The sequence below is a fragment of the Vicia villosa genome, linkage group LG4 (genome assembly GCF_029867415.1).
Source record: "Vicia villosa cultivar HV-30 ecotype Madison, WI linkage group LG4, Vvil1.0, whole genome shotgun sequence".
Lineage (NCBI taxonomy): Eukaryota > Viridiplantae > Streptophyta > Magnoliopsida > Fabales > Fabaceae > Vicia > Vicia villosa.
In genome coordinates this window covers 90753992-90826080 of record NC_081183.1, presented here as the reverse complement: position 1 = coordinate 90826080, position 72089 = coordinate 90753992, and the positions used below count along the sequence as shown (strand labels likewise).

The 72089-nt window shown below is 36.7% G+C and overlaps 4 protein-coding genes across 4 annotated transcripts; 1 reads left to right on the top strand and 3 right to left on the bottom strand.

Annotated features, from left to right (window-relative positions):
* Window positions 1-1356: 1356 nt before the first annotated feature.
* LOC131597504 (uncharacterized) lies at window positions 1357-1851 on the bottom strand. The gene has a single exon (XM_058870199.1). It carries the CDS (start codon window positions 1849-1851, stop codon window positions 1357-1359), a length of 495 nt encoding a protein of 164 aa, XP_058726182.1.
* Window positions 1852-19907: 18056 nt separating this feature from the next.
* LOC131597503 (zinc finger BED domain-containing protein RICESLEEPER 2-like) lies at window positions 19908-23339 on the top strand. Its single transcript, XM_058870198.1, has 2 exons — window positions 19908-20162; window positions 22178-23339. The coding sequence occupies exon 2, from the start codon at window positions 22179-22181 to the stop codon at window positions 23337-23339; it is 1161 nt and encodes a 386-aa protein (XP_058726181.1). The 5' UTR covers window positions 19908-20162; window position 22178.
* Window positions 23340-23358: 19 nt separating this feature from the next.
* Window positions 23359-26309, bottom strand: LOC131597502 (zinc finger BED domain-containing protein DAYSLEEPER-like). Its single transcript, XM_058870197.1, has 3 exons — window positions 26153-26309; window positions 23433-24137; window positions 23359-23368 (listed from the first exon to the last, which is right to left on the bottom strand). The coding sequence occupies exons 2-3, from the start codon at window positions 24134-24136 to the stop codon at window positions 23359-23361; spliced, it is 714 nt and encodes a 237-aa protein (XP_058726180.1). The 5' UTR covers window position 24137; window positions 26153-26309.
* A 16815-nt stretch (window positions 26310-43124) lies between these two features.
* LOC131599330 (chemocyanin-like) lies at window positions 43125-43618 on the bottom strand. Its single transcript, XM_058871732.1, has 2 exons — window positions 43470-43618; window positions 43125-43324 (listed from the first exon to the last, which is right to left on the bottom strand). The coding sequence occupies exons 1-2, from the start codon at window positions 43570-43572 to the stop codon at window positions 43125-43127; spliced, it is 303 nt and encodes a 100-aa protein (XP_058727715.1). The 5' UTR covers window positions 43573-43618.
* Window positions 43619-72089: the final 28471 nt, after the last annotated feature.

The following is a 72089-nucleotide window of genomic DNA, read 5'->3' as shown; positions in this document are numbered from 1 at the left end:
TGTAATTGCTTATCATACCTTTGTGATATCCGAATTCTTTCACGTAGTTCATTCTGGATACTCAAGTTACTAATCAACACACCATGGGCGTACATTCAAACTGAAGGTTAAGATTTTGAAACTTCTCCAATAATCCATATTCCAACATCATCAACTCAGCAACCTAAAATTCCTTCCTACTTAAGGCATTTGCCACTTTATTAGCCTTTCCTGGGTGGTACTTCAGCTCAAAGGCATAATCCTTAAGATAATCCATTCATCTCCTTTGACGCATATTCAACTACTTCTGGTCGAAAAGTTATTTCAAACTTTTCTGACCACTGAACATCTCGAAGTGGACTCCATATAAGTAATGTCGCCACACATTGAGTGCAAAAACTATTGCAGCAAGCTCAAGATCATGGGTCGGGTAATTCTCTTCATGAGATCTCAACTGCCGAGATGCATAAGCCACCACCTGACTATCTTGCATCAACACTCCTCTTAAACCTTTCTTTGAAGCATCACAGAATACTTCATATAATCGATTTAGGTCCGGAATCACTAATACAGGTGCAGAAGTCAACTTCTTCTTAAGCATCTGAAAACTCTTGCACTCGGAGTTCCATTGAAAAGCAACTTCCTTCCAAGTAAGTTTTGTCAAACGTAAAGCTAGTTTAGCAAATCCCATGATAAATCTTCGATAATAACCAGCCAATCCTAAGAAGCTTCTATCTTCGGTCACACTCTTCGGTCGTTCCCAATTCACCACTGCTTCAACCTTAGAACGGTCTACTGCCACGCCTCCACTTGAAATGACGTGACCAAGGAAACTTACTTCGGATAGCCAAAATTCAGACTTACTGAACTTGGCGTACAATTGTTTCTCTCAAAGAGTAGACAACACAATCCGCAAATGTTCTTAATGTTCTTCGGAGGTACGAGAATATATCAGGATGTCATCAATAAAGATCACTACAAATGGGTCCATGTACGGTTGAAAAATTCGATTCATGTAATCCATGAAAACAGCGGGAGCATTGGTTACACCGAAAGGCATAACTAAAAACTTGTAATGACCATATCGGGTTCTGAATGCAGTCTTAGGCACATCTAAGCTCTTTACCCGAATCTGATGATCCCTGACCTGGGATCGATCTTCGAGAACACACTAGCTACTTTCAACTGATCTAGGAGGCCATCAATCCGCGGTAAGGGATATTTGTTCTTTATGGTAACTTTGTTCAGCTGACGATAGTCGATGCACAAACACATACTTCCGTCTTTCCTTTTCACCAACAGAACAGGAGCTCCCCATGGAGAAACACTGGGCTGAATGAAATGCTTAGCTAGAAGTTCTTCTAACTGGCTCTTAAATTATTTGAGTTCAATAGGAGACATTCTATAAGGAGTGATGGAAATTGGGGCAGTACCAGGAACAAGATCAATTGAGAATTCCGCTTCCCTTTCCGGAGGAAGAGAATTGATATCCTCAGGAAACACATCAGGAAATTCGCACACCACCGGAATCTCAGACAACTCCACACTTACAGAAGGTTCCTTGGAAAGAACTAACAGAAAAGATCTTTCTTGAGAAAAGAGATAATTGACCACGCTGATCGTACCTTCTATCAACTTAGTAATTGCATCATCGGAAGAAGTCTCTTCTGCAGGAATGAATATGGCCTTCTCCTTGCAACCAATATACACCGAATTAAGAGACAACCAGTCCATTCCCAGAATGACATCGAGTCTCTTGAGGGGTAAGCAAATTAGATCAATCGGGAAGTCACGACCATTAAAAGACACTGAACAATCTTTACAACTTAGTCGAGCTTCCACGGTATCATCCGTTGCCGATGAAATGACCATAGGTTCGGGTAATGAAGTAACTTCTAAACAAAATCGGTAAACACACTCGATAGAGATAAAAGATGAGTAGCTCCACAATCAACTAAAAAACATAAAGTTTGGTTGTTAACATAACACGTATCCGCAATGAGATTGTTGTTCCCTTTGGACTTTCTTGCATCTAGAGTGTACACACGACCTGCAGTCTTCTCAGGAGCTCTCCTCTTCGGAAAATTCCTTGATATGTGACCTTGATCGCCACACTCATAACACTTAACAGGGAAAATCTCGCAATTTCCAGTATGCCTCCTCTTACACTTATCACAAAAGGGTGGTCGAGGGGACCGGTAACCATGGCCTTGTTTCATCTTTGGTGGAGCATTACGGGGCTTTAGATGGTGGCCCGATTTCCTTGCTCCCTAAAATTAGTCATGTTCTGGTTCCTCTCTTCTTGAACCCTCTTCAAACTGTTTTCAGCAACATAGCATTGCCTCAAACATTCAGCATAAGTAGTGAACTCCCTTTAGGACACACTATGTGCAATGTCGGCCCTCAAACCATCATGAACTGATCAACCTTCCAAAATTCATTCGGAGCATAAACAGCTTGTCGGGAATAATCAGCCAAGTCTTCAAACTTCTCAACATATTCTGAAACAGACATGTTGCCTAGTTCTGGGCCTTTCGGTACCTCTGCGTTGCTCAGCCATCTCCCTGTTTGTCCTATGCATGGAATCAAGTTGATCAGGCTCAATGCCATAAATAAGACATAAGGAATCATGCTGATTATACACATATGAGGCAAAATTGTACTGCATTATGATGTGTCTTAGCAAACCCGAAGATCGACCTGCTTTGATATCAACTGTAACACCTCAATCATATACGTCTAGAATAATATGCATAAAGTATTAATTATTGTTCATAAGACAACAAATACATAAATATTCGCAGCGGAAATAGGAGTACAACTTAATTACAAGATACTAAAGCCGAATGTGTCATGGCCAAAATATTAGTACATCACAAAAGTACATGCCCAAAATACAAGAACTAGAAAGCACGATAAAGGAATAAAAAGGAATATCCAACAAGCATCATAAAAGAACTAATCCATCTTGCCCTTACCACGATCTTGCCTCGAACCACCTGAAAAAGATAGAATTGGAATGGGATGAGATTACTAAATCTCAGTGAGTCCGCCTATCCTATTAGTCCACTTGGATCTAAAGGGAACATGCAAAGTAACGAATCCGCCATTGATTCGGGTTTCCTCACATCCGGTACAAATACAGAGTAAACAAGGTGACTTGTCCACCATTGGACTTGTCTCAAACAAATACACATTAGTATAAACAAACAAGTATGCAAACCCGCATCCCATGTACGGGGAATCCAGAAGTACATTAATGCCACTACTAGGTTACAAACACACCCTCGGTGGGTTCACCCATGCCTATTTGTCAAGAGACTTGCACAAGCACCCTGCAAGAGTGATTAGATGGGTTCGCACAAGCCTACGTGGCTGCGAGTGACTTTGCCTAAGAGGCGAAACCGTCCCATGAATCACCTGTACGCACTCGTTGTTAACGTCAAGTGCAACACGACGTCTCGACGCATGAGCCCATCCGGGTAGGAACCTAATGATGTAGCCTACATGGCATCACTAGATATGGTTTACCTGTTATGCGTAGGCCTACTGAGCCGCATAACGCCACCATACCGAGCACGCAAGTGTGTTAACGTCAAGTGAGTAAAACGTCTCAAAACCCTCACAAGCACACTGCAACGGTAGTTCAGGTGTGAGCCCATGGATCATAAGATCAGGGTTGTCCCATTGATCACGAAGCCCGGGATGACTCTTTGATCACGAAGCCCGAGTCATAAAAACAGCCTAGTAGCTGGCCCACTTCGATTCAAGCATACACACGTATAACAAGCGTTAAACCATACAATACAATCATTTCCAGTCGTTTAACCAAAACGACAGTGTCCACAGGTTGTCATGTATAACACATAATGGCATAACATTCTCAAGTATGGATATCATATTCATAATAAGCAACGGGTATTATATGCCATGTATAACATAAGAATTGTTAATCAATTGGTAAAGACATAAGTTCTTATGCTAACTCAGTGGTTCACAAGATTTTCATTCGCCGCACTTAACCGAATGTACGTTAGATATATCGAAAACGATATTAAAACACCGGGGCTAATTTTCCTAAATAGTACATCTTATTAGCTTTCTAAAGGTATATAGTACGCGTCAAACGGGTCTACGGAACAGGAGTTACGAATTTCTAAAGTTTGCATTTTTTTCCACTTATGCCTGATCGCGACATTACGTGTCTATTAGTCGGGATAACTGCAAGTGCACAGTCGTGTCGTGTAGTTTTAAAAGATATCGAATCCACAGGGACTATAAATCGACCTACCGTTATCTAAAGTTACTATGTAAAGCCAAGGCTAATGATATTTGGGTTTTTATAAATGGGGAAACTAAAGTCTTAAATCTAGGTAAAATATAATAGCAAACGGATGTCAGTATGTATTTCATCTAACTTAGGTGATCCGAAGTTGCATTGGCCAGATTCTAATTAAATCAAAGATCTTTACTAACTATGTTATTTAAAAGTCCTCCTCTCAAACTCTCGCTCTATTGATTCAGACTGCGATCCTAACTCTTAATGTACGCTTTTGCCATCCCACCAGATTTAGAAACGCTTTTTGAAAATAACATAGTTAATAAAATGCTTGTTTTATGAAGTCGTTATCTACTTAAATCTCCTAATCTCAAACTCTCGCTCTGTTGACTCGGAACATGCTAATATCCCTAACGTACGCTTTCGCCATCCCGCGCGGGTGTAAAAACACTTTTTGAAAATAAATAAGTTCTAATTAGTTTTAATACGCTTTCGCCATCCTTAGAACTAATGTCCTATGTCTACTATCCAGTTAAAGATCTCAAACTTTCGCTCTATTGATTTTAACCTTTGACCGTCTTAACCCCTCAAACTTTCGCTCTATTGGTTTTAAGACTTACTAATTAAATTAGACATACAAACCAAAAAAAAGTGATAATTAATAAAACATAATTAAGCCAATTTATTTCGGATCCCTACGGTTAAATTACTTTACATACCGACATCTAAATAAATTAGCCAGACATATTAATATGGTTAAACATGCATAAATAAATTCGGTTCATAATATTAGGCATATTAATTGACATATAATATATCATGCAATAAATATAAATAAAGGCGGTAAATAATAAACCTGAATAAAATTAATCTGGAATAAATCTTTAGATCTTCAAGTACTTGAACCTCCACCACAAATCGGTTGGATTGTTCTTCGATAAATTCTTCGATCAAATTATAAAAACAAGGAAATAAAATACTATGATCTAACGTAAGGTTAGATCCAGTAAAAGGTTCACAACAATTTCCGGTGGAGAAATTGTTGTGAGAAAAGATGAACGGGATAGAAAATAATTGCTGGAAATATAATGCTGGAAATAAAATACTGGAATAAAAATAATACGAAAGCTTAAAACTAAAATGTTGATCCTTGCTGAAAAACTCGGACCCTGGAAACTGAAGTATCAGTCTCCTTTTATAGCTGAGCGTAGGCTGTTTCGTTCCGTGAATATAGCACATTCTGACGCAGACTTGGGAGACGCACGTCTCCACTTCTTCAGGAAGACTAGGCAAACAGACTTGAGACGTGCGTCTCAAGTGGAGCTTTTTTTAGGGAGGTTGGAGACGTGCGCCTTGTGTGAGAAAGAAGTGGAGAAAATAGTGGAGAGGTGGAGACGGGCGTCTCCACTTGTGACGTGGTCATTTGTGGGCTTTGGGCCTTTGGAGACGGGGGTCTCCAACTTTGGAGATGGGCATCTCAACTTTGGAGACGGGGGTCTCAGTTTGGAGACGGGGGTCTCCATTTGGAGACGGGGGTCTCCATTTGGAGATGGGCATCTCCCTCTATCTTCGTGGATTGGGCTTTTAGTTTGCACAATTGGGCTTTCTTTGCACCCCTTTCTTGCTTCAGCACCCCTTTTCCATCTTTTAGGCACAAATAGTAGTGATTTTAGCTCCATTTCTTTCCTTTTCACAAATAGTCTCCAAAACGAACATAAAACCTGAAACAATGAAAATACCAGCATAATACCGACATAAAGCAACATAATTAAGATAAAATAGGGAAATAATATATGTAAATCAAGCCAAATATGTGATACATTTTCGTGTTATCAAATACCCCCACACTTAAACCATTGCTTGTCCTCAAGCAATCAACCAAACGGTAAAAGAAAATAGTTAAGCTCGATTTGAAACAAGGGCATGATACGACTCCTAATCATATTTGTGTTAGGCAAATGTTACATTGATAGGTAATAGATATCAACACCAAGGATACCGTAACGACACAATGTCAAAAACTCCCTCCTTATACAAACCAATTCGAATTATGCCATTATAACTCAACCTATATCTCTCGTTTTTTCTTTCACTCTTTTCATTCAAGCGCAATCACATTTAGCCCGTTATCCGTACACGCACATAGTAGGGAAATCGGTTAGCGCCTATGATCCTTTTCTTTTCTTTAGCACGGGGTTCTGGTTTTTAGTGGTGCAACCCCATTTTTCCCAACTGCGGTTGCGGGGGATCGAACCGTAGTCCACCCTACCAAGCCCAGTACCAGTGACCTCTAGGCCAACCAACAGTGGGTGCTAATTATTAAATCCTTATTGGCTTAACAACCGTTGGGCTAAATGACCGGGTGAGGGTCACCTAACTTAGAAGGCTAATCTTCAATTAAATCATTTAAAAATAGGATCATTCACTTATATTCATCGACTCCCTACGTAGTTTGTGCTTAAGATGGTGCCGACTGCTAATATAAACTACTTAAGAGCTACTTTGAAAACTTGAGCATAAGGTATCGACATAATGGGCATCCAAATTGATATCACATAATGAGGGGGTTTAGGGTGTCAAGACGGTATCGATGTTGTTGAAACATCTCCAAGTCTTTCTAACAATGCCTAAAGTGTGACAACCTCTATACTTTCAGAGTGTGTATGCCATGCGTCAAAATTCAAATTTTTGTTGGAGGTTAAAATTTTTAAAATTTCGGGGAAATTCAATAGCAACTAAAAATCACGTATAAAGACTCGACAACACAACTAGAAGACAATAAATAAAGCAATAAATGAAAGCGGTAAAGCTTCTCCCCCACACTTAAATCAAACATTGTCCTCAATGTTTCAATCCAAGGTGGAGAAGAAAAGACAGCACCTATATGGATGCTACCGGAGGGCTATCACAACCAAATCTGCTCCGCGTCCGGAGGAAATATCTTCTCTTATCATGCTCATCAATGGTGTCACCACCAGCAGCAACACTCGTAGGAATGTGCGTGGAGACCCATTCATCTTTGAGATGATCGTCTATAGATTTTTCGCCTAGATATGGCCGAGACGTGACAAGCGATCCATATCTTTATTATCTGCAAGTTCAAATGATAAAAGGAAAACATTAAACTGAAAACTCGTGGGTTGCCTCCCACGCAGCGCTTTGTTTAACGTCGATAGCTCGACGGCTTAAGAGTGCAAGCACTCAAGATGGTTCTCTCGAGAATGACTCCTTGGTTGAACTTTTAGCAAACCTCGTTTTCCATGGCCACTTATCAAGCCATCTCACATATCCCTCACCTTTTCTTTTCTTTCTTCTGTGGGGTGGTTCATTCTTTTGAAATCGTGGTGGCGGTTTTGGATCGATCCTAAGTATCAGCTTTTCGAGTTCGGCCTTAGTGATATTATCCACCACCTCAAAGATTAACCTTACCCTCTTGTCACTAATGATATCCTTAGTTTCATGGTTGTCTAAATTTCTCTTTTTATGCAAGACTTCAAATAAGGGTGTATTAGTGTGGATATTTTCCAATACCTTCACATACATTATGGATTTGGAGTCTACCTTAGCTTCCACAAAACTTTGCGGGAAAGAAATCCGTGGGGTATAGGGAAAAGGAATAACAATAGGTGTTTCCCTCTCTACCTCTTCTACAACCTCCCTTTCAGATGGGGTTGGTGGATTTTTCTCAATCTCCACTCTTTTCTCACTAGAAATCTCTTCAACCACATTATCACTCTCCTCAATCTCATAATCACTCTCCTCAATCTCATTATCACTCTCCTCAGGAATTTCAATTTGTTCTTCACTAATGGTTATGTCAATATACTCCTCAAGTAAGTCTCCTAGTGGCTTTTGTTCAAGTTGGGCGATTTGAGTTTCTAATGCCATGTTGTGAGTCGTGAGGGACTCAACCATAGTGGTCAGTTGCCTAAGGGTTTCATTGTTTTGAAGACTTTGTTTGATAAACTCTTGGTTTTGGACGGTTTGTGTCTCTACAAAGTGCTCCATCATGGCTTCTAATCTAGAGTGAGTTAGCGTCTCGTCAGAATCCTCCATTGATGTTTCGAAGTTAAAACTATGGGATTCTTGAGGTCCTTCAAAGGGAGTTAGCGTTGCGTTTTGCGTTTCCTCAAAGTGCTTTGTCATCATAGATTCTAGCCTGGAGAGAGTTTGTGCTTCGATGAATTCCTCCATTAAGATTTCGAGGTTGGATTTATGATAATCTTGCGACTCCTCAAAATGTTGGGCGTGGTGATCGTAGAGGAAATTCGGTTGATGATAAGTTGGCGTTGCATTGAAATCCTCTATTAATGCTTCGGGGTTAGAATTATAGGATTCTTGTGGTTCCTCGAAATATTGGGCGTGGTGATCGTAGAGGGAATTCGGTTGAGGATAAGTTTGGTTGAAATTATAAAATTCTTGTGGTTCCTCAAAATGTTGGGATTGGTGATTGTAGAGGGAATTCGGTTGAGGATAAGCTAGTGTCGAATTGTAATCCCCAATTAATGTTTCGAGGTTTGGATTGTAGGTTTCTTGTGGTTCCTCGAATTGTTGAGATTGGGAGATGCAGAGGTAATTTGGGTGAGAATGAATTGGTGGCGCAGCATTGAAATTCTCCAATAGTATTTCGAGATCGGATTTACAGGATCCAGGTGATTCCTCGAAATACTGGGAGTGGGGGTTATAGAAAAAGTTAGGGTGATACATAGTAGTAAATGAAAAGAAAGGAAAAAAAAAATGCCTTAGTCTCTACGGTGTAACAGCGAGTTACGATATCGACTTGAATAGTCCCCGGCAACGGCGCCAAAAACTTGATCGCGACTTTACGTGTCTATTAGTCGGGATAACTGCAAGTGCACAGTCGTGTCGTGTAGTTTTAAAAGATATCGAATCCACAGGGACTATAAATCGACCTACCGTTATCTAAAGTTACTATGTAAAGCCAAGGCTAATGATATTTGGGTTTTTTATAAATGGGGAAACTAAAATCTTAAATCTAGGTAAAATATAATACCAAACGGATGTCAGTATGTATTTCATCTAACTTAGGTGATCCGAAGTTCCATTGGCCAGATTCTAATTAAATCAAAGATCTTTACTAACTATGTTATTTAAAAGTCCCCCTCTCAAACTCTCGCTCTATTGATTCAGAATGCGATCCTAACTCTTAATGTACGCTTTCGCCATCCCACCAGATTTAGAAACGCTTTTTGAAAATAACATAGTTAATAAAATGCTTGTTTTATGAAGTCGTTATCTACTTAAATCTCCTAATCTCAAACTCTCGCTCTGTTGACTCGGAACATGCTAATATCCCTAACGTACGCTTTCGCCATCCCGCGCGGGTGTAAAAACACTTTTTGAAAATAAATAAGTTCTAATTAGTTTTAATACGCTTTCGCCATCCTTAGAACTAATTTCCTATGTCTACTATCCAGTTAAAGATCTCAAACTTTCGCTCTATTGATTTTAACCTTTGACCGTCTTAACCCCTCAAACTTTCGCTCTATTGGTTTTAAGACTTACTAATTAAATTAGACATACAAACCAAAAACAAGTGATAATTAATAAAACATAATTAAGCCAATTTATTTCGGATCCCTACGGTTAAATTACTTTACATACCGACATCTAAATAAATTAGCCAGACATATTAATATGGTTAAACATGCATAAATAAATTCGGTTCATAATATTAGGCATATTAATTGACATATAATATATCATGCAATAAATGTAAATAAAGGCGGTAAATAATAAACCTGAATAAAATTAATCTGGAATAAATCTTTAGATCTTCAAGTACTTGAACCTCCACCACAAATCGGTTGGATTGTTCTTCGATAAATTCTTCGATCAAATTATAAAAACAAGGAAATAAAATACTATGATCTAACGTAAGGTTAGATCCAGTAAAAGGTTCACAACAATTTCCGGTGGAGAAATTGTTGTGAGAAAAGATGAACGGGATAGAAAATAATTGCTGGAAATATAATGCTGGAAATAAAATACTGGAATAAAAATAATACGAAAGCTTAAAACTAAAATGTTGATCCTTGCTGAAAAACTCGGACCCTGGAAACTGAAGTATCAGTCTCCTTTTATAGCTGAGCGTAGGCTGTTTCATTCCGTGAATATAGCACATTCTGACGCAGACTTGGGAGACGCACGTCTCCACTTCTTCAGGAAGACTAGGCAAACAGACTTGAGACGTGCGTCTCAAGTGGAGCTTTTTTTAGGGAGGTTGGAGACGTGCGCCTTGTGTGAGAAAGAAGTGGAGAAAATAGTGGAGAGGTGGAGACGGGCGTCTCCACTTGTGACGTGGTCATTTGTGGGCTTTGGGCCTTTGGAGACGGGGGTCTCCAACTTTGGAGATGGGCATCTCAACTTTGGAGACGGGGGTCTCAGTTTGGAGACGGGGGTCTCCATTTGGAGACGGGGTCTCCATTTGGAGATGGGCATCTCCCTCTATCTTCGTGGATTGGGCTTTTAGTTTGCACAATTGGGCTTTCTTTGCACCCCTTTCTTGCTTCAGCACCCCTTTTCCATCTTTTAGGCACAAATAGTAGTGATTTTAGCTCCATTTCTTTCCTTTTCACAAATAGCCTCCAAAACGAACATAAAACCTGAAACAATGAAAATACCAGCATAATACCGACATAAAGCAACATAATTAAGATAAAATAGGGAAATAATATATGTAAATCAAGCCAAATATGTGATACATTTTCGTGTTATCAACGCCCAGAGTAACTGGTTACCCAGAAGCCAGTAACCGGTTACTGGCATGTAAAATGCCCAACAACGTATTTTTCAACAGCATAACCGGTTACTCAAAAGCCAATAACCGGTTACCTTGTAGAAGAATCAGTTTTTTCTGCATTTTAAGGGTTCTACACCAGTCCCAAACCTTTCTAGTTAATTCCCAGCATCACCTATATAATTCAAACGAATTTCTAACATGCAACAATGATCCAATGTACATATTATCTTCATAAAACATAATCTTGTCATTAAATCAAGCATGCATCACATTAACTCAATCTAAACCCTTGACATACAATTTTCCCCCAAATTCCTACCCAAGGTTTCTAATCTAAAGGGACTCACCTTAGAAGAAGATGAAGATGATGATGGAGCTGAGAGCAAGATGAAGATAATGATAGAAGCAAAGCTTGGACAGGTTCTGGTGCATGCAAGGATGGAGCTTGGACCAAGTTTGGAAACTTTCTCCTCTTCCTCCCTTTCCACGTTTTTCTTCCTCTACTCTCTATTCTCCAAAATTCTGGTTTTTAGAAGGAATGGAATAATTAACCAAACACATCCTATTTCCATTTAAGAGTGAAAGTACCATATTGCCCCCATTTTTACTAATTGACTTAATTATCACATTAAGCCTATTAATAAATGGTGTATTATATTTGTCTCATCAATCATACCACATCATCTTAGTGATAATAATTCAGACAATACAATAACGGGTATTACACAAATAAAATCAAATCACCAACTAACACAAAGGTTATTTCAATAGGTTCATCATACTCAAAACGACACTCAAAACAGGCCAACGGTTCAAAAGTTACGCATCATCAAACTTTCAAAAATCACTAGAACGGGAAAATTCTACACACACGCTGGTCATACGCGTACCATACGCGTATCAGCAGAGGCTAATTTCCACAGAAAAACGCACCATACACGTATCACCTCATCATACGCGTATCCCACCTCCTCATACGCGTACAGGCAGAAGAGTGTGATTTTGGATGGGACAGGGCGCGTACCATATGCGTATGGCCATTGGGAACGTCCCTCATACGCGTATCGTACGCGTATCATACGCAAAACGTCAGAGACTTTCCAAAACCTGCAATCTTACCAGTTCCTCTTCCTCAAGTTTTACACCATTACAGCCTGCGATTTTAGATCTAAAACAGAAATTCTCTACTCTTTAAAATATAGGATTCATCTATCTTTAATAGTCTATCACCCTATATCAATTTTACTCATTACAAACCTAATTTCTACTCAATTAGTTAGGGATTTACATTCATAATTCAGTTCCAAGAATGAACACAGCAACACAATCAAACAAACACCATATTCATACCATAACATCAATTTATACACAATTATGCATAGAATTCAGTATAGATAATCATCAATCATATGATCTATTCAAAATCATTATAAATCCCAATCTAACATACAATCAGTTGACCTAAACAATACCCCTAATCAACATTATCATCTATAATACGATAAGAGATGATAACCAGAGAGTTCCCCCTTACCTTAGCCAAAAGTTCTTGATTGGTCTCTCCTTCTTCTGTTCCTCTTTCACGTTCTTCGAGTTCCCAATTCCTCAGTTCTTTTCACGTTCTCTCTTCTTTTCCGATTTCCTTCTTATTTTATGAAAAATAACATTTTAATTAGAAATAGGGATTTACTAACATAACACCCCCCATTCCTTATTAACGTCACACATGGCCCAATGCCATAAACCAATCTTTTCCAATTTTATTTTCATAAAACCAAAATAATTCTAATTATTAATTCAATTTCAAATTAAATTAAAAATTTAAATATACGGGTGTTATAGATACCTCCAATCGTTTTACTAAACTACTTGGACTTCTCAAGTATCCAAATCAGAAGGATACTCAAGGAACACCAATTTAGACTCGAATTGTTCTTCTCGAGATTACAAGTGTGCTTCTGGTTAAGAAGATTTTCTCCTATTCTAAGTGCATATTGTTTATGAAACATTGACTAGAAGTCACTTCTGGTGTTTAAACAATCTATCAGAAGTTTCTTAAGATTTAACCCAATACGAGCAACAAGTCTTGTGTTTTACATGTTATTATAAGATTTAAAAAATATTATAGTCTTCTTGTCTTCAACTTCTGGATGAGATCTTCATCTCCTTCTGAAAGAAGATATGGAGCAACAGCTCTTATGTTGATTGCTTCTTGTGCATTGATCTTCATCTTCTTCTTCAATACTGATCATGGAGTTTGTTACAACTAGTAACACATTACTTATCTTAAGTAAACATGAAACGTTGTAGAGCAACAACTTAGTGTATTCAGTTTCTTTAGTCATTCAATGTAAAGATTATATGGCCCGATCATATGTTTGTAGATCTCTTATTACTCCATTGGAGCATATTTCTTACCATGCAAACTTTTTATTTTTCCCTCAAGATTTTCTTTTTCATAGGCTTATGTTGTGTATTCACACTTCATGTATGTTGCCTTTGATGGTGCAGCTTATTTTTCTTACATTCTTATACTTAAACACCACACTTCACTTTCAAGGTTTTGCTCTTTATATAGAATTCTACTATATTGCCGTTGGAACATAGCCGTTGAATCATATTTGAACATAGCATTTAATGCTTAGTATAGATTGAATTAGGAAATACCTATTTCTAAGGTGAATCTCATCATTGGTGTTGATGGCGTGTCTTCTTCAATTTTCTTTCTTCCAAGATAGTTGTAGCAACCTGCCCTAAAAATTAGTTTTTTTTAGAGTCGCCACCTATTCTGAAGGGCGAATAGGAAACCCTACGAAGTTATGAGATTCGGGGTAAGTTACTATAATCAGGTCGAGGGAAGGTGTTAGGCACCCTCATCCCTTTCCTATTGGCTTTGAATCTAAGGGTCAAGTTTTATGGCTAAAAGTTAAGGTTAATAGCTAAGGAATTGAATAGGGGAAAAATTGAGATTTTAGGGAGGGGACTCGCCTTGGTTATCCAAGTGCCTACGTATCTCCTTATGGAGAATCAGAGTCAACGTAGTTCGGGCACAGGGTTGTACGCCTTTGAATTTAATATGATATGGTTTTAAGGCTTTTTGAATGGCCTATCGTAGTTTGTGATTTGAAAGACATTTTGAGTTGCCTTGTCGAAAAGGATGAAAATCCGTAGTTTGATTTGAAGTGTTTGGACTGTTTGGGCGTACAACCCTGATTTGATATGTCACCGTTAGTTGCGATGATCAATAGGTTTGATCATTATAGTTAACGGATTAAGTGGTGCATTGCTGGTTACTCTGATCGATAGATTCGATCGTCGCGGGCAGCAAATTGAATGTATTTTAGATTTGTCATATTTTTTATCTCTCGTCTAATGCGACTAATAGATTTAGTCGGGTCGAGGAGAGAATTAAATCAGAATTAATTAAATTTATTAACAAATAAATTAAATTGATCAAAATTATTTCTCGCCTAATGCGACAAATAGGTATAGTCGGTTCGGGGAGAAAATTTAAAATTAATCAAGAATCAATTGAATTTTTTTTGCCCAAATGGGATTGGGGCAAACCCTAATACATCTAACCTTTCTAGGGTTTTTTTATTGTGATTTTTAACCATTTAAACTAATTAAATCAATTAAATGAATAATCGAAATAATCGTAGTTAGGAGAAAGATTGATTCGAGGTTGTAAAGCATGAAGACGCGTTTTCCTTTTGTTGTGCGCCTTATGGATTTGATATCCAATGCCCCAATGTTTAGTGGAAAAGATGCCTATGATCTCCAAGCCATGAAGGAAGTGCCCCGAGAAATAACCTTGTCGTATGCTTCGACGTTTAGATTGAAGGGTATGCCCTTGATCTCCAGGATGTGGAGGGCTATCCATAGTGTTCTATCCTTTTGAATGTGAATTCTTCCCATGCTTGACATGCCCCTGTTTGTTATTGCTTCGAGATGTGCCCCCAAGTCGATTGAACCTTAGGAAGAATGCCCCTAGTCAATAGGATCTTTTGACTATATGCCCCTGTAACCCTTGAAATTTTGCCCCTGTTTAGGAGAACCCCCTAGATGTGGTTCCCCCATTCCAGAGTCTTTATTAGAAAGTTTCGCCTTTGATTAACCCATTTCGAGATCTCCTCGATGCTAAGTGTATTCTCGCAGATGACGTTGTACCATTTGAGAAGTAACTCCAATGCAATGTGTATGAAAGTTTTGAAATCGAAGTCCGTTATGAATTAGCACTTGATGATTAGAAATGAATGCTTGAATAAGCACAATGGTTATAAATAGTTTTAACAAACCTTAGGAGTCAGTAATAACAGAATCCTGCTTAATATGCTTTCGTAGTTAACCTTGCCTCAATTAGGACTTTTGAATGTTGCAACTTGGCCTGGTTCACGGTTTTAAGAAACAATGGATATAAGGCTCAAGATTTATTTAACCCACCCCTTTCTCCTTGATGTTCTCCAAATCCTAAGAATTCGCCTAATCTAATGAATGTGCTTTGTTTGTAAGAGAATCGTTGCAGTTCTGATGTTGTGCGGAAGCACTAGTGAAGATCCAAGCACCGGTGAAAATTTTTGTAGAGATCCAAGCATTGATGGGAAGCTTCGATGATTTGGCAGTCACAAGATTATCCTTTGTATTTCGCCTTTGTTTTTATTCCTTATTTTTGCATGAACCAATTCCTTCGAATTTGATTCATCGGGATGCCCTAAATTTTGCCTAAGTCATTTGTTTTCTTTCATGAAATTTTCCATTTTGACTTAGCGGGCGCTTTTCTTTTGAAAGCTCCTTTTGAAATTTGATCCTTGGATATTGATTGTTGTGACTGCCATGTCGACTTTGATTTGCAGGCTTCAACTTTGATACTTCCTCGATCTTGAATGATGTAATGAGGAAGCAAATTGTTGTGAATGTTATCTCCATTGCTCCCTCATTCTTGGATGAACGCGAGGAAGAAGATATGCTTGAACCTTTGCTTTGCTTGAATCCTTGCTTGGATCGACCGATTCTCTTGACAAGCAAAATACGCCATTGAATTAATTGAAATCTACCCTGCCCCTGGTTAAAATCAATGTTTATTTGAAAAGTAGAAACAAACACCAACTCTTGGCTCGAGGGGGTAAGAGGGATTAACATCCTTATGTCTCCACTGTTTGGGAATTGAAACAATGCCTGTACATCGTCGGTTCGGTCTTACCTTGAAAGCATATTGTTTAGCGAGACTTAGTTATTTGTATTCGTCATTCTCCCTTAAGTTTATTAGTAGTCTTAAATTTGAAATAGAATAGAATAGAATCGTGCGAGTGAATAGATTCCAAAACCTGTGTAGTCATCCCACCAGAATTGCTAATCCGAAGGTACCACTTTCATCCTGAATAACACTTAGCGATCGTAGGGGTTGAGATTCTGAGCATGACAAAACCTATTGGTCCTAGGGACAATCTCCTTTGTAAATCCATTGTCCTTGTTTTATTCCTCAGTTGATGAACTTGTAGAAGTGAAGGGTAACCTCGAGTTCTCCTTGGACATGTCAAACCTGTCGGGAATAAATTTGGCTAGCGGTGGGTTTTCGTCGTATCGGAACTTCATGAGTTTCCTTTGACTGAACCTCTTTTGCTTTTTCTAAGGATAGTGTCACACCGTTTACAAACTCCAGAGTTTGTAAGTTGATAGAGAAAACCTATGACCCTTCTGCCCCTTGATGTGGGGTTAACACACGTCGCCTTCTCTCCATCGTAGTTATGCATCTTTATTTAGGGTATTGCCCCAGTTGGACTGACCCTTGCCCCCAGGTTATCGTAGAGCGTCCTTGTAAGTTTGTCTACGTTCGTAGATGAACCCCCTTATGACTAGATACCCCTTGAGTGCATCTATGAGGGAACTCTTTTGTTGAACTAATCCTTGCTCGATGATAACCTTTGTTGTATTTATGATCCTGTTACGACAAGGCATGGACATGTGGCATGACGAAAGGCATCTTTTTTCCTCCTTGTGAGACCCAGTTCATTCTCGATAATTTATCCTCCTTTCTCCATAGTCTACGATCCTTTTGATTTTTTTTTGTGAGTCTCGGGAAATCGGCTAGCGCGGTAGGTGCGGGTGCGGGTGCGGGTGAAGATAGAAATGTAAATGTGTGAATGTATGAAAATGCAAATGCATGCGTATGCGAGAGACTCCTCGTATCATAACTCCTTGTATGCAATGCAGACGGGTGACATGTAATCTTAGGGATAGCCTTAGAGGCGACATTAGACCCTATTGAAATTCTTGCGAGATAGATGTTACGACACGCCAATGGAAATCCCTTAGATTAGGGAATATGCAGAAGGTAGCGACTGGTGACCATTCAAGACAGTCACCAAGTCTCATGGCCATCGAGAGGCCGATCAACGTGTACCAATGAAGTTATCCTTGGTGGGAAGGTCCTCTATGCGGAACACAACCTATCTAAGGACGATATTGGATGAAGCGAAATCCCTACAGGCTAGGGATGAAAGATGTATAGATGGGAATCCAAACCCTACAAGTTAGAGGGTGCGCGGGAATAAGCACGAGGAGACCGTTCAAGACAGTCACTGAATCGCATGGCCATCGAGAGGCCAATTGACGTATGCTAATGAGGGTGTCCTTCAGGGAAGGACGCGATTTTGGAATTAGAATCCCTATAGGCTAGGGAATGCGTAGATGTAGGCACGAGGTGACCGTTGAAGACAGTCACTAGATCGCATGGCCATCGAGAGGCCAATTGACGTGCGTAGACGAAGATGTCCTTCGCGGGAAGGTCGAAGTCATTGTGAAAACACACGGGTGACCGTTCATGACAGTCACTAAGTCTCATGGCTATCAAGAGGCCAATCAACGTGCATAAAATGGAGGTGTCCTTCGTGGGAAGGACATGGTCTTATAAGTAGAGTCCCTGCAGGCCAGGGAACGCGTAGGAGTACCTGCAAAGATTAAACGCAAGACATTCGCAGTATATAAATTGCATATATAATAAGCATGTAAACACATAAGCCCTAGGTTCATAGGTTCGACGTAACGGCTTAGGGTGCCTACCCTTCCCATTGGTATGTTCTAGAAGGTCTCATGGGGTCGTTCGTAGCCGCCGAGACTTTTTGTCTCCTTGGATTTTAGAACAACTCATTTTATCCATGAGGTTCGAGTTTTAGGGGTAGGTTCCCAGAGAGATCAGCTAAATACCCAGTCCAGCCCTCAACAAGGTCGAGCCTCGTATCAGACCTTTCCGAATATTTAACCCACTCTGAGTGGAATTATAACAAGACTCGTAGGCGATGTAGTTCCCCTCTAGTCTTAATTATAATTCTCACGCTTAGGCTTAACAACAATCACATATAAAACCCAACAGTGCAAATTATAACAATTAAGCATTTTATACAAATATGGCAAATAATGTTTGATGAAAATAAAAACAATAAATAAATAAAAAATTAAATATTTATTAAAAAGATAAACCTTCCCCCAAACCCTAAAAATGGCAAATTTGCCAAACCCTAAAAATGCGCCAAAAAACCTAAACCACAAACCTAAACCCTCTCAAACCTTAGGAGCATAATAATTAACCTATAGCGTTATCCCCAGCAGAGTCGCCAGCTGTAGCAACCTGCCCTAAAAATTAGTTTTTTTTAGAGTCGCCACCTATTCTGAAGGGCGAATAGGAAACCCTACGAAGTTATGAGATTCGGGGTAAGTTACTATAATCAGGTCGAGGGAAGGTGTTAGGCACCCTCATCCCTTTCCTATTGGCTTTGAATCTAAGGGTCAAGTTTTATGGCTAAAAGTTAAGGTTAATAGCTAAGGAATTGAATAGGGGAAAAATTGAGATTTTAGGGAGGGGACTCGCCTTGGTTATCCAAGTGCCTACGTATCTCCTTATGGAGAATCAGAGTCAACGTAGTTCGGGCACAGGGTTGTACGCCTTTGAATTTGATATGATATGGTTTTAAGGCTTTTTGAATGGCCTATCGTAGTTTGTGATTTGAAAGACATTTTGAGTTGCCTTGTCGAAAAGGATGAAAATCCGTAGTTTGATTTGAAGTGTTTGGACTGTTTGGGCGTACAACCCTGATATGATATGTCACCGTTAGTTGCGATGATCAATAGGTTTGATCATTATAGTTAACGGATTAAGTGGTGCATTGCTGGTTACTCTGATCGATAGATTCGATCGTCGCGGGCAGCAAATTGAATGTATTTTAGATTTGTCATATTTTTTATCTCTCGTCTAATGCGACTAATAGATTTAGTCGGGTCGATGAGAGAATTAAATCAGAATTAATTAAATTTATTAACAAATAAATTAAATTGATCAAAATTATTTCTCGCCTAATGCGACTAATAGGTATAGTCGGTTCGGGGAGAAAATTTAAAATTAATCAAGAATCAATTGAATTTTTTTTGCCCAAATGGGATTGGGGCAAACCCTAATACATCTAACCTTTCTAGGGTTTTTTTTATTGTGATTTTTAACCATTTATACTAATTAAATCAATTAAATGAATAATCGAAATAATCGAATAATCGGGGAAAAATAACTCTACATGATTATAGCCTAATCCTAATTTTATTTTTTCTAATCCTAATTTAAAACAATTAACCAAATTAATCATTATCAATTAACTCCTAGTCTAAATAATAAAATAGAAATTATATAGAAAAACCTGGGCGCTAATTACATGCGGACGTCCTCTGAGGGTCAACCGTGATCCTGCATGTCCAAGAGCGTCTGATCTGATCTCGCTGGGTGCGTATCCGATGGTACTGAGCGAAGGTTCATGATGTTCCTTCGCGTGTGAGGGATAGAGCTGTCAAATAAGCCCTATAATTAAAGGCCCTATTTATTTAACCCCATTAAGGCCCTATTATATTGAGCCCTTAATTATTGAGATTTATTTTGGGCCCTAATATTTTAGGCCCTTTACCTAACACATTTTTTTATGGCCCCATTGAAGGGGCCTTATTTTATTCCAAAAATTCACAAAACTTCATTTCCCAATAGCACGAAAACTCTTTCTGTTCAGCAAAGCTTCATCATCACCGAAGCTTCATCTTCACCGCCACCGTCATCGCCACCGTCAACCTATTGCGCCGCCATCGAATTTTTTCCATTACAAAATAAAGGTATTATTCTCTATCCATTTCTCTTTAATCTCTAGTTTTTCTAAAATCAACTTTTATTTTTCATCTCATTTGATGTTAAATCTTTATGTTATAGGAATGAATCAATAGGATTGTAAATGGGTTCTTTTTCATCATATTTGAATTCACATGGGTCATCTTTTATATATATAATATTGCTTAAGATGGGCATTCACAAGCTGTTTGTGAAAATGCTTCAATAACTTTATACATGTTTGATTTATAAAGTTTTTATTATTTGAATCTGCTTCTTAGCAAGTTATTGTTATTTGATTAAGTAATGATATTTTTTAAGAGTGTTGAACGAGTTGAATGGTTTTGTGATATTTGGGCAGTGGTATTGGATATAGTTGAATGGTTTTCTCTCTCAATGTATGTGTCATGTGTGTATGTATTGTGTTATTTCTTTCTCTCTTGCTCTCTTGCTCTGGATATCTATATCTATCTATCTATGTTGCAAGAATGTTGTGAATGAATCCATTGTATATGCTATGATGTACATCATTTTTGTCTGAGGGCGATGTGTTTCCTATTTTCTGTCTATTCAACTGATAGTTATTGTTGCAAAAAGGGTTTTGGCTTTGCTTAAGAAATACATACTTAGTACAATGGTTTGCTGGTGTAGAAACTTAATGGATGATTGCCTATTGTACTGACTCTATTCCCTCTGGAGAAATTACCTAGTGTCTTATGGATGTGCCCAATGATGATGATTGCTTATAAAGATATGGTACTCTGAATTATATTCTAAGCCTTTCCATCCATTCTGCCCTTTTCACACTGCAATCACTATTTAGTTATCCTTTAAATAAGTATTACATTGGTTTCAGTTTCAATAACTCAATAATTCAATAATTCAATAACTGTTTTCTCTCTCTTTTGATTCAATGATGAACAATTCTTCACCTTCTCTATATTTCTATCAGTGTCAGTGTTCTATATCTTTTACATTAGCAGTGTCAATATGTCTATGTCGGAGTTAGAGCTTCATCGGAATCTATTATTAGACCGGTAGCCAAACATAACTAGTTTGTGGTCAAACCATGTTAAGCTTTACATGTTTGGATACATATTAAAGACTGTCAAACTTGAGCTTTCTCATGTCCAATGTGATTCTAGTAAACATAACTGGAAAATTGATTTTTTTCCATTAATTTATAATTATTAGCTCTGAATGTTGTTACTACTATATAGTTTGTGATATATCAATGCAAAAATACCAAGCCAATATCACTTGCAATTAGAATTTAGAAATCCCAAACAATGCACATCATGATCAGAATAATAGTAAAATTCTCAGATACATCTTGAGCTTTGAGCAATAACTCTTCTTGATATAATCAATTGCTCAATTTAGTAGGATTTGTGCAAAATAGTTATCAGCAGCCAGCAACTTTTAGAAAGTTATCATAGGGACTTGCTGCTGGTAGTTTGAACAAGTGAGGATGATTCTGAATTGTTGCACTTAACAGTTTTGAATTTGAAGAGATGTTTGTGTTTTTGGTGTCCTTGTTTTGAATTTGTAAAGGGAAGTTCCTAAAACTTTATTGCTTCTGTTGGGTAGTCATCAATATGGACATGTTATGTTTACTCATCAGAAGCACTTCACAGTTATGTCCAATGTACAATGGTTTGCTGGTGTAGAAACTTAATTGATGATTGCCTATTCTACTGACTTTATTCGTGCCAGTTTTTTAATCACACCTTTTGTTCACCACTGTTGATTTCATTTCAGCTTTTGGTTCACAGTTCATTTCGTTGCTATTATTTTTTCAAACATCAAGACATATTTATAAAAGACTATATGCATTGTAAAGTGATTTTAAGAACTGCTACCAAATTAGAAGTGGGTTTCTTTATTGTAAGTTGTGACCATTTATAGTTAGCATTGTTCATTTTTTTTTTCAATTGTTCATTTAGTTGCTTCAGATGTGTTTGATTTTTTGGAATGTGATTCGTAATATGGAACCTGACATAATACATTTTTTTTGTTATAGTATGGAGTCAATGGATATGAGTGAGTATGCACAAGGTCAAGATGAAACTCGTAAGGAAACATTGTCAACACTTTGGATTATTTTCACTAAAATCGGCAAAGGAAAAGATGGAGTTGAAAGAGCTGCATGCAATTTTTGTAGTACTGATTTTGCTATTGGAAAAAACCCCAAGTCCGGTCAAAGTTATGGAACTTCACATCTAAGTCGTCATGTGTTTATTTGTAAAAGTTTTCAGATGAGCCTTCTTAGTCTAGAGGAATCGTCAAGCCTAACCCCAATCAACCAAAACACACATCGTGAATTACTTGGAGAAGCCATTATTGCACATGATCTTCCTTTTAGCTTTGTCGAGTATGAAAAAATTCGAGTTTGGGTGAAATATTTGAATCCATGTGTTGAAATGGTCTCTAGGAATACCACGGTGTCTGATATTGAAAAGATATATGATAAAGAAAGGATCAAGCTTAAGGAAATCATGGGTAGGATTCCAAATAAAGTTTGTCTAACATCGGATGTTTGGACAGCATCTACTAGTGAGGGTTATATTTGTTTGACTGCTCACTTTGTTGATGAAAATTGGAAGTTAGTTAGTTGTCTTCTTAACTTTCTTCGAATGAAGCCCCCCCACACGGGTATCGCATTGGAAGCTACTTTATTTGATTGCTTAAAACAATGGGGAATAGATAAGAAAATATTTACTATTACGTTGGATAACGCCTCTGCCAATGACAACATGCAAGACCATTTGAAAACCCATCTTCGAGTGCAGGGAAATTTGATGTGTAATGGTGAATTTTTTCATATCCGGTGTTCGGCCCATGTACTCAACTTAATTGTCCAAGAGGGTTTAAAAATTGCTAGTGAAGCCCTCCATAAAATTAGAGAGAGTGTCAAGTATATTAAAGGATCTGATGGAAGGATGCTTAAGTTTAAAGATTGTGTCGAGGATGCAGGGATAAATGTTGGCGGTGGTTTAAGATATCTTAAACCACCGCCAACATTTATCCCTGCATCCTCGACACAATCTTTAAACTTAAGCATCCTTCCATCAGATCCTTTAATATACTTGACACTCTCTCTAATTTTATGGAGGGCTTCACTAGCAATTTTTAAACCCTCTTGGACAATTAAGTTGAGTACATGGGCCGAACACCGGATATGAAAAAATTCACCATTACACATCAAATTTCCCTGCACTCGAAGATGGGTTTTCAAATGGTCTTGCATGTTGTCATTGGCAGAGGCGTTATCCAACGTAATAGTAAATATTTTCTTATCTATTCCCCATTGTTTTAAGCAATCAAATAAAGTAGCTTCCAATGCGACACCCGTGTGGGGGGGCTTCATTCGAAGAAAGTTAAGAAGACAACTAACTAACTTCCAATTTTCATCAACAAAGTGAGCAGTCAAACAAATATAACCCTCACTAGTAGATGCTGTCCAAACATCCGATGTTAGACAAACTTTATTTGGAATCCTACCCATGATTTCCTTAAGCTTGATCCTTTCTTTATCATATATCTTTTCAATATCAGACACCGTGGTATTCCTAGAGACCATTTCAACACATGGATTCAAATATTTCACCCAAACTCGAATTTTTTCATACTCGACAAAGCTAAAAGGAAGATCATGTGCAATAATGGCTTCTCCAAGTAATTCACGATGTGTGTTTTGGTTGATTGGGGTTAGGCTTGACGATTCCTCTAGACTAAGAAGGCTCATCTGAAAACTTTTACAAATAAACACATGACGACTTAGATGTGAAGTTCCATAACTTTGACCGGACTTGGGGTTTTTTCCAATAGCAAAATCAGTACTACAAAAATTGCATGCAGCTCTTTCAACTCCATCTTTTCCTTTGCCGATTTTAGTGAAAATAATCCAAAGTGTTGACAATGTTTCCTTACGAGTTTCATCTTGACCTTGTGCATACTCACTCATATCCATTGACTCCATACTATAACAAAAAAAATGTATTATGTCAGGTTCCATATTACGAATCACATTCCAAAAAATCAAACACATCTGAAGCAACTAAATGAACAATTGAAAAAAAAAATGAACAATGCTAACTATAAATGGTCACAACTTACAATAAAGAAACCCACTTCTAATTTGGTAGCAGTTCTTAAAATCACTTTACAATGCATATAGTCTTTTATAAATATGTCTTGATGTTTGAAAAAATAATAGCAACGAAATGAACTGTGAACCAAAAGCTGAAATGAAATCAACAGTGGTGAACAAAAGGTGTGATTAAAAAACTGGCACGAATAAAGTCAGTAGAATAGGCAATCATCAATTAAGTTTCTACACCAGCAAACCATTGTACATTGGACATAACTGTGAAGTGCTTCTGATGAGTAAACATAACATGTCCATATTGATGACTACCCAACAGAAGCAATAAAGTTTTAGGAACTTCCCTTTACAAATTCAAAACAAGGACACCAAAAACACAAACATCTCTTCAAATTCAAAACTGTTAAGTGCAACAATTCAGAATCATCCTCACTTGTTCAAACTACCAGCAGCAAGTCCCTATGATAACTTTCTAAAAGTTGCTGGCTGCTGATAACTATTTTGCACAAATCCTACTAAATTGAGCAATTGATTATATCAAGAAGAGTTATTGCTCAAAGCTCAAGATGTATCTGAGAATTTTACTATTATTCTGATCATGATGTGCATTGTTTGGGATTTCTAAATTCTAATTGCAAGTGATATTGGCTTGGTATTTTTGCATTGATATATCACAAACTATATAGTAGTAACAACATTCAGAGCTAATAATTATAAATTAATGGAAAAAAATCAATTTTCCAGTTATGTTTACTAGAATCACATTGGACATGAGAAAGCTCAAGTTTGACAGTCTTTAATATGTATCCAAACATGTAAAGCTTAACATGGTTTGACCACAAACTAGTTATGTTTGGCTACCGGTCTAATAATAGATTCCGATGAAGCTCTAACTCCGACATAGACATATTGACACTGCTAATGTAAAAGATATAGAACACTGACACTGATAGAAATATAGAGAAGGTGAAGAATTGTTCATCATTGAATCAAAAGAGAGAGAAAACAGTTATTGAATTATTGAATTATTGAGTTATTGAAACTGAAACCAATGTAATACTTATTTAAAGGATAACTAAATAGTGATTGCAGTGTGAAAAGGGCAGAATGGATGGAAAGGCTTAGAATATAATTCAGAGTACCATATCTTTATAAGCAATCATCATCATTGGGCACATCCATAAGACACTAGGTAATTTCTCCAGAGGGAATAGAGTCAGTACAATAGGCAATCATCCATTAAGTTTCTACACCAGCAAACCATTGTACTAAGTATGTATTTCTTAAGCAAAGCCAAAACCCTTTTTGCAACAATAACTATCAGTTGAATAGACAGAAAATAGGAAACACATCGCCCTCAGACAAAAATGATGTACATCATAGCATATACAATGGATTCATTCACAACATTCTTGCAACATAGATAGATAGATATAGATATCCAGAGCAAGAGAGCAAGAGAGAAAGAAATAACACAATACATACACACATGACACATACATTGAGAGAGAAAACCATTCAACTATATCCAATACCACTGCCCAAATATCACAAAACCATTCAACTAGTTCAACACTCTTAAAAAATATCATTACTTAATCAAATAACAATAACTTGCTAAGAAGCAGATTCAAATAATAAAAACTTTATAAATCAAACATGTATAAAGTTATTGAAGCATTTTCACAAACAGCTTGTGAATGCCCATCTTAAGCAATATTATATATATAAAAGATGACCCATGTGAATTCAAATAAGATGAAAAAGAACCCATTTACAATCCTATTGATTCATTCCTATAACATAAAGATTTAACATCAAATGAGATGAAAAATAAAAGTTGATTTTAGAAAAACTAGAGATTAAAGAGAAATGGATAGAGAATAATACCTTTATTTTGTAATGGAAAAAATTCGATGGCGGCGCAATAGGTTGACGGTGGCGATGACGGTGGCGGTGAAGATGAAGCTTCGGTGATGATGAAGCTTTGCTGAACAGAAAGAGTTTTCGTGCTATTGGGAAATGAAGTTTTGTGAATTTTTGGAATAAAATAAGGCCCCTTCAATGGGGCCATAAAAAAATGTGTTAGGTAAAGGGCCTAAAATATTAGGGCCCAAAATAAATCTCAATAATTAAGGGCTCAATATAATAGGGCCTTAATGGGGTTAAATAAATAGGGCCTTTAATTATAGGGCTTATTTTACAGCTCTACCCCTAGCAATGGTGGTTCCTTCAACCTGCAATTAGACTCAAATTAAATAGCCCAAATAGTTTGTAAACAGGATTATGAACACGTTTATACACTCAAATACGGTTAAAGATGTGTTTATGATCAATTTCAGAGTCGAAAATATTTGACATCAAATATGAACATAACGATATGTTGCGGGCAGTTTGGTCGATGGTAAAAGGTTGATTCACGTCCAAAAGGCCATGAGGATTCGATTTGGAGGCTTGGAGTAATCTCAATCGGTCTGCAATTTTTTCTACTTCCCTCCTGCGTCACGGTTTTTCTCTTCTCTGCCTCAGGTCCTCTTGCAGCCAAAAAAAAAAAAAAATCCCCCCAGTGTTAGAAATACTATCTATATATATATTAGAAAAACTAGGTTAATAGAATAAAATTCAATTAATCAATTAAGAATAATAAAAACTTAATAATTCAAATATTATTCAATAATGACCCAAGATTATTTCAACTAATTATTATGATTCTTTCTTAAAATAAAGATTGCTACCTAAAAATGAAAAGTGAACAAAATCTTTTTGTATTTTAATTTAATTTTTTTTACTAATTAAAGTATAAAATCATGATTTTACTGAAAATAATAATATTTTAAATAAGTGACTAAATTAAAATAGGAAAATTAATATTAAATTATTTAAAAAAGTAATTTTGTGATTTTTTGTAATATTCTAAACAAAATAAAAAAGTAAGTAAAAACACTTAATAAAAAATGTCAACACTGGGGTTTGAACTCAAGACTTTGGATACTAGTAAATCTTTGAACATGTTCTCTTGCCAATTGTATTATTTAATCTATTCAACATAGGATTGCACTATAAAACATCTAAAGTGTCAAGCTAAATTTATTTACCCGGGCCATATAAATAATTTAAAGTAACTGCTACCTATAAAAAAAAATTATTATTAAAATGTTAGTAAAATTGAATGAAAAATTTATAAAACCAAAGTTAAAAATAATTTAACTGTTAGAATTAAGGCGGACAAATTTTGGGGTATGACAATAGTTACTATTGGTGGCGTGTTTTCTTTTGCTCTTACAAGATGTAGACCAGAGTAGATGTCATAGTTACTTTGACTCCCGTGATTGTTTGCATGTGGCTCTTAGTTGGAGCAATTTACGATGTTCTTAGAAGTTTCTGATCATTAGGTCAGAATGTTTCTTATGAGTGTTGATGTTGCATGATCTTCTGTTAAAGCTTATCTTTCTTTGTAATATCAAGCTTTTTTTCTTTAATGACTTCTGATCTTCTGATTCTGATTGTTGAACTTGCTTTTAACCAAAACATCTGATTATTTAACGATGTTTCTTTTCTCAGTCTCTAAGCCAGTTTTTGATACAATTATTAAGCTTGTTTTTTATGAATGGCATATAAGGCTTTTAGCATTCCAACTGCACACTCAAAGAAATCATTAGTAATAAAATTGTTACTCATAAAATATATGCTTGTTATCATCAAAACCAGATTTTGAACATAGATCCCAATCTTGTTCTAACAACCTCAAGATGTGCTTTGGTCCTATGACCCGCATCCTTGCTAAAACTCCCTTTGTGTTGCTTTCCCTTCATACATTCTTCACACAACTCAGTTGGAACGTTAATGTGTGGCAGCCCGGTACCCATACCATCTTGTTGCAACGCTTTAAGATCACGAAAATTCAAGTGACCGAGACGATAGTACCATAACCACTCCTCTCTACTTGAAGTTGTAGCTAAGCACCTATGCTCCAAAACTTTTAGCTCAACTTTGAAAGTTCTATTGGAAGCCATATGAGCCTTTAGGATCAACATACCACTAGCATCGACAACTCGCTAGATCTCGGTTTTCCACCTTTCGCTTTGCTCCGATCACCATAACCATTTGAGTTGCTGCTCTCACCCTTTTGTCCCTTCGAATTTTGAGAATCACCACCACCTTTCTTCCCTTTCGAAGGCCATTTCCCTTTCGAACCTTTACTCTTTTCATTGAAACGAGCTTGCAAAGCTATCTCTTCCTTTGCCTTATCGCTTCCTCTCTCGTCCATTCTTTGTTCATGTGCTTCTAAGGAACTTTGAAGCTCATCCTTGCTCAATGATGCAAGATCCTTCCATTCTTCAATGGCCACTACAATGTTGTCGAATCTTGACGTTAAAGAACGCAAGATTTTTAACACAACATTCTGCTCTAAGATAGTTTCCCCGCACGACTTGATTTGCTTCACCAAACGCGTAATGTGTGTCACATAATCGTTGATCGTTTCCTTCTCTTCCATTTGTGTTAACTCGAATTGCCTCTTGTGAGTTTGTAACCTCACAACCTTCGCCTTTGCAGCCCCAGCATATGCTTTCTCTAGAATTAACAATGCTTGCCTCGCAGACTCGTATACAAAGAGAGGCATGTGCAATAGCAGCAGATCTACCATACTTCTATAGCAGCAGATCTACCATACTTCTATAAATAATATGAAATAAATGTATCACAATACATTTATAATTATATGTTGTCTATATCTTGAGATCAAACAAATAATCAGGAAGAAAAATATTCATCACTCAACCTCTCCCCTCTTTAAATTTTTACCTTTAAAGGTACACAAAATGAATAATTAATCTGTAAAACTGTCCGCTCTACATGTGTATCTAGATCAAATTTAAGTAGTAAGTGAGTGAAGGTTATTCTTGATATTCTGGAGAAGCTTTTGAAGCCAGATGTAAATGCATTACTTCATGAGTTTGGTTTTCAGCTTCTTTATGAGTTGTGTATTGATCGATTTACATCTATTCCTACAATGGATCTATTGGAAAATAAAATTTGTTGGCAAATAAAAATTTTGAATTCTTTGTTAAGCATCTTGATACAATTGGCATTGCCCCGCTTCCTAAACATAATAATAACCATCCGCCTCGTATCAGTTCGCTTCATCAGAGAGTGTGGCTATTAAAACTTTTAGCAGTTGAGTTACATGCTGGTGATGCTGGTAGTTATAATCCTAGAGACACTTGTCAGGCAATCCTTTCTAACCTTTTTGGACAAGGGACCACTGGAGTTGATGGAGACCAGGCCTTAAATCCATTTTCACTGCAAGACAATTCTGGAAATGCTGATTTTAGCAAAGTTAGTAAGAGTAAGGTATTAAAATTGCTTGAAATCATCCAGTTTAGATGTCCATATCTTACTAATAAGCCATAGATTATTGTAAAAATATGATATTGTCACTATGTGCACTTTAAGGCTAACAACAATTAATCATGATTATAATCATATTCTACAAAGTTAATATACAATGGTGAGCCATCCTCTGTGATGTAAAATACATCCACCAAAGAAGCGATTTTCATCAAATTCAATGAAGAAATAATCATCTTCTCACAAGAGGTATAAGTGCATACCTCAATGACACATATGGTCATGTTGTGAAACAATTATATTCAAAATTTAAAAAAAGCATGGTGTGGTTGGTTTTGGCATTACTACTAATAAGTCAGTTTAGTCATTTAATAGAAAACATGGTTAAGCCAATAAGCAGAAAACATGGTTAAGGCAGTTTAAGTAGTTAGCAGAAGTTAGTTTAAGAAGAAAACAATGTCATTACAGAGTAATTGGAATGTTGAATGTGTTCATCATTGATTCCTTGATCAATATCCTATTTCATTTGAAAGCTTGATAATTAGTATTAACAAATTTTTAAGTTTTAGGAAGACATAAACTTCTTGGTTAGCACATATACCGTAGTAAAAAACATTCCAATTAAACATAAACCGTAATGAAGTTAAAGGATTTGGAAATGAATAATACGGTTGTGTTGCAGGTTGAGTTGGAAGTATATTTCCCCCGTGCCTAAATTGTCAGGTAGTGCTTTGTACAATCTAGAATTGCGACAATGCTGCGTGCCAGTTTGTTTGGTCTGTACGATCTAGAAAACAATAAGCCAAGCTCTCTTTCAATTTTGTTGTTACATAAAAAGTAAGGTCAAGTACTGAAAATTCTAAATATTACCAGAGAATAAAGTAAGGCCAGCTTCGCTGTTACATGCTATGTTCAATAACCAGATCAGATCTGATCGGAAATTATATCAGAACAAAAGATCCTCATAAATAACAAACACGAAAACGATTGAAAAAAAGACAGTTATGATAAGAATACCTGGAGCACCAGTGACAAGAACACGAACTGGACCTTTGGTCATTACAATTTTGTATATCAGAGAAAGGAAGAACAGTGATAATCAATCAGAAACACAACCTAAACACAATCACAAACCTGCAAAACAAAAAAAAAACAATACCATGTAAAGAAAAAGGCCCTGTAGTTTCAAAGTGGATCTGCAATAGTTTATGCATATAAATGTTATTATGTTGTCTAACTTCTATCTTTAGGCCATAAAATTTAAAACACGGGTAAATAAAAGGTGGAGGTCTCATTTGAGATGGATTGAGAATTAACCATTACATTATTGCTGTTATCAAACTGTCGAAACATGTAAGCATTGGGTGTGGCGTTGGCAATTTCTTCAACTTTGTCAATAGTCCCTTTCAGCCCTTTCTCTACATCCGTCAACACAACCTTTGCACCAAATGAGCGTAAAAGGATTCTCTTCTCAATATTTGTGGATTATTTGCGGAGGCAGGCATTGTGACTATTAGTGTATACCCCTTAGTTGCTGCAACAAAAGCAAGGCCAAGTTTAATATTACCAAGTTCAACTAAAACACTCTGCACAAATTCAAAATTAGGAAGTTAACGAAAAATCCAAGATTTAACCGCTTTGAACAAATCATTACATCATACAATATAAGAATTTTTCAGAGAGATACCACAAAAATCTTCACGGACGTAATTGCCCCATTCTCTTCAACCACTACGCCAAATTTAAGTTTTAGCAACGCAGCTACAAAAGCGCTTTTGGCAAAAGCGCTGCTATAGGCCTTCGCTAAAAACAAAAATAAAAATCAAGGAAAAAAAGCGCTCCTGTAGGGGGTACCTACGAAAGCGCTTTTGAAAAGCGCTGCTATAGGGCTTGTTACCAAAGCGCTTTAAAGAAGCGCTGGTATAGGGCTGGGGTACTAAAGCGCTTTAAAGAAGCGCTGGTATAGGGCTTGTTACCAAAGCGCTTTTAGAAGCGCTGGTAAAGGGGTAGGTTACCAAAGCGCTTTTTATCAAAAAGCGCTGGTATAGGCTGGGGTACCAAAGCGCTTTTCAAAAGCGCTCTCGTAGGGTATTTACAATTAAATTTTTTAAAACAAAACATTAATTCCCAGGTTTTTACGTTTTTCAGAAATCAGGATACCATTCTAGAGCTTCTTCCCCAAACGTAAACCTACCATGAAAATCTCTGCCTTCCATCCTTGAATCACCATTCCATCCTTGAATTTCGATACTGAATCTCTGAATTTCGTGTTCTCCTTCCGCCTTCGCAAACTCTTCGTCTCCTCATTCACTTCGTGGCTGAGTAATAGGGATAAAAGGAGACGCTCTCAAACTCTTCGCAAACTCTTCCGCCTTCCGCCTCCGGCTGAATCTTCGTCTCAGTCAAAGGAGACGCTCTCAAATCGTTTCGAGAATTGCTGACCACGATTGTAAGTCTCTAAAACCATCTCTCTATGCATCTCTTGCTGACCACCATTATGCTGCTTGTGCTATGCATCTCTTGCTGTTTGTTCATATTGCATTTTACTAAAGCTTAGAAGAAACCTAGCCCTGTTTCAACACTTTATTATTTGATTAAAAATGTGTAAATTACATCCTTTGTTGTAATCTGTTCTGTAGTATCCCAGTTTTAAGGTGAAGAGGCAGTGATAAGTTTAATCATAGATTCATAAGTTTAATCTGTTCTCCATAAGTTGTTTTCACTTTTCAGTTTATTTCCATAAATTCTTCTGAGTATATTGTGTAAACAGCCTATAGCTTATATGAAGAGTTATACTATTAGCGCTTTTTTAAGTTGTTTATTCAAATAAGACCTTAATATGTTTTGGCAGAATTAACTCTTTTTATAGTCCTGGGAAAAATGGCTATCGGCATATGTTTAAATTTTTCGGTGGAACACAGTATATGCTAGCTATGTTTTTGTCAACCATGTTCCTTCTATAAATGGTTTATGTATATATTCAACTTTTGCAAGTAATTAGGTAGAGAAACAAATTTCACTTTATATAATTAATATTCCCACAAAGTGGGTTGAAGATTTTAGTTTATAATGGTTATGTTTGTTGTCTGGTTTGTTCCAAGATTTCCTAACTTTGTATTTCTTTCCTTACACAAGTTTGATAAACTGTTAAGTTGATAACTTAGGAAATAGTGTAATGAATTTCATGATTTCTATTTCCTTTTCATTGGTTCTGTTTTGATTTTAAGTTTGATTTGCAATATATACTGCCTCTTTATTTTATAGAAGATGCACTGTGGAGGATACTACTAGTCGATTGAAATCACTGTGGATGCCGTAATTAACACAATTTTTTCAAGAGAGATCTCTCCCTGACTAGATAGCATGTTTATGATTTGTTTATATTCCTATGCTTTACTGAGTTATTGTTAATATTTTAGTTTTAAAGAGTATTTATATATTTTATCATTTTTATGTATTTGATTCTTCTATGTTTAATTTGGAGATCCCTTTGTCTTCGGATTTGTGGAATCTGTTTTATGTATTCTATTATACGATGACTTATGATTGTCTCTTTGTATCTGCAGAATCTGAATCTCTAAAAGAAAATTGCTTAACCTTGTTCCCAATATATCACCACTCTTCTTTCTCCTTAGTTCAGGTTTGTGCTCTTAACTATACTTAAGTATACTTAAGTTAGGTTGTTATGCTTCAGGTTTTGTTGACTTATTGGAACTATGTTTCGTGAGGTTTTATATAAAAGTATAAGTTTTGAAGTTCTACTGTTATTTTGATTACATGAAAATTGTCGCCTTTGCATGAGAGTGACCATCTTGAACTATGAGGTTGACTTTATTCTCTCTTTGATGATATACAGTATACGTGAGAGTGACCTTATTTTTATCACATTGTTTTGTAGTTTATCAAATATAATTTAAGTAGAAGCTTTTGGGTGGAACAATTTGAACTTATTACCTCTTGTCAAGCTCTTATACAATGACAGTGCTATGCATTGTCAATAAGAAATTCAATTAAATGCTGAAATTAAATTGTTCAGTGGAACTCCTTGTTGGTTAATATCTCTAACATGCATCGTGTGTGTGTGTTTAATTTTACAGAATACTGATTAGGTATTGTGATTAGGTATTCTATTATGATGATAGCTATATTTATTATCTTGACAGAATTCCTTACTACCTGATAGAGAAACCAAGAAGCATTTGTTTAGCTTAATTAAGACATGGATAAGACATGGATGAATTCAAACCGATTGTCGAAAGAGTACGAGAAAGGGGTATGGGAATTCGTTGAGTTTGCGGTTGCGCACTCCGAAGACCCGCTTCGAATGCCGTGTCCTTGCCTGGGTTGCTGTTATGGGGGTAAGGTTGACGGGAATAAGTTGGCATCCCATTTACTACGGTTTGGAATTGATAGAAGTTATACATGTTGGACAATGCATGGTGAGAAAAGTAACGGGAATGCTGAGTCGAGATGTAATAGGAAGTATGCTTCAAACGACGATTGCACAGACACATACGATTGCGATCGAGTCGAAGAGATTGCAGAAGCGCTTGAAGAAGATCTTGCGGATTGTCCCAAAATGTTTGAGAGGTTGGTAAGCGATACAGAGAAACCGCTGTATGATGGTTGTTCAAAATTCACAAGATTGTCTGCGGTGTTAAAGTTGTACAACTTAAAGGCGGACAATGGATGGTCGGATAAAAGTTTCACAGAGTTATTAGCCCTTATGAAAGATATGCTACCAAAGGATAATGTTCTTCCCAATCAAACGTATGAAGCCAAAAAGATGTTGTCCTCTATTGGCATGAGCTATGATAAGATACATGCATGTCCAAACGATTGCGTTTTGTTTCGAAACGAGTATGCAGCGTTGAATGAGTGTCCTAAATGTGGTGCCCCTCGATATAAGAAAAAGTTGTCTCCTGCTAAAGTCTTATGGTATTTTCCTATAATTCCGAGATTTAGACGCATGTATCGTAGTGAGACCGATTCAAGACACTTGACTTGGCATGCAGATGAAAGAATTATTGATGGAAAGTTGCGACATCCGGCAGACTCACCACAATGGTCGAAAGTTGATACTGATTATCCTGAATTTGGAAAAGAAGCAAGAAACCTTCGGTTGTCATTGTCTACTGATGGAATGAACCCGCATGGTATTCAAAGTATCTCGCATAGCACATGGCCTGTGATTCGTATGATCTATAACCTACCTCCGTGGCTATGTATGAAGCGTAAGTACATGATGTTATCTATGATAATTTCTGGGCCTAAACAACCAGGGAATGACATAGACGTATACTTGGCACCCTTAATCGAAGATTTAAAGTTTTTGTGGGAGAACGGTGTGGAGGTTTACGATGGGTATAGGAAGGAAAGTTTCAACTTGAGGGCGATGTTGTTTGGAACAATTAAGGATTTTCCAGCATACGGAAATCTATCCGGGTACAGCAATAAAGGTCAAAAGGCGTGTCCCGTTTGTGAAGATGAAACCGATACGACACGATTGGAGCTTTGTCAGAAGAATGTCTTTCTCGGCCATCGTAGATTCTTAAATTCTAATCATCACTACCGTGGGTGGAGAAAAGCATTCAACGGAAAGGCCGAACATGGTACAACCCCGCCTTTTTTGTCAGGTGAAAGATGTGAGCACTCAGTTTGGCAAGCCTTTTGCACATTCACTTGTCAAGGGTGGGTGGAAGAAGAAGTCCATTTTTTTTGAACTTCCATATTGGAAGTCGTTGTATGTAAGACATTTCCTGGATGTTATGCATATTGAAAAAAATGTATTTGACAGCGTCATAGGTACGTTACTCAATATACAAGGAAAGTCTAAGGATGGCCTTAACATAAGGAATGACATGGTAAACATGGGGATGAGAACTGAATTGGGACCCGTGACGAAAGGAAGACGAACATATCTGCCACCTGCTGTTTACACTCTATCTAGAAAGGAGAAGAAAACATTGTGTAAGTTCCTCAGTGAAGTTAAAGTTCCAGAAGGCTACTCTTCAGATATTAGAAGACTTGTGTCCATGAAAGACCTCAAGTTAAAGAGTTTGAAGACGCATGATTGTCATGTTATAATGGAACATTTTTTACCAATAGGTATACGTTCTATTCTGCAAGAAAAAGTAAGAAGCGCAATAACTAAGCTGTGTTTCTTCTTCAGGTCAATTTGCAGTAAGGTGGTCGATCCCGCGATCTTACCAACATTGCAAAAAGAGATAGTTGTTACTTTATGTGATCTTGAAATGTATTTTCCTCCCTCGTTTTTTGACATAATGGTTCATCTAGTCGTTCATCTTGTGAAAGAGACACAATTGTGCGGACCAGCTTATATGAGATGGATGTACCCTGCTGAACGTTATATGAAAATATTAAAAGGGTACGTGAAAAACAGAAGTCGACCGGAGGGTTGTATTGCCGAACGATACGTTGTTGAAGAAGCGGTTGAGTTTTGTACTGAATATCTGTCAAATGTTCAATCAATTGGACTCCCCAAATCTCATATTGTCGAAAAAAAAAGAAGGAAAAAGGCTAATTGGAAATAAAGTTGTGACAGTATCAATGGTCGAACGGGATCAAGCGCACTTGTATGTTCTGCACAATGAGATTGAGGTTGAGCCGTATGTTGAAATGCATAAGGTTGTTCTCCGAGATTTAAATCCAAATAGAAATGAGAACTGGATAGTACGAGAGCACAATCGAAGTTTCATACCGTGGTTTAGGGATCATATTTATTCAAAGTATCGTTCAGATCCTGCTTCAGTAACAGAAAGGTTGAGATGTTTAGCCTATGGTCCAACTGTAATTGTGCTTTCTTATAGCGCATACGCTATTAATGGATACACATTTTATACCAAAGAACAGGATGATAAAAGTACTATGCAAAATAGTGGTGTTACCTTGGTAGCTGAAGCAATGCACATATCAAGTGCGAATGACTTAAATCCGAAATTTGCAAATTTGTCATATTTTGGGGTTATCGAGCGCATTTTGGTGTTTGATTACGCGAAGTTTCAGATTCCTGTATTTGTTTGCAAGTGGGTTGAAAATAATAGTGGCATACGAATGGATAAGTCAGGATTTTTGCAAGTGGATCTCAATAGGGTAGGGTACAAAGATGAGCCTTTCATTTTAGCCTCTCAAGCTAAACAAGTGTTCTATGTCAATGATCCGACAAGTACGAAATGGTCTATAGTGCTTTTATCTAACAAAATAGTTGATGAAAACATTGAAGATCAAGGTGATATTGGTGTTGGCATTGAATCTTGTACAAGAAACGATCAAAATGAGAATGAATCTTGTACTAGAAATGATCATAATGAGGGTATTTGGATCAATCCAACCGTCCGCGTTGTTAAGAGACGCGTAAAACACAATCCTACCAAGAAAAGAAAGAGACGTTAGTGATAAAGGTAATAGTATACATATTCCGACTAATTTGTTTTATTCAATTTGTAACGATTGTTTTAATCAATAGTATAGTACTTATTCAATTTTGGTGCATATTCTCGTTTTGTACATAACTTTTGAACCATGTATCCGTTTGTCGACTTCTTTACATGTAACTATACTATTTTGACGATTCCGGAGCTGCTCATGCACTTATCTTTACATTTCGGGACTGTTTTTTTATCGGTTTTGTTTCTGCCCGTAGTCAAAGGTCGGGCTTAGGGTCTGAATTTCGGAAAACCGACTTTATTTTTGAGTCCGTGGGGACGTTTTACCATAGCCATGTAAATTTCGTTCAATTCCGACAACTTTCTTTTTTGACGCTTATTTTGATTTGTACCGATTTCGTTTCCGATACACTTGTACATGCATGGTTTGACTTCCATTTGACTTGTATAGATTGTTAGCTTATTAATAGTGTACTAATGTGCTTTAGTTTGTTTGATACAGGTTAAATGGCTCCGGATAGAGATGCTCCACCTGAAAACTCACAAGAAAACTCACAAGAAAGAGATGCTCAAGAAAGAGATGCCACGGATACAAATGCTCCACCTGATACTGAAGCAAAAGAAGTTGCACGAGGCATCACTATTATGAAGGGAATCGTTCGACATAGAGACCAAGGATTAGTATACCGTTTGGATTGGAATTCTGATAAACAAGCAATTGGTCCTAATTCTGCAAAGTTGACAAGTTATATTGGTACACTTGTTCGTATGCATATTCCGGTCTCCACAGCTAAATGGAATCTGAAAAGCGAAGAGTTGGATGCGAAAAAAAAAGCGATTTGGGACGAGCTTCAGGTATATATCATATATGGTTAATTGTTGTTATTATCTTGACGATAAATTGTTTAAATTACTTATACCAACACACTATGCGTATGTTGTTTTGCAGAGGACTTTTGAGATACCAGATGATCGTAAACGCTACATACTTAGTTTGGCCGGCAAAAGATATAGAGGGTGGAAAGCCTTCTTGACAAACACCTATCTTAAGGATAAAGATGGAAACTTTCTTGAAGAGGCACCGGGACGGCCAAAAAAGTATGAGATCTTCATTGGTGAAAAAGATTGGGCTGAGTTTGTAAATCAAAGAGATGAAGATTTTCGGAAAAGGAGTGCCACGAATAGTGCGAGAGCATCCAAACCCGCGTATCCATACAAAAAAGGGCGTATGGGATATGCACGCTTAGAGGATAAACTTGTAAGTAAATAGAAATGCATTTTAATTAATTGTCTAAATGTGTTTTATTTGACAATTTTATCATTTGTGTCAATGCATAGTTAGAGGAGTCTAAAAGTGAGGAAACCTCACTTCCTGTACATGTGTTGTGGAGGGAAGCTCGTGTGGGCAAGAGTCAAGCTGTCGATCCCGAAGTTCAGAGAGTTTTTACTGAATGTGTAAGTATAATACTGTGTCTTTAATTAAATCAAATGTTTTTTAATATATAAATGATTTTTTAATGTAAATGAATTACAGGAGACCTTGTCGCAATCGGCATCCACCGGTGAGGGGAGCGTACTTAGTAGAGCACTAGATGCTCTTGAGTATCCCGGTCGGGTGAGGGGTAAGGGTCATGGTGTGACTCCAACCTCTTTTTACAAGAGTCCTAGGAGAAGAAATCCTTCAAATGAAGAAGTGTTGCAAAAGTTGGCGGAATTGCAAGCACAAGTCTCTGAATGGCAAAGAGATAAAGAAGTGTATATGAGAGAAAAGTGCAACACTTCATCGGTGAAAGAAACTAGTGATAAGGATAGTATCAACTATCAAAGGAAATTTCCCGAGGTAATTATAATTTTTTTTCCTTTTAAATTGTTCTATTTTATTAATGATAATGACTTTATATTTACTATTGGTTTAGGGCATTTCATCTTGCCAACTATACTTATCGGAACCGAATTATCGACTAGTTGGCAAGGGAAAAGTGCACAACACTTTGGGAGATTTACTTCACCATAGACCGCTCCCGGATGGACACCTGAAAGTATCGGTGGATGTTGTACTAGATCATGATGCGATGCTACCGGTACCTGACATGGTCTCAGAGACGACATTGCTGCGAGATGCAATAGGATCATTTGTTGCATGGCCCTCGGAGCTCATTACCATTAGTGATGAGGTATATTGAAAACGATTATGAATCATTTAGTTTTCGAATGTCAATTCTAAACCGTTTATTAATTATTTTTTACATTTTAATTTTAGACTGCTCCTATAAAACCCACAGTTAAGGGTAAAGGGATTTTACAGGAGGAGGAGTCCGTTGCATCACTAAAAGAGGTACATTTAAAGTGTTCATAATTAATCTGAATCTAAATCTGCATGATTTTATATTTTACCTAATACTTATATGATTTTTAGGCATCCGCTCGGGAGTCACAACAAGTGACGCAGCAAGTTCGTACCGTACCACCCACTGGTCCTCCGAAGCCAGCGGGAAAAAAAGGCGGTGCTTTTGTGCCTCGATACCGGTCGACGCTCGCAACAATGGTTGATATGTCCGATTTGAAGGATGGTGCTTTACGTGAAATCGTTATGGATGAAAGTGTCTTCGGTATTGAATTCAAGTCACTTATTACAATTGATGACTTGGAGGAGATTTTTAGGCATGATCAACTAGGCGTCACTAACATGCACTCATACATCCGGTAATATTCACTCATCCGATATATTATTTAATTAGTCCCACAATATAATTTATTTACACATTTCAATGAAAATAATCTAATGTTTATTATGTTTTTATTTAAGGTTGTTGTATGACAGAGTGTTGCGCGGGAATCCATTGTCTAACAGATTCCGTTTCGTGTCTTCCGCCCATTGCAGCGGAATGACAATTGCTTCGTAACCGGAATCAGTTAGACAGCACTTAGTCGATAGATTCATGTCCACCGGCAATACAGAAAGTCTGCATCTTTTGGCGTATAATACCCGACCAGTAGGGTTAGTTTCTCATTCTTTGTTCATCTAATCTCTGTTTCTTTTGTGTATAGCAAAATTTTCATATAACCTATTGTTTTGATTTATAGAGCACACTGGTTGCTGCTTGCTATCAACCCTATAAGGGAAGTCGTGTATTATCTGAATTCGGTAAATGGTGAATGGACCAATTATCCGGCCATGAAGGACATCGTTGATTTGTAAGTGGGATCGTTCTAAATATATATTCGTGTATATTTATATATTTACTTATTTGTGGGATTGATCTAAACATATGCTTTTATATATTTCTTAATTAGATCAATACAAGTGTTCCGAAGTCAACGGGACGCACAGGTATCCCGAACTAAATCTAACAACATTACTTGGATCCAAGTGCAGGTACATTATTTTTCACAATGTTGCTTATAATATATTTATGCTACTTGATAAAACAAGACAACTATAGAATCTTATTTGTTTTTCTATGTAGTGTCCGCAACAGCGAAACAGTTACGATTGCGGATACTTTGTTTTGAGGTATATGAAAGAAATCCTTCAGGCGAATCAATTAGAGATTCCGCTCACGGTATGAATTTATAACTTAAGATAATTTCATATAATTTATTACATTTAACTAAATATATCATTCATATTATGTTTTTGTTTTGTAGTACCTTGACGAATTTCGTGCTGCTGCGTACCCGAAGCTTAAGTTGGAAGAAATCAAAGAAGATTTGTGTCAATTTTATATTAAGCGCTTTTTCATGTAGGATTTGTGTCGATTTGAACTATAATATTATTGATGTTGTAATGATGTATATATATAATTTTGGATATTATAATGGTATTATATTAGTATATATATATTGTCTTACTGATGGCTGAAATAATATCGTCGAAAATAAATTACAGGTCGAAAATATTACAGGTTGAAAACATATTACAGGTCGAAAATATTACAGGTCGACTGGGAGGATTAAATTACAGGCTGCACATTAAAATACCTCATTTAGCAACGAAAGCGCTTTTGAAAAGCGCTCTTAAAGGCCCACCTACTAAAGCGCTTCTTTGTAAAAGCGCTGCCAAAGATTAATAAAAAAGCAAAAAAAATTAAAAAAAAAAGCAACATACTAAAGCGCTTTTATAGGGGGGGCTATCAAAGCGCTTTTTCCAGAAAAAGCGCTCTTAAAGCCCACCCTATAAGAGCGCTTTTCCAAAAGCGCTTTAGTATGTTGCGTTTTTTTTTATTTTTTACTCTCACAGGGGGGCCTATCACAGCGCTTTTCTGGAAAAAGCGCACTTAAAGGGGGGCCTACAAGAGCGCTTTTTCCAGAAAAGCGCTCTTAAAGGGGGGCCTACAAGAGCGCTTTTTCCAGAAAAGCGCTCTTATAGGGGGGCCTACCAGAGCGCTTTCTTAAGCGCTTTTGTTACCTTTGCCAGCGCTGCCTTTCACAGCGCTTTTAAGCGCTTTTAAAGCCCAGAAAAAGCGCTTTTAAAGCCCTTCCGTGTTGTAGTGAACATCACATAACATGCTATAGCCAATTCTGATATTTTAAACAACAACATATGTAAGATAAATTTAGATATTACAAAATTTATTAAAAATAATGAGATTTATAAAGAGTTTAAATGAAATTACCTTTTGTTGACACTTCTCCAAGGCTTCATGGATTCAAGTTTTGCAGCAACTTTTGCTACAAATCCTTCTGTAACTTTATAAATAGATAAAACCCAGAGATCTAATTAACTCACAACAACCATTAACAAATAAAATCAAGTATTCCCTGTATATTTAATATCTTGACAAAATCACTATTTATAAAATCAGATGTTCTACATTATATTGGAAGATATTGAGAAATTCCAACAGTGAGATTTAAGAAAATTTTCTTACCACTAACCAAGTCTCCATATCTGAAAACACTAACAAAACAATGACCCATCAAAAATGGTTTATGAATTTTTTTTTGAGATGAGGATTACGAAAATGGGTTAGATGAAGCATCCTCTGAAACCTGCAATCAGAAACACACACAAAACTTGATCAAACCAAATTTCAAGAACCTATATGCAATTCAAAAAAGAGAGAATGTGCGACGGCGGGATGGGAGATTCCACACGATCTGGGTGTGGGACGGCGAGATGGGAGTCTTGTTCAGACAATTTTAGGGTTTGCGGAGAGAGAAGCGAGAAGAAGAAAGAGAGAGAGACGATAGAAAATGAGAGAGAGAAAAGAGTGTAAGGAGAGAAAGAGAGAGACGATAGAAAATGAGAGAGACCAATGGGAACCGAGCACTTGGCATGGAGTTGGGACATCATAGTACATAATTTGTAGGTTATTTAGGTAGTTACAAAAATATCCCATTTAGTAAGACCAAGTGATTTTCATATAACATAGTCATGAAAGGGCTTAGTGGGTAGTTTATGGACAAATAGTAAAAAAAGTGTTTTAATTAGAATGTTACGATTTTGTCCTTTTAGTAGTGTAAAATTATTTTGATGAAAGAGCAAAATAGGGAGATTGGTCAATTCTTTAGTAATGGTAAGAAGATAGTAGATTTAAATTATGAGTTTATGTTCTCTTTAAAACTTAAAGACTTATGTTCGATCACAACTAACATTGAATGAGCAAGTTTCTCTTGTTAGAAGTTATGCTCATTTTGATTGAGTAGAAGTTATGCTCATTTTGTTAGAACCGATGTAAAAAGTATTTTTCGTCCGATGTAAAAACTATTTTCTGCACTAGTGTGAGTAGAAGTTATGTCATTCGGGGATACTTGTGATCTATCCGTTTTTTAATTATTGAGTAACAATTCTTCACTATCCATTAATAAACCTTCAACTTATGAACATTTGTATGGATGTAATCTAAAGAAAATTTTATTTTTATTTAATACATGTACCTTAATTATTCACAACTTTATTTCATATTTTAAAAATAATATTTTAATTTTCTAACGACATAAACAATAATCTTATATGTCTCTAATTTGAATAACGGTGTGACAATACATATACTTCAAGAAAAATAGAGATGCAAAAATGTAAGATCGAAAATACATATAGCAAAGAAAGTAATTTTTAAGAATATTAATAATTTATTTATAAATAGAATACATTAATTTAGAGCTTAAAGAGCATTCACTGCGATTTTCTGCCCTTGACCACAATGACCAGGAACACCACATATGAAATAGTTCATTCCCTTAACAAGTGTAATTTTATCTGCTCCAGAAATATGCAATCCAGATCCTCCAAGAGCCACACATGAATTAAAGCCAGACTCATTCACTGTCACCACGTTGTGTATCAAAGGAGGGTAGTTGAATACTGCATGTAGCCAATAGTTAAAATTTAAAGCAGGAATTAGATAATACTAATAATATTTAACTTTTTCAAGAAACAATAATAAGGGATTACTGTTCATTTTGATGTTTAAACAATAATAAGGGATTACTAAAATTAAGATGCTTACCAAGTATGTCACCTGCCTTGAAAGTTTTTCCTGCAGGCCAATTTTGAACACCAAAAGTCCAACCTTGGCCATCACCGACAGTGAAGGTTTCTGCATGAATCATCCTAGGATGAAACACACATAATAGTAATATTGTAATAACACTTGCACTAATGATACTGCCTCTTCCCTCGCCCATTTTTCAATTGATCTAGCGACTAAATATTTTGAGTGCTCACAAGTGAGACCTGAGATGGTTTTATAGCAAAAATATGACATTAATATATATTATATATTATAGTCTCTAATGAAATTTAAAATTTTTTTCTTTAAGGTAAAAAATTCAAACAATTATTATTTTATTGAACATATACTATGTATAACCTTCATTATATGGTGAAAATTTTAAGGTGGATTAGTAATATAGAAGATTTTTAACTCATCAATTATTTTATTCTTTCATTCCATAATGATCTTTGTAAAAAAAGAATATTTTAAAATAAATATTACAATGGGATTAATATTAGTTACAATGGGATTAATTAATCTGTATTCTCTTAATTTAATTCTGTATTTTTACTTTTTTTCTTACTTAATAAATATTACCTTAAAGTCATTTAAATATATCTATGTTAGAGTTGTTTAAAATTGAACCGGCCTAATATAAAGTCGTTAATTGAACTAAATCAAATCAAAATCGAAAAAAATAAATTTGGTTTGGATGTATTTGGATTATTTCTTAACATAATTGCGGTTTGATTCTGTTTGTGGTTTCTATTTTACAAATCAGACCAAATCAAACCAAACCGCGTTATGTTACAAATCTTACGTACCATTATATATATATATATATATATATATATATATATATATATATATATATATATATATATATATATATATATATATATATATATGTAAATATATATATATATATATATATGTAAATATATATATATATATATATATATGTAAATATATATATATATATATATATATATATATATATATATATATATATATATATATATATATATATATATATATATATATATATATATATATATAGGGAATGTATTAAGTAGGAGGATTTTTAAATAAGAGATAAGAGGATTTAATCCAAACCATTGGATTAATCAAGAGAGAGAAATAATAGTTATATTAATATTTTAATAATTAATTTAATTTCTCTCTCTTGATTAATCCAATGGTTTGAATTGAATCCTCTATATATATATATATACATATATATATATATTTTAATTCTTTATCAAATCGACACTACTACAAAATATACCTTTGGTAATATTATATTACTATGACGTAATTGAAATTCGCCCGTCTTAATTTTTTAATATTTTATTAAAATATATTTTATCACGACCATTCAGCACAACTGTTGTGATATATTAAATGTTACTTACTTCAATTCTCAACACCAACAATTTTTCTTCTTTTCGTTACGAAAAGGGATTGTCATTATACTATTATAAATATATTAAAATTAAAAATACTTATCATCACGATTAATACCAGAAACTGTTGTCAATAGTACTTACATAAGCAAAGCTATCAACCTTTCCTCATAATAACTTTCACTCTCTTAACAAAATCAAAACAACGCTCTCATCCACATTTAGCGAACTCGTCCTCATTAGCATCTAAAAGGTTAAAGGTAATCAAGTTCATCCACTTTCTCTTTCGTCTTCTTCGTCATAAGTTTTCTTCCTTTTTTCTCAAAACAAAACCATAACATGTCTCTCTTCCAATGCAACAAACTTGTCCTGATACTAGTTCATATCTGTTCAAACTAAAAGGTAATCTTCTCCATTAGCTTTCTTACAATTTCATATATGTTTCATGTATGACACTAGTTCTTCTTAAAAGGGGTTTTTCATTTGGCAAGATTTACTTCTCTTCTGGGTTATGTTTCCATTTATCTTACAATGTTGTTAATGTTAGTTTATGTTTTCAAAACTAGTTAACTTTCTTAAAGTTGTTTATAATTCAAAACTTTGTTCAAGAGAATCCATATTATGGGTGCAGATCAGAGATGGTTCGTGTTTCTATGGAGAACCGATATAAGAAGTATGAAGCTATTGTGGAAGCTTCATCAGCCTTGTATTTTTTTCTTCATAGCAACATAAAGTAGATCAACTTCAAATCATTCCACGAATCTTTTCAATAAAATATATGTTGTTAATTTGTTGATAAATATTGATGTATGTTGTTGTTGTTCATAAATGGTTTGTGTTGTTGTTGTTTATAAGTGTAAGTTGTTGATGTTGTTGTTGTTGTCGTTGTTGTTCTTGATGTTGTTGTTGATAAAAGTTGTTTTTGTTGTTGATGTACGTTGTTGTTGAGTTTATGCTAATGTATGTATATCGAAATTTTGGCACAACATGAAAGAACATATATCGTATACGATGTCAAGACACACAGAAGTCAAAATGTAATGTCGAGCGTAATGTTAAGACATCGTAATAACTAACAGAAACATAAACAAGTTACAGTAATCTGCAGAAAATAAACAACACAAGTTGATTTTTAACCTGGTTCGGTGTAACATCAACTACATCAGGGGGCATCCAAGCCGGGAAGAAATCTCCTACTAGTATTAGTTTGAAATTCTAAACAACCTCTGGTGTTACAAACTTCGCATCCAATCTCTACCTGTGATATTTCTATCTAAGACACTCCTAGATATGAGACCCCTTTCACTTCCCTTCAATCACACAACATGTGATAAACAACAATGACAATCAAAGTGGGGACACACTCCAATAAACATAATCAACTACTGCTTAAAATCTTATAAGTGATTCACAATTACAACTCAACTAACAATCCATCCTTAGAATCAAACGATACAAGAGTGGCTCACAATAATCAATGATCAGACGAAACTCTAATGATTGACACTTTTACATATGCGGCTCATGCTTTTCTTAGGTTTAGAGACTTCATTTTTATAGCTAGAGAAACAGCTTGGGCTTAGGCTTGAAATTGCAGTTGATCCAATCTGGACTGTTGCACAAAAACTGCAGAATCTTCTGCATAAAATTAGGAACAAATTTGAGTTGCTACAAGATTTGTTTTGACATTTAATCTTGGCAAGAAAATCAAATATGAATCCAATATAATCTCCTAGATTAAATCCTTCTGCGACCGCAAACTGTAACACCCTTCTAATACCTCGCATAAATGTTTAACAATAATCAGAGTAAAACATGAAAAGGGCATTACAACTTCCATATAATTAAAATAATACTCATGTCATGTCATAAAAGAGAACGTTAAACCAAAATTATTCAGATTAGCATGTTAACACAGCGAAAATATCTTTTAACATCTGAATAATGAAACAACCAAAGTCATAGACTTAAAACACCACCATAATAAAACACCCAATAAAAAGAGTTTAACAAGTAACTCTAAATAACGTCCCCAGTGTTACACGACCAGAGCATGACCCAACTGACTCTAACGAATTACTTGACGAGCTAATCCTCACCAAGTACAAAAGCTACCCCTCAATCTGAAAAATAATCAACAGTAAGGGTGAGTCTCATTCGCAATAAACAATGTTATCAGTTCATAAATTATAAAACATCAACAGTATAATATTCACCCAACATCATCATATATTCAGGCTATACACACATACATCAACACACAATATTATAACATTGGACAACTTCCATTCATGTTATAATAAATCAAACACCTAATGCAATGCAACTACATGCATGTGGTACCAATCATGGGACGAACCCATCTCACCGATCCACCATCGTCAAGGATACGGCGACACCCACTCACTAATTTCACACAATGGGAATTAGCTACCACTGATCCACCATCGTCAAGGACCAGCCACATAATGATTATGAAATGCATGCAATCAACCAAGACATGCTCATCATCAACATCCATCAACGATTCATAATCATGCATCCACAACACACAAAGTATACTCATATCGCAACCATTTGATATTCATCACAACATCAACATAGCAAATACATTGCCGCATACCACCGCATAAATGCAGTTATCACTTATGCATACAAGTATAATTCACCACCAAAAATACCGGGTTTTTAAAATAAAATCGAGCTACTGCTCTCTAATATATTTTATTAGATAGGAAATGAAATTATCGACCCAACGCCGAAAACGGCATCCAAAACGGATTTACGGTTCAAAAGATACGAATTTTTGAAAATAAATATTTTTCGTAAAAGCTGCAGCGTAACGAGTTACGAAAAGGCGTAACAGGTTACGAAAATAATTTTTCAAAAAAACGCTTCAGACGTAACGGGTTACGAAAATATTTTTTCAAAAAAAGCTTCAGCCGTAACCGGTTACGAACAACACCGTAACCGGTTACGAATTCGTAACCAGCCCAAAAACCCCATTTTTCACAGCTGTAACCGGTTACAAGCCCGACCGTAACCGGTTACATCACCTGTAACAGCAAAAAAATCACTTTTGACAGCAACTTATTTCCATCCAACACAACCCAAATCGAATCATTTCAACCACACACGAAAAACAGAATCAATTCACAATCATTCCATGTTATTTCATGCCTCAACAACACATCCAAACATAATTAAACATCAAAAACATGCATTAACACATAATTTATCAATTTGAACCTAAATGTCAAAACCCCAACCTTGAACATACTCCTCTATTGAATCAATACCATACAAATCTTAATCCTATCATCTACAGCCCGATAATAGAATTTAATCGGAAGAGTCCCCCCTTACCTGAAGGTTGATTCTTCGTTCTTCCTCGCGTCACACTTCTTTGCTTTTCTGCTCTTTCACGTTCATACTTCTCTTCTCCTTTTTGCTTCTATTCCCACAATTCCTTCTTCTTTTCTATTTTGTGAAAATAAGCTTATCATTAGCAATGGGCTTCACCACTGACACCCCCTTCTACTAAAAGCGACACTGGCCCATTAGCCACATCATTCCATTTTTCTCAATTAACTCAAATAATTCTAATATTTAATCCAAAAATCAATTAAATTAAATAAAGAATTTGATGGGGTGTTACAACTCTCCCCCACTAGAAAAGTTTTCGTCCTCGAAAACATACCTTAAGCAAAGAGTTCCGGGTAGGAATCCTTCATCTGGCTCTCCAATTCCCACGTAACATTTCCACCTGCTGGTCCTCCCCAAGCTACTCTGACCAACGCTATCTCCTTGCCACGCAATTGTTTCACCTTCCGATCTTCAATCCTCATAGGCAAAGCTTCAACTTTCAGATTATCCTTTACCTGTACATCAATGACTTGGATCACATGAGATGGATCAGCAATGTATTTCCTCAACTGCGACACATGGAATACATCATGCAGATTCGCAAGCGTCGGTGGCAACGCAATACGATACGCCACTTCTCCAACCCTCTCCGTAATCTGAAACGGACCAATGAAACGCGGAGTCAACTTCCTTGATTTCAGTGCTCTACCAACACCAGTCGTAGGAGTCACCCTCAAGAACACATGATCTCCTTCTTGAAATTCAAGTGTCCTTCGTCTTTTATCATGATAACTCTTCTGACGACTCTGAGAAGTCTTCATCTTCTCCTGAATCATCTTAATCTTTTCTGTTGTCTCCTGAACAATTTCCGGCCCAATCACAGCACTTTCGCCAGATTCATACCATCATAAAGGCGTCCTACACCTCCGACCATACAAAGCTTCAAACAGAGCCATACCAATACTCGAGTGAAAACTATTATTGTAGGTAAATTCGATCAAGGGTAGATAACTATCCCAAGCACTGCCTTTTTCCAACACACAAGCACGCAACAAATCTTCTAATGATTGAATAGTTCTTTCCGTCTGTCCATCCGTCTGCGGATGATAAGTAGAACTCAATCTCAGCTTAGTACCCAAAGCCTTCTGCAAACCTTCCCAGAATCTGGATGTAAACCTTGAATCTCTATCTGACACGATACTCGAAGGAATACCATGTAAACTCACTATCTTCTCAATATACAATTGAGCCAGCTTCTCCATCGGGTAATCCATTCTCATTGGTATAAAGTGAGCAGACTGCGTCAACCTGTCCACAATAACCCAAATAGCTTCACAATTCTTCACCGTCCTCGGCAAACCAAAAACAAAATCCATAGATATACTATCCCACTTCCATTCCGGAATAAATAACGGTTGCATAGGTCCATACGGTTTCTGATGCTCAATCTTCGACTTCTGGCAAGTCAAACAAGCATAGACAAATTCAGCTATTTCCTTTTTCATTCCAGGCCACCAAAACAGCTTCTTTAAGTCATGATACATCTTGGTAGCACCAGGATGAATACTCAATCCACTATGATGTCCTTCTTCAAGAATACTCTTCCTCAATTCGGAAACATCAGGAACACAAACACAATTGCCAAACTTCATAATACCGTTCTCATCGATTCTGAATTCACCTCCTTTGCCTTGGTTAATCAAGTCAACTTATCAACCAACTCTACATCAGCTTTCTGACCCTCTCGAATCTTTTCCAGAATACCACTAGTCAGCTTCAGCATACCCAACTTAACACTGACAGAAGTGTCTTCGCATACTAAACTCAAATCTCTGAATTGTTCAATTAAATCCAATTCTCTCACCATAAGCATAGACATATGCAGGGACTTCCTACTCAAAGCATCGGCAACAACATTTGCTTTACCCGGATGGTAGTTCAGTCCAAAATCATAATCCTTGAGGAACTCTAACCATCTTGTTTGTCTCATATTCAGCTCTTTTTGATCAAAGAGATACTTCAGGCTCTTGTGATCACTAAATACTTCAAATCTCGAACCATACACATAATGTCTCCACAATTTCAACACAAATACCACTGCCGCCAACTCTAAGTCATGAGTCGGATAATTTCTCTCATGCACTTTGAGTTGTCTCGACGCATAAGCGACTACCTGTTGATTCTGCATCAAAACACCTCCTAATCCCATCAATGAAGCATCACAATAAACAACAAAAGATTCCGCCGGGCTCGGCAAAATCAAGATCGGCGCACTAGTCAACCTCTTCTTCAACTCTTGGAATCCTTCTTCACATTTCGAATCCCAGATGAAGGCTTGACCCTTCCTAGTCAACTTAGTTAACAGCAACGCCAACTTTGAAAAACCTTCAATGAACTTTCTATAGTAACCCGCAAGACCAAGGAAACTACGAATTTCGGAAACTGACTTCGGAGCTTCCCACTGAGACACTGCGTCTACTTTCGTTGGGTCAACGGCAATACCATCCTTAGAAATTACATGCCCAAGAAAGCTTACTTCACTTAGCCAAAACTCACACTTTGACAGTTTCGCATAAAGTTTCTTTTCCTTCAATAGTTCCAATACTACTCTTAGATGCTCCGGATGCTCTTCTTCACTCTTAGAATATATTAGAATATCATCGATAAATACCACCACGAATTGATCCAGGTAAGGATGGAAGATCCTATTCATATACTCCATGAAAACCCCCGGCGCATTAGTTACTCCAAATGGCATCACTGTATATTCGTAATGGCCATACCTCGTTCTAAATGCCGTCTTCTGAATATCGTCCGTCTTCACCCGAATCTGATGATATCCCGACCTCATGTCAATTTTGCTGAACACGCTAGCACCAACCAGTTGATCCATTAAATCATCAATCCTCGTCAATGGATACCGATTCTTGATAGTAACTTTATTCAGTTGCCTATAATCCACACACAGCCTCATTGAGCCTTCTTTCTTCTTCACTAGTGACACCGGTGCACCTCACGGTGAAACACTAGGACGAATAAATTTCTTCTCAAGTAACTCTTCCAATTGACTCTTCAACTCAGCCAATTCTGATGCCGACATACGATAAGGTGCCATCGACACAGGACTAGTTCCAAGAATTAATTCAATAGCAAATTCTACCTCCCTCTCTGGCGGTAACTCTCTTACATCTTCTGGGAAAACTTCTGGAAATTCACATACTACCGGTAAGTCACTATTCACCGCTTTCTTTTTCACTTCCATGGATGCAATCAACATAAACACGTCAGCTCCGTCCTTCGTTGCTTCATCTACTTGTCTAGCCGTCATCACTAAATCCTCAACACTGACATCTTCAGGAAAAATAACCGTCTTCGTGAAACAGTTGATATGAACCCGATTAAATTGCAACCAATTCATGCCTAGGATAACATCAAGTTGTTCCAACAAAAGGCGCACTAAGTCCATTCCGAATTCTCTACCGAAAATATTAATTGGACAGTTCAAACAAGCAAACAAAGTAGTCACTGAACCCGACGCAGGAGTGTCAATGATCATACTTCAATGATCATACTTGTCTAGTCACGGACCCTGCTGTGTATACAAATTTCTGAGCTTTAAAACTATGTAAATTTTGATCCGTGTATCCTTTTTATGTGCCATTTTAGGCAATGTGAAGTTAATTAAATGTTTTATAATATAAAATAGAGAAATGAGCAGTGGCCGATTTTATTTAAAACTCGATTTAATTACTTTGGTGAAATGATCATTGTGCATATGTGGTTTTCTGAATATGACAATGTATTGGTATGGTAACGAAAGAAATGTGATTATTGCCATGATTGTCGTGATAAATGTGTGAATAATTGAATGATGTGGAAATGTGTGCATACTTGTTGGTGATGATAATGGTGAGTTATGGTGAGACGATGTATTCCATCGGATTGGTGATGTGTAAGTATGTCATATGTGTGCATTCATTCATACATCATTTTAATAACTGAATCCCAGTGATGTTTGGATTAATGGTGGGCATAATTCTCATTATGTGGAATTTGTGCCGGTAGGGCCGTATCTAGGAGATATTTAGATCGGTCAAGTGGATTAATTCCATGGCTTATTGGTACCACATGCATAGTGTCAGTTGGTTCATATGCATTTTGTCATAACATGATTGAATGGATTTCAATGTTATGTTGGTTAATGTATATGTTGTGGTTGATGAATGACAATTGAAAATATGAATATATTGCAAATTGGGTGAATGATATATTATGATGTTTTGTTGCTTATGAATGCATAATATTTATTAATTGTGAATGAGACTCACCCTTAAATGTTGACATTTTCAGATTGAAGAGTAGTGGCTTATTTACTTTGGTGAGGATAGCTCGTAGATTTAATCCAGTCATTGGGTCGTGTTGGTCATGCTCTGGTCTTGTAACACTAGGAACGATGGATTTAGAGTTTAATTTTGTTACACTCTATTTTGTTGGTTTAGATTATCTTCCGTTGGAATTATTTTGGAAGATGTTTTGTTATTCCGATGTGATAAACATGATAATGTTTTTTGGTGAACGTTCCTATTAAAGCATGACATAAGACTACAATGGGTTTATTTGTTTTATTTAATTGTGGCACACTTGTTTTTATGTTTTACTTTGATTATTTTATTAATTGCCACGGGGTTTAGAAGGGTTTTACAATAGTGGTATCAGAGCATAATCGGTCGTTGTGACCAGAGTCTTAGTGTCAGTTATCCCCTTGTATGCGACTAGTACGAGTTATCACTGTCCATACTTTTGGTGCTAATGGAATTGTTTTGTGATTAGCAGAACAATGGTTGGAAGGTGTGGAAGAAACGACGATGCTATCGCTGAGGCTCTGGGCATGATTGCTGGTGTGCTTGGAGGAAATGCCAATGGAGCTGGGATCGGTGCTGACAGACAATTGGGAAACTTTCAGAGGAACAATCCTCCTTTGTTCAAGGGTACTCATGATCGTGAAGGTGCTCAAAAGTGGCTGAAGGAGATCGAGAGGATTTTCAGAGTCATCGATTGTGCTGAGAACCTGAAAGTGAGGTATGGTACTCACATGTTTTCTGAAGAAGAAGATGACTGGTGGGTCGCTATGAGAACTGAATTGGACGTTGACGGTGTAGCTATTAATTGGGCTATATTTAAGAGAGGGTTTATGAGAAAGTACTTTCCAGAAGATGTTCGGTGAAGGAGGGAGATAGAGTTCTTGGAGCTGAAATAGGGTAATATGACGGTGCCGGAGTATGCTTCCAAATTTGTTGAGCTGGCAAAGTTCTATGTTCACTAAAACAATGATGAGGCCGGTGAGTTCACAAAGTGAATCAAATTTGAGAATGGTCTTCGTGATGAGATCAAGCAAGGTATTATGTATCATAGGTGTAATGCGGTGGAAGAACTGACTTTTTTAAAAATGTTGCGGATAGCAAGAGTCGCCACCGACTTTTATTTTATCCAATTAGGAAAGGCTAAAAGAACAGGAAAGACCTTTTTGAAAGAGATTGAGTTCGGGGGTAGGTTATACAAAGGGAAGGTGTAAGGACCCTTTGTATCCATGGTTATCCATGGGCTCTTATTGCTTAGCTCACTTTTTGTTTTCAAAATATTTGAAGTGTAGTGTGTGAATAGGAAAAAGATTTGTTAAGGACTTTAGCTGGTAAATAAGCGTAGCCTTTTTGAAAGTTTTTGTAAAGAGGTGTGAAAAGTAATTTTGAAATTCAAGTTTTGAATAGAGCAAGCAATTAAAAGCAACTACCCTAAGTTTAATTTTTCTATTCTTTAAGACTTTTGTTTGAAAGGGATATCCATATCATAAAGAGGGTAGGTAGTCCTTTCATTGGATTTGAAAAGGTTCATCGAGGATTATCGTTCGCCATAAGACTATCCCTACCATTAAGAGGGCAGGTAGTCTTTAGGGAAGGATATTATAGTCATTTTAGGCAACCAATGAGGATACCTTAGCATTCGAAGGGACAATCATCATTTAAATGAGGCAACATCGAGGGACAAGATCATTTTTGTTTAGGAAACTTCGAAGGGACTTATGATCTTTTTACGATGATAATGAATTGAGGGCAACATTTTCTAAGGCATCCTCGTATTTGAGGGACTTGACTATTTTTAAATCGAAATGCAGCATAAGAAAGGTTACCATAAAGGTGTGTGTGTGTGTGTGTTTCACTCCCTAAATTACTAACCACGCAATATAATGAAAGCAAGAAATAAAAGTTCCTACGCTATTACAAGGCTTCGAGTGGGGGATTACATAGCTAAAAACCCGTGAATGCAGAAAAGAAAAGGCGAAAATTTAAAGGCAAGAGAATAAAATCCTAAACTATTACATGGCTTTGGGGCAGTTACATTATAGAGGAAGAATTGGGCGCGAAAATGAAAATTAATTATCACAGGCCCACCAGGGAATATTAAGGCAAATGAAGATAGGGCAAAAATAAATGGAAAATAAAAACAAATTAAAATTTAAAAGGAAAAAGGTTTTTGAAAACAAAAGAGCGAACCCTGATTTTAAAACAAATTAATTTATAATAAAGAAGGTTAGTAAAAATAAAGTTAATGGACGACACCTACCTAAGACTTCTATGGTTACCTAGGGTTTTTTGAAGTTTAAGGCAAAATATGACTTAAAAAACCTAAAATTAATTAGGGTCTTGCTAACCAGTGCCCTCAGGGTAATTGATAAGAATTCCAAAAAAAGAAAATATTTTATAAGAAATGTAATATTTCAATTTTCGAGGCATTAAATACACAGATTACCGAGATAAATTTACTATTTTAAAGTCTTAACCATTGCCCTGAGGGCACTGGTTAGCATTTTCCAATTAATTATTGGTTATAAACCTAATTAATTAAAACCTTAATTCTGATTTTGATTGTTTAACCCTAATCCTGATTAAATTATCTAATAAAATTAGCCTAATTAAATTATTTAACTAAATTAAATCTAATTATTTAACCTGATTTAAATTAACTAACCTAAATTAATTACTAAACCTAATTTATTAAAAAGACAAACCTAATTTATTTAACTAAATTAATTAAAAGACTAAAATTAATTTTATCAAAAGGGGTTTTATTTTTTAAGAAAAGAAAAAAAAGAAGATTTTAAAAAGCTTTTGTTAAAAGGAATGAAAATAAAACAAAAAAACAAAATAAAAAGGAAAGAATAAAAACCAGGCGTAGTTATCTTGTATGGCGAGGTTCTGAGAGACCATGATGCACCTGCGTCTTATGAGCGTTGGATTTATTGCTTGATGGATCTGAAGGTGCATGAATGAGGGCGTACGGTGGGCTTGTCTGAGTGCGCTGCGTTGAATCTGCCAGCGAACAACAAGTTTATTTAGTAAAAATATAATGCCGCCAGTAAGGATTGAACCCAGGTTTCTTTGCTTCACAACGCGCCTCTTACCATCCTTGCTGCACATGTTAAGTGATATTGGTATGAAACAAATAAAATATATATAAAAAAACAAACTAAAAAAATTTAATGGAAAGAACTTCGCGCCCAGGCCCTTCTTCTTCTCCATTTGAATTTCTCTGATGATTAGATGCGAATTGCCCAGAGTTTTGCTATGACTCCTTGTTTGTAGCGACCACCTGCATACATGTCAAACTCACAAAAACATCAAATAAATCCCAGGTGAGACCATGGTTCGACTCGGTTTCGCCTACGGAATCCAACGGAGACCTTGCTTTGAGCCAATTTCGCCTGTATCCATGGTTCCCAAATTCAAGAAACTGAAACCCAAGCCACGGCACATGGTGATACCTGCATCAAAACTCAAATCCAACTATCCAAACATGTTCTACACACTAATACAAACAATAGTATGCAATCAACTGATGTTTATAATGCTTGTATGATGATAATCGAATTTTAAAAAAATGGTTAAACCGTGAGTTGATAGGCGTTGATTACAGGTGTGGCAGGCTTCGATCCTGATTCCGAAACAATCAACAATCTTCCAGGAACACGATTGAATCTCTAGAAGCCTCTGAATCTCCTTCAAACCCCCAAACCGAATTCAAAATTTCCTTAACTTTTTTGGGTATGGTATGAATGTTTCTGGGCTGCAAAACCTTATGAGCTCCTCCCTTGCGTCTGAGTATGTTATGTACTTATAATACAATGAATTAGGTTAATAATTTTGAAGGAAATCTTTGTAGTTTTCATGATTGGAATTTGATTGAAAATCTTCATGAAATCTTTCTAAATTTGCTCAAGCTCAATCCAATCTAACCAATGCTACTTTGCACAAATTTGGATGGAATATGTGATGTTTAATTGATTAAATTTGATTGGAAATCAAATCCAAATCAATTTTCTTCCATGGCTCTTTGAACATTTGATTTAAATCATTCTTTAAATGAATAAAAATTAATATAAAATAAAATAAAATTGATAAATTCGTGGAATTTGGATTGGATATCTTTGATTACTTGGGGAACAAGATTGGGTCATAAAAGATTGGGCTTCTTTGCAAAAAAATCCATTTTGAACCTTATTTGCTTCATACTTTTCACTCAAAATTAACCAACTTTGACAAGGCATATCTCTCTCAATTTTTAAGATATGGAAGAGTTCTAGGACTATTTGGAAATATCAAGATGTCCTCTACAAGACACTTTGGAACCTTTTTCTCATTTGGAGATTTTATCTTGATGATATGGGCTTTGACAAAAAACTGCTTTTTGTTGACTTTCAAAAAGGACCTGTAATCTTTTGGACCATATCTCTCAAAGGAAGCATTTTTGGCCTTGGCATTAAAGAGACAAAGTTGTAGAGAATTCAATTTCCTTCAAACTAGGCTTTGGTTGGGAAATTTCTGATGTTCCATGTGAAAGTTATGGCTGTTCAAAGTTCATATGGCTTTTAGGTCAAAAACCCTAATTTAGAAACTTTGTGTTTTGTTGATTTCTGAACTTTCCTGGATGAATCATGATCAAACCTTGATGAAATGATGAATTTTACTTCAAAATAAGGATGTTGACCTAAAATCATGAATTTTGACTGTATTTTGATCACAGTTGACCTTTAGGTCAAACTAGTCGATTGTTGACTATCTGAGCAATTGACTGAGCGATCTTGGGAATTGAAGCTTGAGTTTTGTCATAGGGATAGTTTGAAACCTAATAAGTTATATGAAGTCCATTGGAGGTCTTGATTCATCAATTTTCCTTCAAGGAATTCAAAACCTAGTTTAGAAGCCTTTGATTAGGAGAGTGTGCACTTAGTCAGACCTTGACCCTTTGATACTTGAATGAGATTAACAGTAAAAATATGATGGGCAAATTTTGGGGTATGACATCTGCCCCTATTCAATCTTCTTAAACCTGAGGATGTAGAGTGGTTTGTATGCCAATCGGTATCTGAAGGTGGAAGAGGATTGAACACTAGAATACCTAGAAATTTGCACTTGCTAGTACTTGAACCTGTCTCGGAGATGGGCTTAGAGATGCCATCAGCAGAAAATATGAAGTGGGCTTAAAGATGCAACCTAACTTGTTAGATTGGTTTGAATGTCGATCGTTTCATCACCGTGTATAGTAACTGATTTAGATCTTGAGAAGATGATCGTCTCTACCGTTGTGATGATAGATTTAGATCTTGAGAAGATAATCATCTCTACCATTGTGATGATAGATTTAGATCTTGGATCGTTGGTCGTCTCAGTACCGTGTATAGTAACTGATTTAGATCTCGGAATGTCGATCGTCTCAGCACCTTGTGGGGTAACCAATTTAGATCTTGTAATGTCGATCGTCTCAACACCTTGTGGGGTAACCAAGTTTGATCTTGTAATGTCGATCATCTCAGCACCTTGTATAGCCACTGATTTAGATCTTGGAATGATCATCTCCACCGTTTGTATTGATGAATTTAGATCTTGGATTGTTGATCGTCTCGACACCTTGTGGGGTAACCAATTTAGATCTTGTAATGTTGATTGTCTCAGTACCTTGTGTAGTAACCGATTTAGATCTTAAGAAAATGATAATCTCTGAACTATCTCTGGAGAATATCCAGAACTAAGTATCAGAATTAAATCTTTTGTCTTCGATGAGTGTCAGAATTAAATTGTTGTCTTGATTACCTCTGCACTATACCTGTAAGATGATATTCATTTGACAACAGTATTAGTTTTATGCAATGTTATGATGCATGTAATGTATGGATATGTATGTGATGTATATGATGTATGACTATGACTTATGCTATTTGGAGAGTTTTGAGAAAATAAATCTATGTATTGTTGTGACTCTGATGCTTGATCCTGTATTGAAGATACACAGCTGGGGTTTTTGTTCTCTGCTTGGGGATGAAAACAATTTGAATGATTGATCTTGATGTACCCTGACTGGGGATAAGAGAGGTGAATAACCCTGTTTGGAGAAGGGATTGAAGATAGCTACTTGAGGAATACCCTGTGGGGATATGATCTTGTGAAACCGGCACTGCGGGAAGGTGTGGATACCTTGAACATTGCCCCCAGTGGTTATAGTAACTGCCATTCCTGAACTTGTATTGATTGGGACATACCAATGACTATTGATCGAAGTTTCAAACAGGCCTTGCACAGCTTTGCCCCAGCCAGTAGGGACTTTGGAGAGATTCTCCTTGTGAGGATTTTCTGAGACATATAATATGGGTGACTTGCCCCTAGTAATCATAAACTTAGTATGATGCCCCCTGACTGATCGAGAAGTAGCTTCAGACCCACTTGGGTGCATGCACGGATTGTTTGGCCTTTTTGAGAGATTCTTGGAATTTTAACCTAATTTCCCCAGATCGATTGGACAAAACATGTCATGCCCCTTGTATACATTGACTTCTTGATCAACTAAGTCAATTGTAAGAGATGCTGCTGCTTAAGTGGTTTTGTCTGTCGGGATGACTTTAGTCATTAGTCGTACCCTGTGCAGATTCTTCCTGGTGCTAACATTTGAAATTATGTAGCAGAATATGTTTAATAATGAGTTCATGAGATGCAATGCATATGTCAGTCTTGAATTTTTTTTTGAAAAACATTAAAATAGATGATGTAAAAGCATGATATTTGTAAGAACGTGATATCAACTCAGCATCTATGGTAAACCTTAAGGAGTCAGGATACCTTTTTGGTGACAATATGCTTTCGAACTAACCATGCTTCAGTTAGGACTTTCAAGGGTTGTAACGTGGCTTGGTTCAGCGGTTTAAGAAACAAAGTATAATGGCTCAAAGTTTATTTGTACCCATCCCAATCTTCATGATGTTCTACGATCCTATGCTCAATTAACTTTTCGTTTAAGTCCTAGCAGAGCTTGAAGTCGTGACATCGACATTTGATGATGGTTAAGCACTGGAAGTTCATTTGGACAGGCAGTCATCCTTTTTTTGTAATATTTTCTATCATTGAGGATTTTTGAGCCTGAACTATTTATTTTGAGATTACAATCAGCAGGATGTTTTGATTTTTGGTAAGTCTCCTTCATAGGTTTTGACTTAACAGTTTTTTTTCTTTTTGATGGATGTTCACTGCTTGACTTAATGGTTACGGGAACCCATCACCAATTGTGTAAAAGGCATACTGGCAAAACTGAGTTAACTGAGTAACTACCCTGCCCCAGGTTATGGTCAAGGTTTTAATCTGTATGAGAAAGAACACTTCTACTTCTTAGGCTCAAAGGGGTTGAAGAGGGATTAACATCCTTATATCTCCACTGTTTAGGAATTGAAACAATGCCTGTACATCGTCAGCATAGCAGGAGTTAAATATCACAAAACATAAACAAAGTAAAGACACAGTTTAAATGAGTGATAGCGAAATGATTTATTCAAGACAAACATATGCCATGCACTAATAATGATTATTAAAACAGATAATGTCTATCATAAGTCGAATGTTTAAATAAGCAGAATAGAAATTGCAAATGAAAGTAAATCTAATGATCCAAAAGCCATACTTCTAGATATTAATCAGTTTTGTCATGATTGGGCATGGGAGTAGTGATCACAATAGGAGTCTCAGGAGGGTTGAACTCAATTTCACCAGCATCGATCATGTCTTGGATCTTATTCCTCAGCGTCCGGCAACTATTTGTATCGTGACCAGGGCTATCGGAGTGGTATGCACACCTCACATTGGGATTATAGCCGCGAGCAGAAGTACTAGGATTCTTAGGGGGGTCCTTTAAAGTAATCAACTTTGACTTCGACAAGTATTGTAATGCTTGAGCCAGTGACATATTAATCTGGGTGAACCGACGCTTAGGTGCATCTGGCTTGCGTCGTTGTTGTGGAGCTGGTGTAGATATCAGAACTGCCCTAACAGATTAGTGCGTTCATCACGACCTTTCTGGTTGTGCACAACATCAGCCATATGAGGTTCCTCAGGTGAATTGAAATCAACGATCTTGTCATCGATTAAGTCTTAAATCCTATGCTTCAATGGTCCATAATCCTCTGTATCATGACCAGGATTATTCGAATGATAAGCACATCTCGCATGATACTTGTACCTAGGAGTAGGATTGGTAGGAAATGAATATGGAGGCAATAAGGTTATCAAATTCCGATTGAGCAGTTGTTGCAGAACTTGAGACAGCGGCATGCGCAGCGGAGTAAATGGTCGCTTAGGTTTGGATTTCCGAGTACCTTGACCCCCTTGCTGCCTATGTTGATCCTTCTCCTTCTTGATCATAATTGCCTTCAATTCTTCTTGCCCCTTGGCCAAGTTAAGGATCGTCTCTTAGAATTGGTTGTTCTGAGCCTGAAGATTTTTGATGGATTTCTCGAGATCCATTGGTGCTGAAATAAACATCGAGAGAGGATGAGAGGCATGTTGTAAGAAACCTGTGTTAGAACAAGATTTTTTCTGATCAATATTCTTAGTTTTGATGATAACAATGTATATGAATTTTGTATGAGATAATGTGGTACTCTAATACTATGCAATTTCCATTTCAGGAATTATATAAGGAGTATGCACAAAATCAGCGCAAGAAGCACTGACTCAGAAGGTTCAGAATGCAACATCAGAACATGGTCTAGCAAGACATCAGAAGATGGTCAAGCAGAATCAGAACATGGTCTATGGAAGCATCAGAAGAACTTGAGATCAGAAGCAGAAGCACTGAAGTTCTCATGGTATCATGCTAAGAAGCACTTCAAGGTCAGAAGACAAGAAGATGTTGTGCACCAAGCTGTTTGACTCTGATGATATTCAAATGTTGTTTACACAAACATCAGATCAGAAGCAAGTACTAGCTGGCAGGCTACGCTGACTGACAAAAGGAACGTTGAAAGCTATTAAAGGCAACGCCAGTAGACACAGCGAAAGCAAGGCTCGAGGTAGTTGACAAAAGAGTGAAACATTAAATGCAATGCTGTACGGATCACGCAAAGCATTAAATGCTCCCAACGGTCATCTTCTCAAACGCCTATATATTGAAGTTCTGATGAGAAGCAAGGTTACGAATTATGTATACAACACTTGCGCAAATATACAGAAACGCTGTCAAATTCTAAAATCTCTCAAACTTCATCTTCAACCTCACTACATTGCTGTTGTAATATATTAGTGAGATTAAGCTTAAACTTAAGAGAAAATCACAGTTGTGATAATAGCTTTATAAGAAGCATTGTAACTCTTAGAATTTGTTTACATTAAGTTGTAAGAACTAGAGTGATCAGGTTGTTGATCAGTATACTCTAGAAAGTCTTAGAGGGTATCTAAGCAAATTGTTCCTAGAGTGATCAGGTTGTGATCAGTATACTCTAGAAGACTTAGAAGTTGTCTAAGTTGAAAACCATTGTAATCTTGTGTGATTAGTGGATTAAATCCTCAGGTGAGGTAAATCACTCCAAGGGGGTGGACTGGAGTAGTTTAGTTAAGAACGAACCAGGATAAAAATCATTGTGCAAATTGTTTTTATCTTACAAGTTTTAAAGCTACACTTATTCAAACCCCCCTTTCTAAGTGTTTTTCTATCCTTCAATTGGCATCAGAGCGCCGGTTCTAAGGTGCAAGCACTTAACCGTGTTTAGAAAAGATTCAGGAAGAGAAAAACGGTTAAGTCAAGATGTCTGGTGAAAATCCAACAAATACATCTACATCTGGCTCTGCTGAGCAATACAATGGAAATGGTAACAATGGTTATACTAGACCACCAGTATTTGATGGTGAAAACTTTGAATGCTGGAAAGATAAACTTGAAAGTTACTTCCTTGGTCTAGATGGTGACTTATGGGATCTACTGATGGATGGTTACAAACATCCAGTGAAAGCTACTGGTGTAAAGCTTACAAGACACGAAATGAATGATGATCAAAAGAAGCAATTCAAAAATCATCATAAGTGTAGGACTGTTTTGCTGAATGCTATCTCTCATGCTGAATATGAGAAGATATCTAACAGGGAAACTGCCTATGACATATATGAGTCATTGAAAATGACCAATGAAGGAAATGCCCAAGTCAAGGAGACTAAAGCTCTTGTCTTGATCCAGAAATATGAAGCCTTCAAGATGGAGGATGATGAGAATATTGAGAAGATGTTCTCAAGATTTCAAACGCTAACTGCTGGATTGAGAGTTCTTGACAAGGGATACACAAGGGCTGATCATGTCAAGAAGATCATCAGAAGCTTGCCAAGAAGATGGGGTCCTATGGTGACTGCTTTCAAAATTGCCAAGAATTTGAATGAAGTCTCTCTTGAAGAATTGATCAGTGCTCTGAGGAGTCATGGAATTGAGCTGGATGCTAATGAACCTCAGAAGAAAGGTAAGTCTATTGCGTTAAAATCTAATTATAAAAAATGCACTAACGCTTTTCAGGCTGAAGAAGTAGATTCTGAAGAATCAGACTCAGAAGAAGAAGATGAACTGTCCATGATCTCCAGAAGGGTAAACCATCTCTGGAAGAGCAAGCAAAGGAAGTTCAAGAGCTTCAGAAGTTCAAAGAAGCCTGAAAGAGGAGAATCTTCTGGAGGCAGAAGATCTGACAAGAAGAAGGTCATCTGATGAATGCAATGAGCCTGGACACTTCAAGAATGAATGTCCAAAACTTCAGAAGGAGAATCCCAAGAAGAAGTTTCATAAGAAGAAAGGTCTTATGGCAACATGGGATGATTCAGAATCAGAATCAGAATCAGACTCTGAAGGCGAGCAGGCAAACCTTGCACTGATGGCCATAGTGGATGACGGATCAGAATCTACATCAGAATCAGATTCTGAAGAGGTATTTTCTGAACTATCTAGAGAAGAGTTAGTTTCCAGTTTAACTGAACTTCTGGAACTCAAGGCTCATCTTAGTATCAAATACAAAAAGCTGAAAAAGCTATTTGAATTTGAAACTAAGAAGTTGGAAGTGGAAAATTCTGAACTGAAGGAAAAAGTTTTAAAATTATCCAAAGATATTGGATCTCCTTCTGAATCAGAAAAATCCATTCCTAGTCTCAATCATATTCTGAAAGAATATGACTCGAGCTTCAGGAAGTTTCTATCCAGAAGTATTGGCAGAAGTCATCTTGCTTCTATGATATATGGTGTTTCTGGAAACAAAAGGATTGGCGTTGGCTATGAGGGTGATACCCCACACAAATTTGAACCTGTTGATGATTTGAAAATCACATACAAGCCATTGTATGATCAGTTCAAATATGGCCACTCACATGATATTAGGCTCACTTCACATGCCAAAAGCTTTAACACTACACACACCAAGAAGCATGTGACACAATCAAAAAAATATCATGCTGCCAAACCTAAAGAATATCATGTTGTTCCTCCTGTTACTTATCATGCTAAACCCAAGTTCAATTAGAACTTGAGGAAAACTAACAAGAAAGGACCCAAGAAACTGTGGGTACCTAAGGAGAAGATAATTTCTGTTGCAGATATCCTTAGCAGCAAAGAAGACAAAGCACAAAATGTCATGGTACCTGGACTCTGGGTGCTCGCGACACATGACGGGAAGAAGGTCTATGTTCCAAGACCTGGTGCTTAAATCTGGTGGAGAAGTCAAGATTGGAGGAGATCAGAAGGGCAAGATTATTAGCTCTGGAACCATAAGTATTGGTAACTCTCCTTCCATAACTAATGTACTTCTTGTAGAAGGATTAGCGCATAACTTATTGTCCATAAGTCAATTAAGTGACAATGGTTATGACATAATCTTCAATCAAAAGTCTTGCAAGGCTGTAAGTCAGAAGGATGGCTCAATCCTATTTACAGGCAAGAGAAAGAACAACATTTATAAGATTGATCTTTCAGATCTTGAGAAGTAGAAGGTGACTTGCCTTATGTCTGTTTCTGAAGAGCAATGGGTCTGGCACAGAAGATTAGGACATGCTAGTTTGAGAAAGATTTCTTAGATTAACAAACTAAATCTGGTCAGAGGACTCCCAAATCTGAAATACAAATCAGATGCTCTTTGTGAAGCATGTCAGAAAGGCAAGTTCTCCAAACCTGCATTCAAATCTAAAAATGTTGTCTCTTCCTCAAGGCCGTTAGAACTTCTGCACATTGATCTGTTTGGACCAGTCAAAACAGCATCCGTCAGAGGGAAGAAATATGGATTAGTCATCGTAGATGATTATAGCCGCTAGACAAGGGTAAAGTTCTTAAAACACAAGGATGAATCTCATTCAGTGTTCTTTGAATTCTGCACTCAGATTCAATCTGAGAAGGAGTGCAAAATCATAAAGGTCAGAAGTGATCATGATGGTGAATTTGAGACAAGATTCTTTGAGGAGTTCTTGAAAGAAAATGGTATTGCCCATGATTTCTCTTGCCCTAGAACTCCATAGCAAAATGGAGTTGTAGAGCGAAAGAATAAGACTCTACAAGAAATGGTCAGAACCATGATAAATGAAACCAATATGGCTAAGCACTTCTGGGCAGAAGCAATAAACACTGCATGTTATATTCAGAATAGAATCTCTATAAGAATTATTCTAAATAAGACTCCTTATGAATTGTGGAAGAACAGAAAGCCCAACATGTCATATTTTCATCCTTTTGGATGTGTTTGTTTTATTCTGAATACTAAAGATCATCTTGGTAAGTTTGATTCTAAGGCACAGAAATGTTTCCTTCTTGGATATTCTAAACGCTCTAAAGGCTACAGAGTATACAATACTGAAACATTGGTTGTAGATGAATCAATCAATATCATATTTGATGATAAGCTTGGTCTTGAAAAGCCAAAGCAGATTGAGAATTTTGTAGATATAGTAATTGATATATTAGAAGCTGTAGAACCAAGAAGCAAAGTTTCAGAAGCTGAAAATCTCAGAAGCAAAGAATCAGAAGATCAAGTTGCTGCATCTTTAGAGAATCTCAGAATTTCTGAAGAGCCAACAGTCAGAAGATCTTCTAGACTCATCTCAGCTCACTCAGAAGATGTGATTCTTAGAAAGAAAGATGATCCTATCAGAACTAGATCATTTCTAAAGAATGGTAGTCAGAATCAGTGACCAGAATCAGAAGATGAAAAGTTCTATTCATCATCAGAAGCAAATGCAATGCAACACAGCTGTCATCAAGTGTTTCTGATGGTGAACACATGTTTGCACGGATGGTAAAAGCGTGAGTGAATCTGATGGGACGCCGCCCTAGGTAACTGTGTAAATCATCTCAATTACCATGTTCTCTCACCTAACGTCACTCATCATTTAATGCAGTTGATTTCATTTGATTCTGTAACTGTTCATTCTCATAATTTTATTGCATTCTTTTTCAAATCCGCCTCTATAAATATATTTCAAATCATAACGTTTATCTTTTTCTCTCCCATTCTCTCTCTCCTTGTGCATGCACTTTTGTAACCTCTTTGCCCTTTTCTCTAAACCTAAGCGCAAACCCAGAAATATTTCTTTCAATCTCAGTACTGTTTCAATGGCTGCCTCATCATCTCTCAACGCTGGTTCATCTGCTCCTCTCTGTCGCACCCCAATTTTTGACCTAGTCTTTTTTATATAGTCATGTCGCATTCGCATTTCATGTGCATCCAATCATCACACTTTGCATATTTTGAAAAAAATGACTTCTACTTAAAGTCAACAAAAATAACTATTGTTTGTTGTTATTATTACTTTTATTTTTTATATAAAAATGTTTGCTTTAATTTCTAATTTAATTTTAATTTTGTTTATTAGAATTAATGTTTTTTTTCTTTATTTTTTAGTTTAATTTTATTTTAGTTTTTTTATCATTAGTAAAAAGTGTATAACAAAAAAAAAGAGGGTGAGACCACTTTGAGGCAATTCACGGTTCAACAGGTTTACAATACCAATTCAATTTCATTTCAAGATTGTACCGTTACATTGCAAAACCAGTCCAAACCTACTACACAAAACAAAAAAAACTTGCTACTGCTATGCTGCTATGTATCTTTCACCAAAATGAACATCTGTTAACCTGCAGAAAATCCTGCGCCCTGCACATTACATGCCAAAAATCCCAAATGTCTGCTCCACCAACTTGCATATCAGTCCAAAATTTCTGCTGCATTGCAGCTAAATAGCATAACAGATCCTGCAACAAAAAGCAAAGAAATCAGTATCACCAAAATGTTCAAATCTCATCCAATTTCCCCCCAAAAAGCTCACTTCAATTCATCTATAAAATCAGACCAAAAAACTCAGTTAGGAAAAAGGGAGAATAGTCTAAAAAACCTCTGCCAAGTTTCTCTCAACACACCAACTTACCTTCATCAACTCACCGCAAACCCACCTTTCACTGAAACTTTCATACACACAAACTTTCATACATCATCATCCTGTAAACAACTCCACGCCTCTGCTTCAGCTCCACAACAGAACTACACTCACATACAAACCGCTCAGCAATCTCACTAAAAACCTTTAACCACAACATCAAGCATCAAGCAGAAGAAGAACGGAGACGAGCAAGAGACAGAAAACCAGAAGCATACCTGGAGATACTCTTCATTTGCGGTGAAGTTTTTTTTCACCTTGTTTTTGTTGTTGTGTTGTTACTCATGTAACTGTTTGTAATACTTTGAACATAAATCATCGGGGTTAGGGTTATGATGGGGATCGGTTTTACCATATGATTTTTGTTTTGTTTGAATGTTTGTTTATGGTTATTGTTGTTGTTGATATCGTGAGAGTGCGAGAGAAGTGAGAGATTGAATAGAACGTGTTTGATGATGATGAAACACAGAGAGTCGAACTGAGAGAGTCTTGCATTTTTGTTGTTTCAATTCACAGCGAGAAATCGAGAGCCGAGAGAAAGGTCCTAAGAGAGATCGAAAAAAGTGAAAACGAGTTGTTGTTTCGTTTATACAGAGAGATTTTTTTTTCTTTTCTTTCAACAAATGCAGATAGCGGCTGATTTTCTCCCATCAGCTGCTTAGGGTTTCCATGCCATGTGGGCCTTATTGGAATCCGGCCCAGTCCGGGGTTTACTACCCCGCATCACCGTTTTCTGCTTACACCCCTCCTGTCCCATGTTTATTTTATTATTTTGTTTGTTTCTCATAAAGATTTAGTTTTGTTTTAAAATATTGATAAAAATCCCCAAAAATATTTAATTGCCATTAGATTTAATTCTTATTATAATTAAAAAATCCAAAAATATATTTTATTTAGATTATAATTTTATTATTAAAAATACCAAAAAATATTATATTAGTTTCATCCAAAATCAATAAACCTTGGTCCAATGCCAAGTCGTTTCAAATAAACTTCTCGATCCAACGTCGAGTTTTCTTTGTTACAAAAATAACTTTCTTTAAACCATACCGAAAGGTCGTGTGACAAGGGGCGAACGCCTCTTGAATACCTCGATTCTTTTGGATTAAAACATTTTCTTAAAAATTTTCTTAACCACACCGAAAGATCGAGTGACAAGAAGTGCACACCTCTTGAATACCCCGATTCTTTTGGATTAACACTTGTTTTAAACCTTTCATTAATAAAACCAAGAGATCCTGTGACAAGGGGTGAACACCTCTTGAATACCTTGATCTTTTGAATCAAAATATATTAATTAAATCAAAGTGATTAAGTGACAAGGGGTGAACACCTCTTGAATACCTTCGATCCTTTGAATCAAACAATAAAATGCTTTCTTAAATAAATCGAGAAATCAAGTGACAAGAAGTGCACACCTCTTGAATACCTTGATTTTCTTGAACCAAAACTCTTTAATTAATCAAAGTGATCCTGTGACAAGAGGTGAACACCTCTTGAATACCTTGATCCTTTGAATCAAAATACATCAATCAAACCAAGAGATTGAGTGACAAGGGGTGCACACCTCTTGAATACCTTGATCTTTTGAATCTAAAACACTTAATCAAACCAAAAGATCCTGTGACAAGGGGTGAACACCTCTTGAATACCTTGATCTTTTGAATTAAAACACATTAATCAAACCGAAAGATCTTGTGACAAGAAGTGCACACCTCTTGAATACCCTGATCTTTCGAACCAAAATTAATTAACCTGGACAACAAGTGACAATGGGGCTAGCTCCTGTTCAATACCTTGGGTAAAGACGCGCTAGGTGCACACCTATGCTCAATCCTTTGCTAAATGTCCGTTTAAAACACATCTTCAATTTCATTCAAACCTTTTGCCTTATGGCTTTTCATTTTAAAACTCCTTTCATAAACGAGACACTTAATCAATCTTCAATACGAACATACTTCCACATGTGAAGATCGAATATCTTCCACTCGAATGCGATGATGGCCAAAATCATGTCTTATCTTGATTTAGTCATCCATTCTTGTTGTGATCTCATATCCATGTGCGTATAGTATTTCCATTTGAAAGCGATCGAGTACCTCTCGCTAAAATCAACCAACAAACATTTCGTGGTTCATAGCCCGAACTACGATTGCTCTGACTTTCCCATTGCACTAGGGAATACGTAGGCACAAGATACAAACGTCTTGGCGAGCACCATAATAAAAAACATTTCTTTTTTCCTTCACAATAATAAAAAACCTAAAAATCTTTTCTTTTACCTTTTCTCGAATAATAAGCAAGAAGAACGCAAACATTACACTAAACACTCAAACGCGAAACTAACTAAATGGGTCCCATCGAGTACGATGGAGGTGAGGGGTGCTAATACCTTCCCCTTGCTTAACCGACTCCCGAACCCTAATTTGGTTGCAATGACCATCTTATCCGATTTCTTTTCATTCGTGGGTTTTATCGATATTTTCCCTTTCCTCCTTGGAATAAATAAAGTTCGGTGGCGACTCTGTTGTACTTCGAGCACGCGATTGTGCTCGAGTCACATTTTTACCGCTACACTCTCCATCTTCAAGAAGAAGATCAACAAATTGTTCCAGTTATCTCCTGCTCTATTCCCAAAAAAGAGTTGGAAGTTATCTGTGAACTTATGGTAGACTTTGATAGTCTTGAAGAACATGAGTTTCGTCTTAAAGAAGATATCATATTTCAAGGATGGACCTCATTATTTGCTGAGTTCTGTGGACCGGTTTACCCAGATCTTGTAAAAGAATTTTGGGTGCACGCTGTTGTAGCTCCCAAATCTATTCTGTCTTTTGTTCATGGGAAGTTTGTGGTCGTTACTGAAAACATCCTGAGAATGATGTTTGATCTAAGAAACCCTAAGGGCGCTCATGAAATTGATCTAAGGGCTGATTGGGATGAGGTGTTGGCTACTCTCTATAAAGATGTGAAGAAAACTGATCGTGTCAAGGGCATGAAGGATCTCTACAAAATCTGGACCATGATTCTTCTGGGGTGTTTCTATCACAGGAAAGCAACCCATTCTACAGATTTTGTCAACAATGAGCAGAAATACATTCTGTATTGCATTGCCACTCAGAAGAAGGTTGATGTTATCTACATAATCTTCAACCACATGTGGAATGCTGTGAGGGATTCCAGAAATGCTTTCAGAAAGAAGAAGTGTACTATTATTCCTTTTGGAAGAATTATTACAAATCTTCTGGTTCATTCCAAGATTGTTGAGGATCTGGAAGCTCAAGGGACCATCAAAGATCTTGTTGTTGATACTGGAAGTTGCTTGAATGCTCTCACCTTGAGAAAGATGAGTGTTATTGATGTTATCATACAAACCCCTCAACCTCTTCCTGGAGCAAGAAGCAGAAGAGATCCTGTTCTTGCTGACTTTGAGTCCTTCTTCAGAAGTGAGCTGCCAGAAGTCAGAACTATATATCTGAACTCACTCAAGGAAGAAGAAGGCAAAGTTGCTCCTTCCAAAGGTGGTCGCAAGAAAGTTTCCACTTCCAGGCCTGCTGCTTCAGAAGATGTTTCAGAAGCTGCACCTGATGTTGTTGTCAAGAAGGAAAGAAGGACAAAGCAAATATTTGATCATCCTTCTGTTAACCACGAAAAGGTAGTCCAAAGTGTAGCTGCTGCTACTGATTTTGTTGAGAAAGCTGCTCAAGAAGAAGTTGTTGCTGAAGAAGTTTAGGAAGTTGTAGTTGAAAATAAAGATAGTGAAAAAGAGACTGCTGAGAAGAAGAAGAAGAAGAGAAAAATGAAAAATAAGAATGTGGAAAGTGAAAAGGCTGTTGAAAAGAAGAAGAGAAGAAAAAGAATATTAATCATTGATGATTCGGATGAAGAAGAAGAAGCTCAAGAAGCTATGAATCAGCCAGAAGGAATTATTCAAGGACCAACAACTCAAGTAGTTGAAGGTCAGATGGATGTTGATAATGAGAAGGAGAGACTGGAATCTACCAGAAGAAGAGAAATTTCTCTTGGGAAGGCAAAGATTGTGGAAGAGCAGAAGAGTAAGAAGCAGAGGAAACTGGAGGCTGTGTTTGAGACTATTCAGAAGGTGTCCAAAGGTATTCATCTCTCTGAACCTGATTCCGTTCCTGCTTTACGTTCAGAAGTTGCACCAATAAATGTTGCTCAAACCCCTGAACCAGTAAATCAACCAGAAAAAGCCCCATCAGAATCACCCATAAATATCCATGTTCTCACACCTCCTTCTTCTCCTGTAACCAAAACTCTTACTCCTCCTCATTCACCCATCACAAATGTTCCCATTCCTTCATCTCCACCCACAACCAACCTTGCTTTGACCAGGCCCTTGAAAACCCTGTCCTTGATATACAACCCCTTCAAACTCTCTTTCCACCTCACACAAATATATCCACTTCTCAACCCCCACCTCATGCAAACTATGAACCCATTCCTTCCACCTCTCAAAATAATCCTTCTGTATCAGATATTCCAGATTCTGCATCACATGAGCAATTGCTCCGTAACTGCAATTACACACCCAAGCCTCGTCCTGAAGCTGAGCTGGTAGTGTTAGATTCTGAGAATGAAGCAGAATCATCCTTCCGTTTGGATAGAGAGCCTCAACCCTATTCTGTCCCAAACCTAGATTCTCCCATAACGAAAATAAACTCCCGCCGAGCATACCCTATTGGTGTAATATATGAAATGGTAAAGAGGAATATCAGAAGAGTCTTTGATACTCTCAGAATAGTTGAACATGATGGATTAAATGATGTTGCTATGCGAAAATTCAGGAGAATCTTCCGAAGAAAAGCAGATGCTTATTTTGAAGAACTTCAGGAAATTTGTGTAGAACTTGCTCCACAACCTTGTGGAATTCTGAGGAACTATGAAGACTTCTGGTTCAGTCGTCTTGGAGGGAGATATTTCTTTGAAGAGAAGAAATTCATTGATGAACTTGTAGAAGCGCGAATTTCTGCGGAAATGGAAGCCAATTCTTGCAGGGATATTGTGGTCTGGAGACCTAAGTATCCAGTTCTGACTGGAGACTTCAAGTATTTGTTTGACTTTCTGAGGGAAAATCCTTCTGAGGAAGACCC

Bases quoted from the DNA above. Each gene is read 5' to 3' on its own strand.
- LOC131597504 (XM_058870199.1), bottom strand. From the start codon at position 1,851: ATGGTCATTTCATCGGCAACGGATGATACCGTGGAAGCTCGACTAAGT.
- LOC131597503 (XM_058870198.1), top strand. From the start codon at position 22,179: ATGGAGTCAATGGATATGAGTGAGTATGCACAAGGTCAAGATGAAACT.
- LOC131597502 (XM_058870197.1), bottom strand. From the start codon at position 24,136: ATGGAGTCAATGGATATGAGTGAGTATGCACAAGGTCAAGATGAAACT.
- LOC131599330 (XM_058871732.1), bottom strand. From the start codon at position 43,572: ATGATTCATGCAGAAACCTTCACTGTCGGTGATGGCCAAGGTTGGACT. The intron at 43,325-43,469 runs GTAAGCATCTTA...GGCTACATGCAG, and splicing joins CAAGGCAGGTGACATACTTG to TATTCAACTACCCTCCTTTG.